Source organism: Nyctereutes procyonoides, unplaced genomic scaffold (genome assembly GCF_905146905.1).
Source record: "Nyctereutes procyonoides isolate TBG_1078 unplaced genomic scaffold, NYPRO_anot_genome, whole genome shotgun sequence".
In the NCBI taxonomy this organism is placed as follows: Eukaryota; Metazoa; Chordata; class Mammalia; order Carnivora; family Canidae; genus Nyctereutes; species Nyctereutes procyonoides.
This window is the reverse complement of record NW_026575146.1, coordinates 66128332-66188635: the sequence shown is the minus strand read 5'-3', so window position 1 is coordinate 66188635 and position 60304 is coordinate 66128332. Positions and strand designations below refer to the sequence as shown.

Here is a 60304-nt window from a genome sequence, read left to right as displayed (position 1 = left end):
GGGGAAGGAGGAAAGAATAGAATAGCCCCACCCCTCCAACAGTTTCAATCTCCAGTGTGAGAGACCTAGCCTTTGGCTGGGGAAAGAGTCCAGCTCCACCAGCTGGTGGCTACTCAGTCCAGAAAACAAAACTACAAAATGCAGCCTCTCTGAAGTGCCTCCCAGTGTGAGGACCAATTTGGTCAAGGTGGGATTGGGTATGTCTGGAGCCTCAAGGTACTTCCCCAGACCCACTGGGGACCAGGCAGAGGTGCCTGGGGAGTAGGAGGCAACTTGAAGAAAGCAAAAGGTAATCTTGAACAATGTGGACCCAAGTAGCCAATCTTTGGCCCGTATATCCCCAGGATCCAACCCAGAGGCCATCCACCTTTAGGACCCCAGCCCACTTCCCTCAGCCGTGGAAGTACAGGCCCCTGCATCAGGGCTGCCATTAGCCAAGGACACTTTTTTTTTTTTCTTAAAGATTTTATTTATTCACGATAGAGAGAGAGAGGCAGAGACACAGGCAGAGGGAGAAGCAGGACTCGATCCCTGGACCCCAGGACCTTGCCCTGGGCCAAAGGCAGGCGCTAAACCACCGAGCCACCCAGGGATCTCCCAAGGACACCTTTTAAAGATTCTATTCACATTTATTGATTCCCAGGAGGAATTAGGGACAGTCCTCCAGCACTTCCAGGGGTAGTCCAGCCTCTAGCTGCAGCATGAGGGATCATAGCCAGACCGGAGAAAGCACTTGCCAAAGATACCATCAGCGGCCTGAGTCTGCAGCTTGATCAACTTCCTAGACAAATGTGACAAAAGAGAAATAGTAGGGGAGCAAGGCATCATGTGTGTTCCTCCCTAGTGAAATCAGGGAAGACCTCACTGAGGCCCCTCAGGAAGAAAGTAGCTTGTTCAGCTGCCGGCCAAGACCCGTCCCACACCTCGGCCTCCCTCCAGATGCTCTAGCTGACCAAATCACTCTGCTTCAGGGCCTTTGCACCTGTAATTTCCCTACCTGCAATTTCCCTCATAACCCCAGCACACTAGGCACACTAACCAATGTGTTGAGAGAAAATTCAGGGTAAGGGCCCTCATGATAAAGGGTACAATCTGGGCAAAGGCCAGAGGAGGAACCCAGCTCACAAAACCAGAGGAAAAGTTTACCTGCCACCTGGAGCTCCACTGGGTCACTGAGCTCAGACACAAAGGGGATGGGCAACCATGAGCGATAGCGGCAGCTGTAGTTGCCTACGTGCTGGGGCCCCACATAGGTCAGTACAAGGTCCGCTGAGGGGTGGGTGGCCCAGACCTGGGTTGAAGGCTCCTTTTTGCCTTCCCGCAACAGCTCAAAAGTGATGTGGGGCACGACTTCCGGCACCTGGCCCTTGCAGCGCAGGATGGCATCACGGCCAGGAATCATAGCCCCACTCCACAGAGCCTGGAGCTGTGGCCTGGGAGGGGGTCCTGGGTGGAGCAGTCAGTGGTCAAGTGAGGTCCTCTCCTCAGACAGCAGCTGCCCCAGCGCCCCTCTGCCTTCCTGCCTCCCACTAAGCCCAGTCCTGCTGGCTGCTCCACCCACCAGGAAGCTACCCTGTGCACATACCTTTCCCCCTTTTCCTAGTCCTGAACAGAAGTGGCTTCTCCTATTATCCTCCCTGTCACCCTCTTCCCCAAGATCTTGCATGTTGCCTAGACCTGGGCCTGCTCTGAGACTTCCTGGGGTCCCCAGCACTTGGCACTTTGGGCCTCAGGACAGGTGTGGAAAGAAAGAAATGGCCATGGGAAATGGTGTTCCTGGCCATGGAACAGGAAATAAAACAAATGCGAGGCATCCCCTAGTAGGCTGTGGGCAGCAGCCCAAATCAGCCCAAATTACGTTTGTCTGAAAGGTCTGCTACGCGGACAGGACTGAGGCCTGGAGCACTTCCCTTGGGCACCCTCCTTTGCTCATGGCTGCTCCTACCCCGCCAGCTCACCATCAATGCGCAGTTCCAAGCTGGAGCTTGGAGCAGAGCCGGCGAAGGGTGGCGCAGTGTCCTTGTAGACACAGCTGTAGTTGGCTGAGTCTACCACCGAGACATCTCGCAGCTGGAAGCAGGCCTCTGTCCCCTCGGGGCTCAGGACATGGTGCACTCGGCGCTTTCTGGCGACCTCGCTCACCAGGGCGAAGCGCAGGCCGGCCCGGGGTGCCTGACACCGCAGCTGCACCAGCGTGCCTGGCATGGGGTGTAGAGTCTCGGGCTCCACGGAGAGCTCCGGAGCTGGGAGTGTCTCTGCAGGGAGGACTTGGACTGATCCGGGTGCCAAGGGGGAAGGCTTGGGCCTCATACCCCATTCAGCCTGGTTCCTTATGCCTGAGAGCCTATGCGGGCCCCCTCTCTCCCTCAACTTAAAACTGCATCACCCTCCAGACCTCACCAGATACCTCACACACAGTCCAATACTATTCCTTATTAGTTCGTTTGTCCATGAAAACAGATGTGGGGAAGGGATTGAGTTTGTCACCAAGCCCAGGATGTGCTCCCCTGCAGGCCTGGATCCTCTTTTGGGGTCAGGCCTTCTGATCCCCGTCCTTGGCAGGCCCTGCAGCTGCAACCTGGCTGCCTTCAACAAACAGGTCTCCAGTGCCCATCTGGACCCGGGAGATAGAGGGGACCCCCAGGCAGGTGGCATTGCCTGCACAGCCTGTGGCAGACTTGTGTGTTCATCCAATTATTCTGATTGAAGTTGGTGAGCTAATTGTCTCATTCTCAGGGAAACTGAGGCCAGGTGGATGAATTGGGAATGGGCCCCCACCAGAGCCCTCCAGTTCCGGGGGACCCCTCTCTGGATCCCTCCTCCTGTTCCCCACCCCCAGAGCAGAGCACTCTTGCCCTCCCAGCCCCATGCCCACGTTCCAGCTTGGGGCTGCCAGGCTCACCATCACTCAACAGCAGCTCGACAGGCGCACTGTCGGAAGACCAGGTTTGCTGGCCACGCAGCTGATATCGGCAGGTATAGAGACCGCCAGACCCTAAAGCCACCATGTCCAGGTGAAAGGAGATGCGGTCTGGGTTGCTGGAGCTTCTGCGTACCAGCAGCTCCTCTTCTCCCTGCCGCAGCTGGAAGTCCACGCCGCTCAGGGGCGCCACACAGACGAGAGTGGCGTCGGCACCAGGGCGCAGGAGACCTGCAGACTCTCCCTGGAAATTCAGCTTGGGTGGCAACGGTGCCGCTGCAAGGCAGGGAGGGTCAGTAGAGCTAGAGTCCTGGAAACCCCTGCTGTGGGACTGTTCCTGAGAAAGCTATAGTCAGCCAAGCTCCCAGACCTCTGCCCTCCCTGCAATAGCCCCCTGCAGTAGCCCCAGGAACACCCTTCTTTGTGGCCCATCCCCAACACCCCACCCCCACCCCACTTCGCAGGGCCACAGTGTCCATGTTTAGGTCAGGTGTGATCCATCCAACTGTGTGACCACTGTTTCCCCAACCCAGTTCTGGGCAAGGTTATTCAGGGTTGAGGGTGAAGGTAAACATAGCTCTGACTTCCAGGAGCCTCCTATCCCAGGAATCAGGTCCACACACTCACCCAGTTCCTCGACTGTCACGGTAGCACTGGGCTCAGAGGGTGCACCTGCTGCGTGGGTCCGGTAGCTGCAGCTATAATTGCCAGGCCGATGAACTGGGAAGGTGGCCTCCATGTCTTCAGGGGCCTCAGCCACCTCCAAAAACTGATCATTGCCTTCCTGCCTCAGCAGGTAGGTCACACCACGAAACGCCCCATGGCACAGCAGTTTCGTCTTCAGACCCGGTGTGATCCAGGACACGGGCTCAGTTGAAAGCAAAGGTGGGGGTAGGGACTCTGCGTGTGGAGCAGGGTTGATGGGTGGTTCTAAATGACTTGACAACATGCGAGCCCAAACAGACCAGGACCTCCACACTCATGAGGGGCACCTGGGTGGCTCAGTTGGCTGAGTTTCCGACTCTTGATTTCCACTCAGGTCATGATCTGAGGGGGTGGGGGGGCTCCATGCTCAGTGGGGAGTCTGCTTAACGATTTTCTCTCTCCCTCTGCCCCTCCCCCCATGCACAATTTTCTCTGTCTGTCTGTCTCTCTCTCAAATAAATCTTGAGAGAAAGAAAAAAGAAAATATCAAGGAGCCAGGGAGTTGGAAGACATTGATGGAGGAAAGGGAGGCAAGGACAAGAGACAGGCGAAAAGCAGATATGGTAAGGGAAGTGTGCTGGGCTTTTTCCCAAGTACTTTCTGTAGATTCAGTAATTTATTCCTCACAGCCTTCTGGGATCAGTGCACACATCATCCTCATCTTACAGATGAGGAAATGGAATCAGAGATGTAAGATGACCTGCCAAAGGCCACCTAGCTGCTCAGGAATCCCCACCCACCCACTGCCACCCCCATGCCAGAAAAGTAGGACCAGGAGAGTAAGGAATGGAGGGAGGAAGTGAGGAAGTGAGCAGCCCTCTCCCTACTGTCTTGTGGCCCCACTAAAGCCTCTGCTTACCTGCTCCAGTCACCTCCAGGAGGTTGCTTAACTGAGTCCATCCGCTGTTCAAGCCAGAACGGCAGCGGTAGAGGCCCCGGGTGTCACTCGTCACTGCTCCTAGCGGGAACCGGTGCTCCATGGCCGGTAAATCAAGGTGTACAAGTTCCTGGGTTACTCCATCCTTGAACAGCTCAAAATCCGGAGTCCCCAGGCGGGCCTGACATGTCAGTGTCAAGTTGGCCCAGGGCTCCAGCAGCGATTCGGCCTCTGCCCACAAATTCGGCCGGGTCTCAAATACTGCATGGCAGGTGGAGGTCAGTGCTGGGTCCCAGGACAGAGGCTCACCTCTGCAGGTGCCCACCATCCCCCAAACCTGATCCGGACTTACCTGTGGCTGCCTTGTTCGCTGGGCACAGCAAGAAACCTGCGGGGACCCCACCTGTGAGACCCCCATTCCTATCCCTCCTCTTTCCTCCCTCCCCTTTCCTCCCGCCCCAAGGGACCTTGGACCTTGGCAACCTCACCCCAGAGCACCAGGAAGGCCCCAAGCGTGGACATGATGGCCAGTCTCCCTCCAGCCGGTGAGTGTCTGTGGTGATAAAGCCCAAGCAAGGGTGGCAAAGGGGCAGCAAGGGGCATTGACCTCTTCCCTATTGTTTGTCCTTCCCAGGAGGCAGGGGTAGGGGGGTGTTCCTGCAGGGGACAAAGGGCAAAATTCCAAGGCCTTGGAACCTCATCAATAACTATAATCAATAATTATGTATAATTAATAAACAGTAATAAATAATGATTATTTTAAAATAATATAATTAAAAAATAAAAAATAATTAAGTTGCAAACTAACAATATCAACAAATGAAATGACTTAAAATATGAGAAATACAATTTAAAAATAAAAATTAAATTAAAACAAAACAAATAGGGATCTCTGGGTGGCGCAGCGCTTTGGCGCCTGACTTTGGCTCAGGGTGCGATCCTGGAGACCAGGGATCGAATCCCACGTCGGGCTCCCGGTGCATGGAGCCTGCTTCTCCCTCTGCCTCTCTCTCTCTCTCTCTCTGTGACTATCATAAATAAATAAATTAAAAAAAAAATAAAAATAAAACAAAACAAATAATATAAGAAATACTAATTGATAAAGGAAATTTCATTTTTAAAAAATTTTTTATTGGAGTTCAATTTGCCAACATATAGCATAACACCCAGTGCTCATCCCACCAAGTGTCCCCCTCATTGCCCATCACCCAGTCACCCCAACCCCCCCCCCCCGCCTACTTCCTCTTCCACTACCCCTTGTTCATTTAAAGGAAATTTTTAATTTTTAATGTTTGTGGGGCCTGCTCCAGGGCTCCCAGGAAGCTGTATTTCAAACTTTATCAAGATCAAAATGACTCCGCAAAACCTCAAAGCATGGGCTCTATGTCTGCCCTGAGCACACATTGTGTATCTGCTTCGTTAAAACAAACAAGGGCAGCCCGGATGGCCCAGCGGTTTGGCGCTGCCTTCCCTTCCGTCCTGGGGTGTGATCCTGAGGACCCGACTGAGTCCCGCTCCCTGCATGGAGCCTGCTTCTCCCTCTGCCTGTCTCTCTGCCTCTCTCTGTCTGTCATGAATAAATAAATTTTAAAAATCTTTAAAAAACAAACAAACAAAAAGAGCATTTCAAACATAAAGATGAGAAAAATTTTAAAAACAACCTGGGCCTCATAAGATTAAAGTCATACAGACTTGCAGATACTAAAAACAGAAGATAAAGTCTGTAACTTTCTGAAATGTCCATCATGATGATTTGTAATTCTTTTTTTTTTAAGATTTTATTTATTTACTCATGAGAGACACACAGAAAGAGGCAGAGACATAAGCAGGCTCCATGCAGGGTGCCCAATATGGGACTCGATCCCAGGAGTCCAGGATCATGACTTGAGCTGAAGGCAGATGCTTAACTGACTGAGCCACCCAGCTGCCCATGTTAACTCTTTATGTAAAAAAATATATATATCCTTCCATCAAATGTTTCTTCCCTAGAGCACTCTCTTCTTTGTGCAGACTGTATCCTGGGCACCTGTCCTAACTTGGGCTCGAATAAAACTCTTTTCCTTTCTCTTTAAAAAATTTTAAAGTGTTTGTTCATTTTACATCAATATTTCTTGGCATAGTCAACAGGATATCAGAGCAACTTGCCTGAGAACATCTGGGGATTATCTGGAACTCAGTGCTTGGTACCAGCTTGGGCCCTCTGTACCCCTCTGGCTCCTCAGCACCTCATGGGTGGATGTATCTGGTGAGATCTCCTGATACCTGGACCTCTTCAACTTGAGTTGGCAGTCCTGACTTTTATTTGAACTGTTAAAGGTTACCAGTGATGCCTTCTAGGGGGGTTGATGGGTTAGTTGATTTAATTTGGCATTATACTAATTGATGTTATTAATATATAAAGCTTGAGTAAATTTTCTGGCTAGAAATATGAATAGCTCAGCTCAAAGAGAAGGGACACCTGCTCCTTTGAGTTAAATGGTACTTTCAGGTGAATGAAGGCCTAGCAGAAGTGTCCGAGGATATTCCTCAGATGTGTAGTAGTCCCATAGGAATTTCCCATCTCATAAGGTAATTAGTGATTGGCTCATCCAGGAATACACACATAAGGATGGATTTTGCAATGCTCTGAGCCCACTCACTGGTCCTAGACCTCACAAGGGTAAAATTATCTGGGGTAAAATATCCTACATTCAGACTTTTATGTTAATCTATAATAAAGATGCCTTATAGGAAGGGACCTGATTGATGGTCTGAAGAGGTAAAGATGAACAAAAATTTAAGACACCTAACCCTCTTCCCAATAGTCAGAATAATGAGGAAAAGGAAGAAGAAAATAGGCAGACACTAGAAATCCTAAATACAGTCCCCCCACCCCCTGTAAGCACAAGCACCAGAACCCAAGCCCAACCCACTGCCTGCTCCTCTTCCAGAGGGCTAAAGAGCACCCAGAGGAAAAGATAGGAGACAGAGTTGGTTTTTTTTTTTAAGATTTTTATTTTTATTTTTTAAAGATTTTATTTATTTATTCAAGAGAGACACAGAGAGAGAGGCAGAGACAAAGGCAGAGAGAGAAGCAGGCTCCCTGAAGGGAGCCCGACGTGGGACTCGACGTGGGACTCGATCCCAGGACCCCAGGACCATGCCCTGGGCTGAAGGCAGGCACCAAACCGCTGAGCCATCCAGGGATCCCCAAGTTTTAATTTTTAGGTAATCTGTACACCCAGTGTGGGGCTTGAACTCACAACCCTGAGATCAAAAGTTGCACTCTAGGGATCCCTGGGTGGCGCAGCGGTTTGGCGCCTGCCTTTGGCCCAGGGCGCGATCCTGGAGACCCGGGATCGAATCCCACGTCGGGTTCCCGGTGCATGGAGCCTGCTTCTCCCTCTGCCTGTGTCTTTGCCTCTCTCTCTCATTCTGTGTGACTATCATAAATAAATAAAAATTAAAAAAAAAAAAAAAGTTGCACTCTACCGACTGGGCCCCAGAAGACAGGTGCCCCAGAAGACAGAGGGGGAAAAAAGGAAGGAAGGGAGGAAGGAAAAGAAAGTTTAAATCTGTCTCCAGTCTTGCCAATGGCACCCCTGATGCTTCTACCTCCACCTCCTCCTGTTCTTTTTTTTAATATATTTTTTAAATTTTTTATTTATTTATGATAGTCACACAGAGAGAGAGAGGGGCAGAGACACAGGCGGAGGGAGAAGCAGGCTCCATGCACTGGGAGCCCGAAGTGGGACTCGATCCCGAGTCTTCAGGATCTCGCCCTGGGCCAAAGGCAGGCGCTAAACCGCTGCGCCACCCAGGGATCCCCACCTCCTCCTGTTCTTGTACTCACACAGCCAACCCTTCTACCACCCTCTGTACTTCTGTACCATCAGCTCCTGCTCTTCCTCCCCTCACTATCAAGGAGCAAAAAGCACCCCAAGCTGTTGGGACATCTCCTTACGAGGTTCAAACTGGAGCACCTCCAAAATCAACATGAAGGGGCCCAGGTGATCCCCTGGATCTAAACAGCCCACTTTAGATTTCCCCACAGGAGCCCCAAGTAAAATTGTCAAATGGGGAAACAAACTGATTAACCTTTTAGTGGACACAGGTGCAAAATATTTGATATGAAAGCTAACTCAAGGTTATTGGTTTAATTAAGATAAACATGTTAGAGTTATCTGTATTAAATATAAAACTTTTATTTTACCAAGGTTTTCTAAAGGTCAAATAAGTTCATGTCATCTCTGTTGCAATCTGTAAACAAAAACTTTTTTTTCAAGATTGTATTTATTTGAGAGAAAGAGCATAGGTGAGCCAGCATGGGTGTGGGAGAGAGAGGGAGAGGGAGAAGCAGACTCCCTGCTGAGCAGGGAGCCCAATGTGGGGCTTCATTCCAGGATCCCAAGATCCTGAGATCATGACCTGAGCTGAAGGTAGACACTGAGCCACTCAGACGCCCCAACAAAAACGGTAACTTAAAATGATGGTTAATTTTGTCTGTGTTGTACAATTTTCATGGGTAATTGTTAAAAGCAAATAGGCTAAATAAATAAAGTGTTCATAGATAAACTTTTAAATACCTTCCAAAATATTTAGTAACCCAAAAATTTGAAGTTTTGCTAAGTTAAATGATAAATTGGGTTGAAGATATCATTGGATATCTAAGTCTTTTTAAAAAAAAAAAGATTTATTTATTCATGAGAGACACAGAGAGAGAGGCAGAGACATAGGCAGAGGGAGAAGCAGGCTCCCTGCAAGGAGCCCAATGGGGTACTCGATCCGGATCCCGGAATCAGGACCTGAGCCGAAGGCAGACACTCAATCACGGAGCCACCCAGGTGTCCCTGAATATCTAAGTCTTTATTGAGTAAGATAAAATCTTGAAATATTAATTACCAAACCATAAGATTTGTCTGCTTTTGTCTTGTTACAGAAAAAAACTAAAGATACTTGGGTCTGGGGATCCCTGGGTGGCGCAGTGGTTTAGTGCCTGCCTTTGGCCCAGGGTGCGATCCTGGAGACCCAGGATTGAATCCCACGTTGGGCTCCCGGTGCATGGAGCCTGCTTCTCCCTCTGCCTATGTCTCTGCCTCTCTCTCTCTCTCACTGTGTGCCTATCATAAATAAATAAAATAAAATAAAAATTAAAAAAAAAGATACTTGGGTCTGTTAATAAACGTATGTTACACTTTCTTTAAAAATCGAACCATGGGGCACCTGGGTGGCTCAATAGGTTAAGCGTCCAACTCTTTTTTTTAAGATTTTATTTTATGAATTAATAAGAGACACACATAGAGATAGAGGCAGAGACACTGGCAGAGGGAGAAGCAGGCTCCATGCAGTGAGCCGACTTGATCCCAGGACCCTGGGATCACACCCTGAGCTGAAGGCAGATGCTCAACCGCTGAGCCACCAAGGCGTCCCAGCATCTGACTCTTGATTTCCACTCACGTCGAGATCTCAGGATTGTGGGATTGAGCCCCACGTAGGGCTCCGTACTCAGTGGCAGAGTCTGCTTCTCCCTCTCCCTCCACCCCTCCCCATACTTGTACACATACTCTCTCTTAAATAAATAAATAAATAAAATATTTTTAAAAATTGAAGACGCCTGGGTGCTCAACGGTTGAGCATCTGCCTTTGGCTCAGGGCATGATCCTGGAGTGTTGGGATCAAGTCCCATATCGGGCTCCTTGCATGGAGCCTGCTTCTCCTGTCTCTGCCTCTCTCTGTGTGTCTCTCATGAATAAATAAATAAAATATTTAAAAAAAAACTTAAAAAATAAAATAAAAATTTAAAAATTTTACTATATATAATAAAACACATTTCTAAAAATTATGAAATACATTCATAAATTTGTCACTCTAAAGAATTCTGGTGTAACAGTTCACAAGTGATTCCTACTTAGTTTTCACTGGAGACTAAGTTTAATAATACTTAAAATTCTGCTAAATGTAATTAAGACTGATAGAAAATGATAAAGAGAACAACTCTATAGAAAAGTAAGGGATATATGAGACAGATATAAGGAATGAGTATACATTTTTATTGAGGGAAAAGAAAGTAATTTTGTCTTGAAATGAGACTGGCTACTTAGGGAAAATGTAGGACAAAATCTGAATGAAATAATTTTATGCATGATTAGGACTAAGACTAATACTTTTAAAAATAAGTGAGTTTTAAAAGTATACTGGGGATCCCTGGGTGGCACAGCGGTTTGGCGCCTGCCTTTGGCCCAGGGCGCGATCCTGGAGACCCAGGATCAAATCCCACGTCGGGCTCCCGGTGCATGGAGCCTGCTTCTCCCTCTGCCTGTGTCTCTGCCTCTCTCTCTCTCTCTCTCTCTCTCTCTCTGACTATCATAAATAAATAAAAATTTAAAAATAAAATAAAAGTATACTGGCATAAATTAAAATTCGGTTTTTCTCCCTGTTAAAGAGACAAGGTTTTCTTGGTTTGTTGCCGTGCCCATGAGAAGAAATTATAAACAAGGGTGTTTTCTTTTTCTTATCTGCTCAAAAAACAAGATTTCTATATTTGTTTTTATCAAGTTTTTAATTTATTTTTATTTTTTAAAGATTTTATTTATTTATTCATGAGAGACACAGAGAGAAAGGCAGGGACACAAGCAGAGAGAGAAGCAGGTTCCATGCAGGGAGCCCGATGTGGGACTCGATCCTGGAACCCCAAGATCACGCCCTGGGCCAAAGGCAGGTGCCAAACCGCTGAGCCACCCAGGGATCCCAGGTTTTTAATTTCTTTTTTTTTTTTTAAAGATTTATTTATTTATTCATGAGAGACACAGGCAAAGGGAGAAGCAGGCTACCTGCAAGGAGCCCAACGCAGGACTCGATCTGGGGCTCCAGGATCACACCCTGGGCCGAAGGCGCCACTAAACCACTGAGCCACCCAGGCTGCCTGGTTTTTAATTTCTTAAGAAAACTAAACTTCTCAATATTAAAAGAGCTAAGTTTTGCTAGCAACTGTATAACCTTCTCTTGTGGCCACCTTAGTTAAATGGTTAAATAGATAATTAAGTTTTAAATTTTGTAATGATCTGTGATGCTATATAGGATACACACACACAGACTTCCAAGAAATGTAAATCCTAAAAAAAGTCTTTTTGACCAATTAGGCTTATTTATTTGGTATGTTGAGTTACATGGAAAGCATTGTCAAACAAATAATAAATCTTCTTAGGTTCTATTATGTGGATAAATGCTAAAACCGTTCCAAAACTTATATAAAGCTCCTAAAATTTCAATATCTTCAATACCTTACCAAGTGAGTAAAGAATGTCACTTCCTGGTAGGCTTGGGGACCTCAAGATCTTTTGGGGACCTCAAAAAGAGGAATTCACCCAAATCTACAGGTATTTCAGAAAAGTCCAATGGCAGGTTATTTGACTGGGCTTCTGGCTTTAAACAGCTATTTAAGGCTCAATCAGAAATTCCATATTTTTTTTTAATTTTATTTATTTTTTTAACTTTTTTTTTTTAAGATTTATTTATTCTTGAGAGAGAGAGAGAGAGAGAGAGAGAGAGGCAGAGACACAGGCAGAGGGAGAAGCAGGCTCCATGCAGGGAGCCCGATGTGGGACTTGATCCCGGGTCACGAGGGTCATGCCCTGGGCTGAAGACAGGCGCTAAACCGCCGAGCCACCCGGGCTGCCAATCAGAAATTCCTTATAAAAAGTTCTAGCAGGGGGACTCCTGGGTGGCTCAGCGGTTGAGCTGATCCCTGAGTCCTGGGATTGAGTTCTACATCGGACTTCCTGCCTGTGTCTCTGCCTCTGTGTGTGTATCTCTCAATGTCTCTCGTGAATAAATAAATAAAATCTTAAAAAAAAAAAAAAAAGATAAAAGAAAAGTTCTAGCAGTTAAATGTCTGCCTTTTGTTCAGGTTGTAATCTCGGGGTCCTGGGATGGAGTGCTGCATCAGGCTCCCTGCTCAGTGGGGAGTCTGCTTACCCCTCTGCCCCTCCCCCCACCCCACTCTACCCCTCATTCTTGCTCTCTCTCATGCGTTCTCTCTCAAATAATAAATAAAATATTTTTAAAAGTATCAGTCCCTTTTTTTTTTTTTTTAAGATTTCATTCACTTATTCATGAGAGACAGAGAGAGAGGCAGAGACACAGGCAGAGGGAGAAACAGGCTCCATGCAGGAAGCCTGACATGGGACTGGATCCCTGGTCTCCAGGATCACGTCCGGGCTGAAGGCAGCACTAAACCACTGAGCCACCCAGGCTGCCCATAAATCTTTTTTAAAAAAATGTTTTTGCAAAACAGATTTAGAAAAATCTATATGGTCAATCACTATTCTTGCTGCACTTACATAAATTATTAGGCCAAGTTTCTTAAAATTGAACTTATTTTATAAACAAATTAGTCTTAATTTAGCTATCTCTGACAGGAAGGAGGGTGACTTTAGAGAAAAAGATTATATAACATTTTTCTAGTTGTTAAATTCTAGTTTTGTTTAATTATCTTTGAGTATTTGCTGTTTGCCTCTAAAACTGGGCTGGATATTGAATTCTGGTTTCCTCAGATATCTGATTCTGACTCCAAACCAAAGTTTCTTCTCCAAACCAATCTTCTCTCATTCACTTACCTTAAAATCATTAAGAACTAAAAACTACCTTTTTGTTTTCCTCCAGCCTTGCAAACTAAAGCTAGACAACATGAGATAAACTCAGAGAAGTTTCCACAATAGCTCATGTACAGACAATCTTTTTTTTTTTTTTTTCAATTCATGAGAGACAAGGCAGAGAGAGAAGCAGTCTCCATGCAGGGAGCCAAATATGGGAGTCAATCTGGGGACTCCAGGATCACTCCCTGGGTGGAAGGCAGATGTTTGACCACTGAGCCACCCAGGTATCCCTATGTACAGACAATCTTATGGGCAGTTGTGTTCTACAGGCCACTCAAAAGGATCACCAGAGACATTTGAACTACGAACAAGAAAAATCCATCAGATTGCTGCTGCCTGCCACCACTCCATCTGAGGTGCTTCAAACCTGACATCTAAAAATCTTCTCACTGGGGACTCACACAGTGATTGATAATCTGCTCCTACCATTAACCATTTTTCTTTTGTTTCCATACAAATGCCTTTTATTAATTACCTGATTGCTGGCTGAACAAAGCAGAGTCATATGGCTAACACTACTTGCTACACTTATATCAACTCCTCCTGGGAAATATGGATCCAAATAATAAAAATCAAACAGCAAGCCATGTGGCTACAAGAAGCCCTTGACTACCACAGCCCCCTTTCCAAAGTGGCTGGGATTGGTTTACTGGTATATTCTCTTGGATACTTACTGGTATCAGATCAATTTTAGAGGGAATAACAAAATAGGGTTTGACTATTGACACTATTACAATTTATTAGAATATACTTGAGGATAAAACTAGTGATGTCATAGTGCCAAACTATGTAAAGGAAATATCCAAGTTCTCAGATAAGGGCTATCTCTGATATCCTTCCATTAGAACAAGGGAGTTATCAGCCTGCACCATGCCAAATGCTTTCATTCTTTTTTTTTTTTAAGATTTTTATTTATTTATTCATGAGAGACACAGAGAGAGGCAGAGACATAGGCAGAGGAAGAAGCAGGCTCCATGCAGGGAGCCCAACATGGGACTCCATCCTGGGTCTCCAGGATCATGCCCTGGGCGGAAGGCGGTGCTAAACCGCTGAGCCACCCAGGCTGCCCCAAATGCTTTCATTCTAAAGTCTCTACTCCACCCTAATTCAGCATGGAGCAGTTGCAGAAGATGGACCATCTTTTCATGTTGCATAAAAGTGGAATACAGGATTGACAATTATAACAGGAAAAAACTTACATGCCTGATTCCTTGTTGCTTCTATTTCCCTTGCTGCTGTGACCCATAGGTTAAAAACTTCTGCTGAGCCCTGCTTATAGACATGTTACAACCAAGGTTTGCAAAAACTGCTCTTTATCCAAAACCTACCTTGGCTGAGGAGATAAAAGTAGCTAGAACCGTCATCATCCTGAATCATCAAGATTGAGGAATAATAATAATTCAGGGGAGAACTGGGACTGTGCCCCTTAAGGCTAATGAGACTGAAGCTAGCAGAAAGTTTAAAACTTGTTTTTCAGAGAACTGTTTCCTGGAATCAACTATTGTGTCTTTTCAGATCCCACTGACAAATCCACTAGCTATCTCTGTAGAAGCCTGGACTCAAGGTCAAATGACTGTTCCCAGTGCACAAACAAACAAGGCCCTGCATTCTTTACTGGAGACAAAAAGCCTACAACCTCATTCAGGTTATACCAGCTCTTAGAGCATACCTATTACCTACTTCTCTTTCTCCTAAGATAACCCCCTGACATCAGGGATTGAATTTTGCCTTGTTCTGATATTAAGTCTCCACCTCAAAGTAAACATAAGAATATATTGTTTTTGCACAAGATTCACAACAGCCATGTAACTTTATTATTATTATTATTATTTTTAAAGATTTTATTTATTTATCCATAGACACAGAGAGAGAGGCAGAGACACAGGCAGAGGGAGAAGCAGGCTCCACGCATGGAGCCCGATGTGGGACTCGATCCCAGGTCTCCAGGATCACAGCCCGGGCTGCAGGTGGCACCAAACCGCAGCGCCACCGGGGCTGCCCTGTTATTATTATAGAATGCATTTTGGCTCATTCATCCAGTGTTCTCTGACCCCCATAACCCTGCTTTGTCCAGTGGACCACAGAGTGTTTGGGGATTAGCCTCAACTCAGTCATTCTCAATCCCTGAAAGATCTGGATATTTCCATTCTCCCTCCCCACCTCCATTCCCTGTGGAAATGGCAGCAGGCCCTCTGAGGAATATCTACTGTCTATTCTTGTGGCAGGTCTGGTCCTTTCTTAAGAGGGACTAATCTCCCTTCAATCCAGGGACATTACATCTGGCAACAACCTAGGTCTGGAAACTCAGTGATAACTGTGAGTCTTTACTGTGACATCTCAGAGTCAGGCTTCTGAACACCAGATCGAGAGTATTTCCTGTCACATTGGTCAAATGACCTTTTAGCATGTTGCCCACCTGAGGTAGTTTCCTTGCAAGAAGGTCTTCATTCTCTCCAACTACCCCTTATTGCTCCCTAGACCTCCAATTCCAGTGGACATGCTCTAAGTGGACAAGTGTAGAATCTGATGCTTCTATACTCTAAAAGAATTGCAAGGCTTTACTCATGTGTTGGCATAGACCTGGAAAATAAACATGGGAACAGCATCTAAGACTATCTGACCAAGGAGGATGAGATACAACAACACTGGGCTGGGTCAAATTTACTTTTATGGGCCAATTTACAAAGACTGGATTTAAGATGTTAGATTGAGTAGCTTGAGGGAGATTTTGTTTGGTAGACCTGGCTCACAGTGGCCTAAATTGGATGAGGTTGAATTGGACTTCCCTGGTATAACATGCAAGAAGGAATCTGAAGGCTTAGGAATGTGGAAGTATTTATCATGTGCAATCTGGTACATGCATGTACACACTCATCCCCTACACACAAACTCAGTAAAGAGGAGGACACCCTTTTTAAAAAGACATTGAGAAATAGGTTAGTTACGAGGGTATCTGCATCCCTGAAAAGTAGCAGTGCCCTCTAGGCCAGTGTGGGAGATGCTGCCATCAGGCCTGATTTCAATGGAGATTAAAAAAACAAAACAAAACAAAACAAAACAAAAAACAGAGCTCCAATGGCAGAGACTACCAGTTAGCCACTGTTGGCAGCAGCAATGAGGCAGTAATTAGGATGTTGTAGCCCTCAGAGGGGCTGCTTCTGTGGGAAGAGGTTTAGGATGACTTCAGGGGCTCAGAGAGTCTCACCTTAACAGGTATTGTTCTTGCAAGTGCTTCTTCTCTACCAATAGGCAAGGACCACCACAAGCACCTCATTTTCACGGGGCAGGGACAATAGCACACTTTCATGGCTTGCCTCAGGACTGTCAACCCAACTTTCTTTTTCTTGATCGAGATCCTGATGATCCTGACTTCCCACAAAACATCACACCCATGCATTATTGCTACTATATGAATGACAATAGCTGACTGGACCTAATGAGCATGAAGTAGCAGGTCCATTAGATCATTAAGTGGGATGGGACACCTGGGTGCTCAACGGTTGAGCGTCTGCCTTTGGCTCAGGGCTTGATCCCAAAGTTCCAGGATCAAGTCCCACATTGGGCTTCCTACATGAAGCCTGCTACTCCCTCTGCCTATGTCTCTGCCTCTCTTTCTGTATGTCTCTCAAACATATAAATAGATAAAACCTTAAAAAAAAAAAGACCATTAAGTCAGTTAAATGCACACCAGGGACTCACCTCCTCTGTCAAGTGCCTAGGGATCTGGAACATGTTAAGACAGGCCCTTCTAAGAACAAAATCCATTGTTGCAACATGTACTGTTACCACTAAAAAAGAGGAATAATGGAGGCCTCTGAACCTCAGACATGACACAAATACCTCAATGTGCTGCTCCAGTCTGTTTACATCTGCAGTTTTTTTTTTAAGATTTTATTCATTTATTCATGAGAGAAACAGAGAAGCAGAGACATAGGCAGAGGGAGAAGCAGACTCCATGCAAGGAGCCTGACATGGGACTTCATCGCGGGACTCCAGGATCACGCCCTGGGCCAAAGGCAGGTGCCAAACCACTGAGCACCCAGGGATCCCCCTACACCTGCAGTTTTGTGTGGGGCCCATGCTGCAAGTCCTGAATACAAAGCAGGCTGCTCTGGTATTTAGCCCCTATTACCAGAAGATCCAATGGTGCTCCTGGATAGTTTCAATGTGTCATGCAAATAAAGATGCTATGTTGAGCCTTTGGCAAGCCCAAACAGAATTCATTGCTGCTTTCAAAGCAGTCTCTCCTGTACACCCTCAAAGTTCCAGCAATAGCTATGGTACAGCCTTCTCAGAGGCCGAAACCCCTCCCTGCAGCCCCTTGTAAGTTCACCCCTTCTCTTTTGCATCCCCAGACCTAGAGGTAGTAGCTGTTCTACGGTTATGCATCTCTGGGTTTTCAGTATCTCCTTGCATCCTTTTAGCCTTACAAAGCTAAATAATCAATTCCCTCAAAATCCCTAGGGAGATTGCTTATCTGCCTGCCCCCTACCTGAGACAGCCCGCTTCTGGCCCACATCCCACCCACCATGTGAGCCGCCAGATGCTTCTCTCCACCCAGTTGCAGTGAGATACTAGTAGGCAGATCTGAGCTCTCTATGTTGACCTCTTCTCCCCTCCCCTGGGGCCAGCCTCCCAACTCAGCAGTCAGGGTGCCAGTGGAGGAGTCCCTGCAAAGCACTGGATGTATGGTACAGTCATGCTCGGTAACGCTTATAATCAGAATTTACTACTCTGGCACACAGCCACAGAGGGTTCTCACCAGCTGGGAATCCTTGGGCTAATTGAGTCCTTCTGGGGCTCCACTCTGGAGACAAGATGAGAAGGAACTTTCCAAACTAGAAAGGTTTCACAAGTCAGGGCTGCTTCTCTCACATGCTTATTCTGGAGGCTGCTGATCCCAGACCCAGGAGCAGGAGGAAGCACAGCACATCCAGTGGCAGCCAAGGGCAGAAAGATGCTCCCTAAAAAGGTGGTGGAGGTGAGAAGACTGACAAACACACAGATTCCAGGGGAGACCTCAGAGCACACAGTGGCGCAGAGCGAGGCAATTCTGGAATGGGAAGCAAGAATGGATGGTGGTGGCCAGGCCAGAGAAGTGGCCTTGTGCACAGTGGACATGCTGGGGGCAGTCCCCCAGCACATTCCGGAGAGGAGACACAGACGCACCACTGTCCAGAGAGGATCTAGTGGAGGTGCTAGACAGAGCTGGTGCTCACCCCTCAGCGAGCACAGCGCAGAGGAATTAGGCCAGGGCTAGGGGAGCGGATGCATAGAAAGTTGCCCAGGACCAGGGAAGGGGCTTCTGAACTGTAGCGCTGCTGAAAAGAACAGGCCTCACCAGAAGAGGTACAAGCACCAGGTGTGGGAGCTGGGGTCAGGGGCGGGGTAGGCGTGGCTGGAATAGGAAACTCCCCCCGGCGTTTGGTGGATAGTCTGCCCGCCCACCCCCGCGCTCTGTGGATGGTCCGCTCCGACCCCTCCCACCCCAACCATTTTCCCAGGGAGTCCCGAAACTGCTCTGGCCCAGCATCCTGCACCTTCCAGGCCTGCTCCTCCTCTAATGTCCCTTCTTGGAGGCTGCCCCGTTGGCTGCCGTGTGTTCTCAGCCCCCCACCGTCCTGCCGCTCACCCGGCTGGCCTTCCCTCGCTCTGAAGCCATCCACAATCCCCTCCGTGGTGCCAGGAAATGGGTCCGAAACCTGCTCTCTCGCTGAAGGCAGGACTTGGGGACTGTGACAACTCCAGATGTGTGAGTGTGATGCTGGGTCCGTAACAAGCCACAGATGCTTCAAGCTGCTTAGGTTTATCTTTTTTAATGGACTCCTGGCTACAGCTGTGGAGAGAACAGGAGGGAGAGGAGGATGGTGGGACCACCCCTACTCTTCTCTTTGCCCTGCGCCTCCAGCTGCTCACCAGGGTCCCCTAGCAAGGCCTCTGACCTTCTGGCCCTTGTGGGTTTTTTTTTGTTGTTGTTGTTTAAAATTATTTATTCATGAGAGACACACACATACAGAGGCAGAGACATAGAGGGAGAAGCAGGCTCCCCGCAGGAGCCCAACGTGGGACTGGATTCTGAATTCTGGGATCACAACCCGAGCAGAAGGCAGCCGCCCAACCACTGAGCCACCCAGCCATCCCTGGCCCTTGGCTTAAAACAAAAAAATCCTGTGCAACCTCCGATCCAGCTGAGGTGGAAGGGATGCAGGGCAGCGCATTCATCCAGCCCTCTTTCTTGGGGAGCCAACTGGGCTCTGGATCTCAGTCTCACAGGCTTCTGAGACCAGACCACCACGTCTGGGGTGCCTGGGTGGCCCAGTAGGTTAAGTCTCTCCCTTTGGCTCCGGTCATGATCTCCGGGTCTTGGGATGGAGCTCCACTGCTGCCTCCCTGCTTAGCAGGCAGTCTGCTTCTCTCTCTCTCCTTCTGCCCCTCCACCCGTTCATGCTCTGTCTGTCTCTCTCTAATAAATAAATAAAATCTAAAAAGATGAAGAAGAAGAAGAAGAAGAAGAAGAAGAAGAAGAAGAAGAAGAAGAAGAAGAAGAAGAAGAAAAAGAAGAAGAAGGAGGAGGAGGAGAAAAAGAGGAGAAGAAGGAGGAGGAGGAGGAGGAAATAAGACCACCATGGCTGTGGCAACCTCCATCCTCTGCACCAACCCCCAGCACCAAAATTCACCACTTTTACCCCGTAAACCACTTGAGGTCACACGTCTGCAGTCAGGCCTTAGGGGTCACCAGTGAGACCCTCATCGTTCTAGGGACTGTTGTAACTGCTTGATCCCCTGCCACAGCACTCCAGCACCTAGCGGTTTTACACAGTGCTTCTCATCTTGATCCACCACTGGCCAGGTCCTGTGCCGTGCCACCAAGGTGGCTCAGCCCCCCAATCTCCCAGGGCGTCCCAGAGTTAAGGTGCGGCACGATCTGCGAGCTGATTCTGGTGCTCGTTGAGGTTGGAGCGATGGCTGAAGGGCTTGCTGCACACCAGGCACACATAGGAACCCTTGCCCGTGTGCGTGCACCGGTGGCTCAAGAGCTCAGAGTTGCCCACAAAAGCTTTGCCGCAGTCGGTGCAGACAAACGGCTTCTCCCCAGAGTGCACACCCTGGGGCCGGTGCAGCTCAGAGCTGCCGCAGAAGGCCTTGCTGCAGTCTGGGCAGGCGTAGGGCTGCTCGCCGGTGTGCGTGCACCAGTGGTGAGCCAGGCTCGAGCTGCCCACGATGAAGGGCCTCTTGCTGGTATGTGCGCTGGTACTGCAGAAGCTGCGAGCTCTCATGGAAGCTCTTGCCACCCTCAGTGGAGGCGAAGGGCCTCTAGCCACCGTGTATGTGCCCGTGCCACTGCAGGCCCGCCGAGGGCAGGAAGGCTTTGCCATGTTCGGGGCATGCATGCAGCCGTGTGCCTGCATGGATCTTAAGGTGCTCCGCCAGGTTAGAGCTCTGGCTGAAGGCCTTGCCGCAGTCAGGGCAGGTGTGGGGCTGCACCCCGGGTGTACACGGGTGCTCCAGGAAGTTGGAGTTCCAGTTGAAGGCTTTGCTGCATTCTGGACACTTGCAGCGCTTCTCACCCATTTGCCAATGCTGCACCAGTATTGTGGTGCAGACCTTGCCGCACTCACTGCACCAGCAGGCTGGCTCTCTGGGGAGCGGTAAGGAGCTTAGCACCTCCGGGTCTTCTCAGATGCTTCTGGGCCCAGCTCAGTCTCTTCCATAGTCTGTAGGCTCTAGCTCCCCTCTGGGGGCTTCCAGGTCCTCTGCCTCCCTCAGGCCCTCTGTGGGGTCTTTCCAGGCTTCCAGTCTCCAGATGCAGCCTGTAGTGTCAGTCTTCAGCACAATCCAGGGAACATAGCCTTTCCCTGGAGCCACCTGCAGGGCCCACTGTCTGGGGACTCGACCTTGCCTTTGTCATCTGAAACAAGAGAGAGAGAAAGCAAACCCTGAGAGCTCAAAGAACTCTGGGAAATGGAGCAGAGGGGACCTGTGGGTCTCATGAATGATGTGATTGTGACAGATCTAGAGCAGGGGTAAAGCTTGGAGCTGGCTGTATCTGGGCATGGCCATCACCCCCACCTTTCCTGAGCTGGTGCCCCGGCCCTTCTTCAGCCTGGAACACGGAAACAGGGCAGGTTGGCCTGCAGACTCTCCAACTTTCCCCATAGAGACTGCCTCCAAGGCCAACTCTGAGTCAAACCCCAGCCCTGCTGCATGTGGGCAACTGAGACTATGATGGGAGTATTATGGGAACCAGTTTGCTTGCCTGGATGGTCACTTCCCACACATCCACACACTGACTGGGCAGCAGGGTGCTGGGATGTATGGGTGTGGGTGCCAAGATTGTGGAAATATTCAAAAGCCACCTGCCTCAGCCACTAGCCTCCATAGGGCCTTGGTCTCCAACTCTGCACAAGGGAGCTCCAGGACCTGGCTCTCATCCCCTTGCTCCACCTTGGGGGTCACAACGCAACAGAGAAGTGAGGACACCTGTTTGTGAGATGAAAATGGACCTGGCCACTTGTAAAAACACTAGAAATGAGGAGCGTCTGGGTGGCTCTGTCAGTGAAGTGTCTGACTCTTAATATTGGCTCAGTCATGATCAGAGTCATGAGATTAAGCCCTGACTCAGGCTCCGTGCTCAGCATGGGGTCTGCTTGAGATTCTCTGTCTCCCTCTGCCACTCCCCATGCTCACAGGCATTCTCTCTTGATCAAAAAATAAAATCTTAAAACAAGAAAAGAAAAAAGAAACATTAGAAATGAACTACTTCCACTCCAGGGAAGGAGGAATCCCAGTGGCTGCCAGGCAGTGTCAGGCCACATCAGGCCTCTGCCTCAGTCCAACCAGGCTGTCCAGCTGCCTAAACCAAGAAAGGGGGGTGCTGGTGCAGCCAGATCCCTGGGGGAGAGAGGCTGAGGGCAGGGGGGGCAGGGAGGCAGGGGGACTGTATTGGCCCTGAGGCCACACCTGCATCTTCAGCAGTGTCTCCACAGCAAGCAAAGCCCATCCGCAGCTCCCCTGATCACCTTGCTGTCCTCTGTGGAGCCTGTAGCCAGCTGGTGCTCTCATGCTGCATACATGAATTGTCAAAGATCTCAGGGCCTCCAATCCACCCGCTCCAGAGTGAGGCAAACCCCAGGGGCACCCATCATTCAGGCCACCAGCAGGGTGGCCCTGGATCAGCTGCCAGGACAAGGTAGGAGCAAGTGCATGGATAGGTGCTGCACCTGGAACTAGGCCGTGGGGAACCTGGTGCTCCTCTCCCTCTATCCTGGGGACCAGCACCTCTTGGGGACTGGGGGCTGGGACCAAGGGACAGGGATGCAGGCAGGACAGGCTGATGCTGACAGATCCAGAGAAAATAAGGGGCATGCAGCAGCACATCCATCCTTCTTGGTGACCCCCACCTCCCCACATTCTGAGGACAGTGCTGAGAACAAACATCTCAAGTGTGAACCTGAGGGCATCTGTCTAATTCTGGGGTCTGGGCCAAGACCAAGTTCCCACCACCCTTCTCCCACAGCACTTCCGTGCCACCAGTTCCAGCTGGGAACTGTAAGCCAGGTTCAGGAGGAAGCCGACGCAGCCCAACCCAGCCAGCCCTCACCTGGAGTTCTAGCCTGGCCAGCTACTGCTGCAGCCTCTCAACCAGAGCAGCAGCCTCCTCCAGGCTGCATGGCTACTGCCTCCAAACACAGGCCTGGATCTCAGGTGGCAGAAACTGCTCCCAGAAACTGCTCCAGTATGAGGGGCTCAGCCTCTGCTCCTTGGAGCATGCCTCTGGCTGCAGCCATTGACAGCACGGCTCTTGGAGCTGGGCCAGAGCCTCATAGGGCCTCTCTTCCTCCTTGTAGCAGAACTCCCAGCAGCACTGGCCAGGGGTCTCAGAGGTGGGCTCACCCACCATTAGGGCTGGTGTGCTCTGAAGGACCCCAGGGCACAGAGCTGGCAGCCATCATACCCCTTCCCAGGCAGGACAGCCACATGTTCCAGGGCACTTCCTCTGGACCTAGAGACACAAAGGTGAGCCTCTGAGCACAGCCAGGCCATGAAGGCCCCTCCTGAGAACTCTGAGAATAAATGGGATCTGCAGGTCTGGGTGCTTGCGTCTATTAGTGAATCAGGAAGTAAGTGTCCCCACCTGTGTGTCCATGTGTTTAAGAGATATACAGAGGGGCCCAGTATGTGGTCTTCTGTACCATCTCCTCCTCTCTCCCTACTTTTCTCAGGGGCCTCTGCCCTGGCTTCTTCAACTACTTGGCTCCATTCATCCCCCACAGAGAATGCCAAAGTCTGCAAACTGGATAGCCAGATTTGGCCAGCACACAGATCTTGCTTGACTGACCCTTTCCAACATGCTTTTTAAAAATTTTAAATGAATTACCAATGTTAAAAAGTAATCAGATGTTGGTAGGAATGTAAAATGATGTGGCCTATGTGGAAAACACTCTGGTGGTTCCTTAAATGGCTAAACACAGAGTTACCATGGGATGCAGCAATTCTACTCTTAGGTATCTACCCAAAAGAAATGAAAACATGTCCAGGCAGCTTTTTTGCACACAAATGAAAACAAAGAACTATATGACCTACCTTAAGGTATCCTTTTTTAAAAATTTTTTAAAATTTTTATTTATTTATGATAGTCACAGAGAGAGAAAGAGAGAGAGGCAGAGACATAGGCAGAGGGAGAAGCAGGCTCCATGCACCGGGAGCCCAACGTGGGATTCGATCCCGGGTCTCCAGGATCGCGCCCTGGGCCAAAGGCAGGCGCTAAACCGCTGCGCCACCCAGGGATCCCCCTTAAGGTATCCTTTTGCCATTTTTCCCCTCCTTAATCTTGTGTGTATTTTCAAATTAAAAAAAAAATTGATCGGGGGACACCTGGTGGCTCAGCGGTTGGGTCTGCCTTGGTCTCAGGGCATGATTCCGGGGTACCAGGATTGAGTCCCACATAGGGCTTCCTGTATGGAGCCTGCTTCTCTTCTGCTTGTGTCTCTGCCTCTCTCTCTGTCTCTCATGAATAAATTGATAAAATCTTAAAAAAAAAATAGAGATCTGTTGCAGTGCTGGGGATGAGGGAACTCTTGCTAAGGGGAATTTGAGCTTTCTCCCATTTCTTTTTCTCTCTTCCTCTTTCTTTCTCCTGGTCAAGATTATAAATATGCCAAGAAGTTGAGAAGGACACACACACACACACACACACACACACACACACACACAAAAGTATCCATGTAAAAGTTTGCATATGTCATAGCATATATATATATGTATAATAATACAATTACTATAATAGCCGAAAAGTGTTAATAGGCCAATGTCCATCAACTGATGAATAAACAAAATGTGGTGGATACTTATAATCAAATACTATTCTCCATAAAAAGGAATGAAACACAGATACATCCTATATGATACAAAAACCTTGAAAACATCATGATAAATGAAAGAAGACACAAAAGACTTTACATTCTATGATTTTATTTATCTGAAATGTCCAGGATAGGCAAATCTGTAAGAAACAGAAAGTAGATTACTGCCTGCCAGGAGCTGGGGAGGAAGAAATGGGAGTTTGATAAATGGATATGGAGTTTCTTTCAGGGTGATGAAAATGTCCTGGAATTAGATTGTAGAGATGGTTGCACAAAAATGTAAATATATACCAACAATACAACTGTACATATTAGAAAGGTTAATTAAAAAGTCATCAACCAATTCCAAAGGTTACTTATCATATGATTACATGTATATAACATTTTTTAAATGAAAAAGTTGTAGAAATAGAAAACAGAAAACCAAGGGTTAAGGGGAGGGGTGAAAGGGCAACAGGAGGAATCACAGGTGGTGGAAATATTCAGTATCTTGACTCCCATTTGAATAGCTTGGTTATCATACTTAGTTCTGCAAAATACTACCACTGGACAAAACTGGGTAAAGGGTACACAGGATCTATTTGTATTATTTCTTTCAGATATGAATTTATAGTTATCTCAAAAAAATTTTTTTTAAGCCATTAGGATTCAATGAAAATCCTTGTTTGTTTCTTGAAGGACCAGAGGACCTGGCTTCAGAAGTCCTATGTTTCTGAGGATGGAGCCTGACTGGGATATCCCTCCAGCTAAGACCTATGTCCAGCCCTCTGTCCTGACCAGCCCTCTGTCCCCTCTAATTGAGTCTCCCTGCCGGGAAGTCTGCCCATCTTGGGATGGTATCCAAATCCCCGAAGGTCCTTCCAGATTGCCTTCACTGAACCAGCCTCCCCACTGTCCTCACACTCACCTTGTGTACCCCTTTTCTGCCTGAAAGCCTTGTCCACCACCTTTTCCCCAAAAATGCATACTCACCATGGTCTGTGGCCACCTCCCCAGTCAGTCCCCATCTCCCACACCAACAATTGGCGCTCATCCCATGGATCACAAGTGACTGTTTGTGTCTCCCCCCAGCCCCCCAGGCCTGGGCTCTCACCTATTGGGGGCTGGATGAAAAAGTACACGGTGAAAGGAAGGAACACTGCGCAGGAAATGCCCAACGTGGGGGGTTTGGTCTCAGGAAGCGTTGGGCTTGGAGCACACCAGGAGGCCACTGAGAGTGGAGGCTGGATGCTCCTGCGGATAAGGCACGTGCAGAGGCCCAGAAGCAGCGCGGGGAGGAGGTCTGAGTCTATGAATGAATGCGTGGAAGAAGGAATGATGGCGCAAGGCCTAGGGAACTAAGGGCGAGACTGGAGAGCAGGAGGAATTAATGAATGAGTGAATAGATGGACAAACGAATCGAGTTGGATGACCCGGCAGCTTAGTGCAACAGAGGAACCAGAAAGCAAGGGGACGAGTAAACACGTGAATGAATGAAAGAGCAGGGGGAAGGGATGCTACGGAAGTAAAAGAGGACGCCCACGGAAGAGCGAGAGGCGAAGAACGGCCTCTAGGGGTGACAGCGCTTCTGCCCCGACCCTAGGCGGCAGAGCCACTTCCGGGGCCCTTTGGGCGGTGCGAAGGCCTCACTCTCGGTGGTCCCAGAGCGCGCCCGCCCTGGTCTGCGCGGCCCGGCAGGGGGAGCCGCGGGTGCGGGTCCGAACCCTGCCGGACCGCGGCCGCTCGCCTCACGCACTGTCCTTGGCCTGCCCCGGCATCCACGTGGCGCGGCCCAGCTAGGACGGCGCCCTGGTCAGCACCCGGGCTCAGGCCGCGGGGTACCGGGCGGGGTGGGGGTGAACGCAGAGCGCCCACCGAGGCGCCCAGGCGGTACTTCCCACTGCGCCTGCGCAGCTGCGGAGTTCGTCCCCAGTCACCAGCCCACGTCCTTCTGTTTCTATGGGGACCGGCCAGCTGCAACCGTTGCCGTGGATAAGCACCGCCCTTTCCGTTAGCCCCTCCCTGGCCTCATTTACACTCCCTGAGGGACACACACACCTCTACGCTAAAGTCGCCAGGATCTCAGACACGGGAAGCAAATCTGGAGAAAGAACTGTTCTGCAGCCAGAGGGTTGCACATTCTTCACCTCTGTCTATTCTCTGGCCATCAAGTCCTCTTTACAACCCCATGGACCTTGTCCAGCAGGGGCCTGGCGGGGAGGGGTGCGCATCTCATCTACCTAGGCACTGGCCCCGCGGCCCTTCCCTGGGGAACAGCACGTCCACGCTGGAATCACTCTTTGCTATATAAAAGTTTCTCAGTTGCCTCCACTCTCAATCCAGGTGGTTTGGACAAGTGTGAATGCATGACTCGGGCACACAGCATTCCATGCCCCTTGGCCCTCATGATTGACTCAGGATGAATATAGGAGCAACTTTCTATGGATATCACTGGAGCGAGAAGTTCTTTCTGAACTACTAGGGCTTCTAGTTTCTATGGAACTTGAAACCGTGAATAGCTGTCAGCTGGTAAGTGTCTGACTCTTCATTTCAGCTCAGGTCATGATCTCAGCATTAGGGAATCAAGCCCCGTGCTGGACTCTTTGCTCAGCAGGGAGTTGGTCTGTGTTTCTTGCCCTCCCTCTGCTCCTCCCTCCTATGCTTGCTTTCTCTCTCTCTAAAATAAATAAACCTTAAAAAAAAATGTATCCTTTAATAGCAGGTAATCATACATGCAGTAACAAAGAATCTCAGGAACACAATACAGATGTCTTTTTTCAATCACATGACTCCATGTAACTGCAGGAAACCTGAGAAATATGTTTGTGGGTGCAGGAAAAGGGGATTACAGGGCATTTTAGTCCATCTCTGCCATAGGACCCATAATATCCCCTATATATTGAGTTCATATTGGCAGCACTCAAGAGTCCAATATAGTCCATTGTACTTGCATTGAATGTCCCCAGGGCCTCCTCATACCCCTTACACACTCAAGAGTTTTCCCCAGCATGAAGTCCCTGGTTTTGACTGGGCTTATAGGCTCCTATACTCCTAGCCTTTCAAGTAGCCATTCAACTCCTTGCCCATATAGACTTTCTGGTGCATGACAAAGTTGAACCACCACCAAAGCTTTTCCACATGCTTCTTAGATAGTGTGAGGATCCCTCTTGGTATTCACACCCTTGTTGGTGTAGTTTTCTCCTACATTGAATCAGTAATGGTCTGTGTCACCAATAGAATATGGCATAAGTGAGTGTGTGACTTGGACTCTTTAATCGCTTCGGGGGGGGGGATTCAATTACCATGTCATGAGAACACTCAAGAAATTCTATGGAGAGACCCTTTAGACAGAAGCCACTTGACAACTATATGAATAAGCCATCTTGTCAGTGGACCCTCCAACCCCAGTCACACTTCAGATGACTTCAGCCTTGTGAGATCCTGTTATGTGACTCATTCTGGCCAATGTGTGGTGAGAGGAAGTAGCTTGCAGCTCTGTTGGGCTGTGCATTCACTTGAGAGGTGTGAGACCCTCAGAAGTCCCTTCCTATATTTCATATTAGTGGCCAGCCATGTTGAAGATGGTGGCTGTTCTGTAGTCAGAGCCCCTGACGAGTGAATAGGAATGAAATGAGCAGCACCCTTGCCAACCCGTGACATACAGTTTGAACAGGGTTAGTGTTTGCAGTCAATAAGGCAGTAAGCTTGTTACTGCAGTGGAACTGAGCCCACCTGGTCACATTCTCAGGTTTTCTCCAGGAAGAATTCTCTTGTGTTGAGTTTTGATGGAATGTTTTATTACACTTATCACTTGGGTTTCTCTTTGGGTTGAATGTTTTTAGGTCTATCAAGGCGTGCTGATGGTTGGAGGTCATCCATGGCATATTGACCAGTGGTAGAATTTATCTCCTTCAACAATCCCCTTACATCTACCAAGGATTGATTTATCAATAATAGAATTTCTCTCCAGAATGAATGTTCTGGTTGTGTGTAAAAGATTGAGCTGCCCTTGGGGATACCATTTTAGTTGGGTTTCCCTCCAGAGTAAATTCTGTGTGGACAGTAAAAAATAATTAATTAAAAATCCATTTTTGCCTGAGGTCCCCATATTGGCCACGTGAGAGGAAGGAGACTCTCAACGTCTACTGAACAGCTTCTCATACTTGCCACATGGAACTGCTGTCTTTCTGGTATGAGCTCTCCAATGGTTGGGTGGCAGCTGCAGTCTTCCTTGTGCTACCCAGGGTATCTGTCCAGCATGACTCTGCGATGTTTACTAGTATAAAAGAAGTTAAAATGGACCTTCAAAATACTGAGAATAGAACCATAGGGGTATGCGTTCTCATTTTTGCAGGACTTGCAAAGAGATTAGTGAATATCAACTTTGCAACTTTTAGCTCCTCTCCCAGGGTGGAATATGAAGCAGCCAGGAGAGCTGTGATTCTGAGGATTTCTGTGGAAAGAGTACTGAGTGACTGGGTCTTACCCTGTGGGGGCAGGGCAGGGACTCTTCTCCCTCACCTAAGACTGGGGAGGGCTTCAAGGAGACCACCTGGCTGGAGGACAGGCTGGGCGTCCCTCAAGAAGGATAGATATTCCAGAGCAGGATTTAAGCCCTCAGTGGGTGAATCCTGGATTAACCAGGACCTGGGTCTTTGTGGGGGCCATTGAGGGTGAAGGATACTATATGGTAAGTCTCTTTCAGGGTGGACTCCCTTGGGGCCGCTGAGGCTGGTTTTCTAGGCTGCCCCCTTTCTCTGTGGCTGCTTGAGTTGAGAACTTTGAGCACTTTCCATACCTGGAACATTTTGGAAGTATACTGTGCCCAGGCCCTTAAGGATTCAAAGATAAGCCAGCTCTGCCCTCCCTCCCGGAACTCTGGCTGGGCCACGTGGCCTCTCTGGGGCTCTTTGATACAGGCAAAGAACTGCCCCTCCTCTCCCAGTTAGGGCAAGGATCAAAGGGGGTGATTAAAGGTAGAGTGCCCAGCACAGTGCCTGGCATATAGTAAGCTCACCTAAAGTGCAGAGCTGTGGGAGTATCATTTTGGAACTAGTGTGGAGGATGGAGTGGGGAGGAAACTGGAATCACATTGTACACAACTATATATACTGCTCTGAAAGAACATGTTGCTTGTTCTAAGCCTCTGGTGGACTCCCTCTTATGTGGTGGCCATGGGGAATTGTGGCCACACATCTGGGTCCCCTCCTTGATTCTTCCAGGTAGCAGGAGATGGCATCCAGCTTGGAGTCCTCTGACAGATGAGGAGCACTGACTGGACCACCTTGCCTTGACATAGCACAATGAAGTCCCCACCTGCAATCACAAACAAGGCCAAGGCTGCCAGGGAATCCCTCCTCCTTCCAACAGGAGCCTTCTCCAGTGACTAGAAGCAACCCAGGGGCAGGGCAGAGGCCCTACCCACAAAGCCCATGGCCATTGGCCCCAGGAGGGTCATGAAGTATGCAGAGTCCCTCTCCAGAGGCCCAGGGAGGCCAGACGAGAGACAGGGCCAAGTTACACTAAAAGGTGTGCAAACGCCCAGAGGCTACCAAGGGTTAATGAAGCCCCCTAGGAAGGTGCAATGGGAGGCCCTGGGTTCAGATGTTACCTCTACCATTTTCTGACTGTGGCCCCGGGGAGTCACTCCCCACATCTCTGCTTCCCCACTTCCCAGCCCACTGCGGGAGGCAGAGCAGGACTCCTGATAGCCCACGAAGCATCTGGGTCACATCAGTGCTCCATCCCTGTGTTTATTAGCGCTTCACCAAAACCCATTATTATGCACCCACTTGAAAGGGTCACATAAAACTTTGAGTCGGGGAAACCTGCAGATGCAGGGAGTACCAAGTGAGATTTAAGAAAGACTACAACCGGGATCCCTGGGTGGCGCAGTGGTTTGGCGCCTGACTTTGACCCAGGGCGCGATCCTGGAGACCCGGGATCGAATCCCATGTCAGGCTCCCGGTGCATGGAACCTGCTTCTCCCTCTGCCTATGTCTCTACCTCTCTCTCTCTCTCTCTCTCTCTCTCTCTGTGACTATCATAAATAAATAAAAAATTTTGAAAAAAAAAAAAAAAAAAGAAAGACTACAACCGTGGCTCAGGTGTCTGGGAGAACAGCCCCCGCAGCCCAGAGCCATGCGAGGTCAGGAGGCCGCGTGCCGCTTCTGATGCTCCTTGAGGTTGGAGCGCTGGCTGAAGGCTCGGCCGCACTCACCGCAGGTGTAGGGCCGCTCGCCTGTGTGTGTGCGCTTATGGCGGACCAGACTGCAATTGCGCACGAAGGCCTTCCCGCAGTCTCGGCAGATGAAGGGCTTCTCGCCCGAATGCAGGCGCTCGTGCTGGCGCAGCTCGGAGCAGCCCCGGAAGGTCTTGCCGCACTCGGAGCAGCCATATGGCCGCTCGCCGGTGTGCACGCGCTGGTGCTGCACCAGGCCCGAGCGGCCCTTGAAGGCTTTCTCGCACAGCGGGCAGGCGTAGGGCTTGGCGCTGCTGTGCGTTCGCTGGTGCCGGCTCAGGTTTGAGCGCTGGTTGAAGGCCTTGCCACACTCTGGGCACGCATAAGGTTTCTCACCCGTGTGCACGCGCTGGTGCTCTACGAGGTGCGAGAACAGGCCAAAGGCCTTGGCACACTCAGTGCACTCGTATGGCTTCTCCCCCGCCACCGACACCTTTGAAGGGCCCTGAGTCCCCTTGCTGCAGTCCCCAAAGGGCGGGCACCCAAAGAGGAAGGACCTCTGTGCCAGGGGCAGGCTGTGGCGGTGGCGCTTGGCCGGGTGTGTCTTCTGGTGGCGGTAGAGACCCGAGCAGCGCACAAAGGCCTTGCCACACTCAGCACACTCATAGGGTCGCTCACCCGTGTGGATGCGCTCATGCTGCAGCAGGCTTGAGGTGCGCGTGAAGGCCTTACCACACTGGTCACAGACGTAGAGCCGCTGGGCCGGGGGGTCCCGGGCACTGCCACCAGGACCCGAAGCCTGGCCACAATGAGGACACATTAAGGGGCCTTCGGCTACCTGCTGCTGCTTGTTGTAGCCAAAGCGCTTTCCACACTGGCCACACAGGTGGGGCTCCTCTGCCATCTGCATCATTTCCTGCCGGGCCAGCAAGGCCCTCCAGGGAAAGTCTTCCTCACTGCAACTGCAGGCCTGGGGCAGCTCCTCCAAGGGGTTCTGCTGAAGGAGGGTCATGTGCAGGCTCTTTGGGAAGGTCTGGGTGCCTGTGTGCCATCCACATGACCCATCCTTTGTGTGGCTCTCCCACAGCTGGGTCCTGGGGCAGCACCAGAGCAACACCTGGCCTTCACAGTGATCACACACCAGGGACTTCTCCTCAGGAGATGTTCTGTGATGCTGCACCAGGCAGCAGTTATGGCTGGAGGCTTTGGCACCAACAGGGCACCAACAGGGGTCCTCCCCAGCATGTGGCCCCTGGGGAGTGACTAGGTAAGTGTCCTGACAGGAGGCCGGGCCATATGGCTCTTGTACCAGGGGTCCTGCTCCTGCACTCTGGAGGATCCCTGAACTGGGGCTCACACCAAGGCCCCAGCTCCAGGACCGCCTGTCTTGGGGAGCTGTCTTGCCGCCTGCTGTCCTTTCATGTAGGTCTCCCTCCTGAGAGTGGTATCTCTTGGCTGGGTCCTCTGCCAGGGGCCTTAGTTCCATCTTGGGCCTCTCCTCCTGGCCCCTCTTGGCTCCCTGGAGATCTGCCTTGGGAATGCCTCCCTGCCTGGAGTTCTGGGCCCAAGGCTCCATTCCTGGGGCCAGCCCCCAACACAGTGTCCTGGCTGTAGGATCTGGAAGAGCAGAGGAGAAATGGAGGTTGGCAGTTCTCAGGAGGGGAGTGGGGAGAACTGCCAAAGAATGATGACCCCAGGACTGATGGAGTTGCCCCAGCTTTCCATAGCCCAGGAAAGAAGAGAAGGAATGACATCAGGCAGTGAGAACCTGGGAGCTTCCTGCCCTGACTCCTGACCTCTGCCAGAGTCTAGGATGTCACTGAGGCCCCAGAGAGCATCACCCCTCCTCTTTTACCAGTTGTTGGAGCACCATCATCCCTGGTTTGGGACCTCAGCAGCCCTTCCCTTGAGCAAGACATACACTAACTGCTCAGCTGCCCACTCCCCAGAATCCCTTCTCCACTCCCAAGCACCAGCTTCCTGGCAGCATGCCCTTCTGACTCCCTGCCTTGATCTGGCCCAGCCTCATTGCCTGCCATCAGCCAGGTCTTCTAGGAGTTGTGAGATGGGGCTCATCTGGCAGAACTGAACACCAGGTCTGCCCCTCCTCACTTCTACCAAGTAACCTTGGTTCTCTATGATCTGGCAGCCTCATCTACAAAATGGGTATGATAGATGTAAACAGCTGACCTTGGGGGCCCTGATCATTCCAGCAACAATCAACACCAAGAGGGCCTGTTGCCTACTATTACTATTCCCAAATTCCACTGTGGCTGTTAGTTTTCTATTGCTGGTGTAACAAATTACCACAAATTTAGTGGCTTAAGGCAATGGAAATTTATTATCTCACAGGTCTGGACAGAAGTCCTAAGGCAAGGTTTCAGCAGTGTTGCTTCCTTCTGGAGGCTCAAAGGCAGGGTGCCTGCCTGCCTTTTCCAGCTTCTAGATGCCACCTATTTTCCTTGTCTCATGGCCCTGTCTTCCATCTTCAGTGCCAGCATTGAAACATCAGACTCTGCCTCTCCTGCCTCTTCTTTTTTTTTTTTTTAATATATTTTATTTATTTATTTATGAGAGACAGAGGGGCAGAGACACAGGCAGAGGGAGAAGCAGGCTCCACGCAGGGAATCTGACGTGGGACTTGATCCCGGGTCTCCAAGATCATGGAAAAGGCAGGCACTAAACCACTGAGCCACCCTGGCTGCCCTCTCCTGCCTCTTCTTTTTATTTTATTTATTTTTTATTTTTTAAATTTTTATCCATTTATGATAGTCACAGAGAGAGAGAGAGAGAGAGAGAGAGAGAGAGAGAGAGAGGCAGAGACACAGGCAGAGGGAGAAGCAGGCTCCATGCACCGGGAGCCCGACGTGGGACTCGATCCCGGGTCTCCAGGATCGCACCCTGGGCCAAAGGCAGGTGCCAAACCGCTGCACCACCCAGGGATCCCTCCTGCCTCTTCTTATACAAAGACACTGTGATTACATTTGGCCAACCATAAATAATCCAGTATAATCTTCCATATCAAGATCCACTATCCTACCTCATAGTCCCTTCTGCTGTGTGAAGTAACATATTCACAGGTTCTAGGGACTAGGACATGCACATCTTTTATTATTATTCCGCCTATCACAGTGGCTTTTTCTGAGTTCTTCGTATGGTTTACTGGGAAAACACAGTATGAATCAAGATGCCATTGAGGTGAAACAAAACTGAATGTTTAGCCTGCAGGGCGCCTGGGTGGCTCAGTGGTTGAGTGTCTGCCTTCGACTTGGGTCATGGTCCCAGGGTTGTGGGATCGAGTCCTGCACTGGACTCCCTGGGGGGAGCCTACCTCTCCCTCTGCCTGTGTCTCTGCCTCTCTCTGTGTGTCTCTCATGAATAAATAAAAAACATATTTAAAAAAAAAAAGAATCTTTAGCCTACAATCTTGAAGGACACACAAGCAGCTCAGGACAGTCCCGTCTGGATGGAGGCTTACTTGGCAGGGCATAGCTAAAACCTGTAGAGCGGGCAGGGTGACTGATGTGCAGCAAACATACATGGAGGGGTCAGGCAGAGAAGGCCCACCTCATGGGTACAAATACAGAAAGGACTTGCATGCTATTAAGTTACTGATCAATGACAGTCACTAATAGATGACTGACCTATTAAAGAGCCCATGGTAAGAATGAGAATCCTTCCTATGTTCTTGTTCCTTCCAGAACAAATATGGACCTGCCCAGCACAGCCTTTGAGGTATAAATATGTGACCACAGTAAGTCAACACTTTGCTGAGCACGAGGGCTCAGATCCTTGTCCTTTTGCTCTGTTTTTTCTATGGAAGGCAGATATTCCTTCACCAAATGTTCCAGAAATTTTGGGCACCTGGGTAGCTCAGTCAGTTAAGCATCTGATCCTTGATTTCAGCTCAGGTGATGATCTCAGGGTTTTGAGACTGAGTCCTGTGTGGGGCTCTGCACTGGGTGTGAAGCCTGCTTAGGATTCTTTCTCCTCCATGTGCCTCCCTGCCTTTCTCCCTCTTAAAAAAAAAAAAAAAATGTTCCAGATATTTGAGTCTATTTAGCGAAACAGTTTTCACCCATTCTTGCTTGACCCATTGCCACTTTTCTGCCATTTTTGCAAGTTTCTAACAAGTAGGTGCCCAGGGGCACCGGTGGCTTGAAATAACATGACTAGGAATTAAAAAGAATCAGGAAGCATTTAATCAAGTCTCTCTACAAGTTTTCAGCCAAAGACACATCAGAGCAACTGGGTGTGGTTCTTTTCAGGATGCTGATTATTTGGCCCTCAGACAGGACAACCACAACGGCAGAAATTGGTTGCTGGTTAGTGCTTTGGAGGAAAATGTTTGGGGAGTGAAAATTAGACATACTGAATTGGTTAAAGGTGAAATTGCAGAGTTGAACACGTTTCACAGATCCTGAGGGGTCACAAAAGCAGCTTGGCCACTAGTGCTCCGCTCTTCAGGAGCCTGCTTGTTGGAACGTGGAAAGCTGAAGGGCCCACATTAAGGGTGGTTTGTCTGGTCACATATTGAGTAAAGAATCTGGGGCATTCTCTAAAGAAACAAAGGTGGCAATAAGGACAGAACCACACTGTGACCTGAAGTTTCTCAAACAGTCCTCACTCCAGTCACGTGTGATAACTGCCAACCCTCCTGTAACTTCCAGGCCTTCAACCCAGGGCAGATGAGGCCACCTTTCTCCATTTGCACCTTAAAGCCACTTAGCATCTGGGTTGATTGAGATTCCATGAGGCCACATTCAGGTCCATAAGGGTACTGATCCTTGCTGGCTCTCTCTCCCATATGTGGCACTGAGGGGGGCTAATACTTTGGAAATCCAACACCTTCCTCACTTTGTGCCTTTGTTTCTCCATCTGACAGTTTAGCTATGTAGAGCTCAAGACTCAGAGGTTCTCAGAGCCCCTAGAGTGAGGGACTTCAAGCAAGCACGAGGACATCTGGGTGACAATAAACAATGGCATGTTGTACCCTAGTGCCAGACTATCCATGGGGCCCTCTAGAGTGATGCATCACTATGTAAGCCAGCAGGAGGATATGAGGGACACATCTCTTTCCCAAACACCTGTGGATTTGAGTCATCCAAGGATATTCTTTCCAGATGGGAAGTGTCCATAACTGTACACTGTTATTGTGTTTCTGCCTTGAGATACTAACTGCAGCTCTCCAAAAACAGGGGTAGGGAATGACACAGGCTAACCAGGGAGCAAACAGCTGTGGGCTCCACCCTAACAGTAGATGGATATGAATCTAATCTGCAATGAACACCATGCCCAGGGTTGATGGACCCGGGCTCAGTTGCCATGACTCTTGCAGAGTCCTAACGGGCCCCACCTAGGAAAGGCCAAGGGATGCACTTTTTCTAGAATGTGAAGCTTGCTGTGCAAATAAAATAGACAAGCTGGACAACCAAGTTTCAAAAAGTGTCTCTTGTACACTGGGACTGGCAAAGCTGTTGTATTGCACAGACCCACTGCAGGTGGACTGATTAGCTTCTTCCACCTAACTCTCAACAATCAGACTTTGTCCTAATGAGGACAGACAGGCTAGAAGACCTGGCAGGAAAAAGGCAATTGCACAATGCACTCCCACACAGCTAGTGGGGATAGAAAATGATGCAACCAACTTCTGTGGAAAGGAGCCTGGCAGTACCCCCAAAAGGTTACACATGGCATTACCATATGAAAGCAATTCCACTCTTAGGTATCTATCCAAGAGAAATGAAAACAGTCAAGCAAAAACTTGCACACAGATGTTCATTATGGCCTTTTCCATAACAGCCAAAAGGTAGGAAAAAACCCTCATTCATCCATCAACTGATGAATGGATAAACAAAATTTAGTCTATCCATACAAGGGAATATTACTCAGCAATAAAATGGAATGAAATAGTGATACATTGATGGACCTCAGAAAACATTATGCTCAGTGAAAGAAGTCAGACACAAAAAGATGTTGCAGAATTCCATTTATGTGAAAAATCTAGAATAGGCAAATCCATTGAGACGAAGGATAGATTAGTGATTGCCAGGGGCTGAAGGATGGAAGAATGGAGAGTAACTGCTTAATGAATATGCAATTTCACGTTGGGGCGCTGAAAATGTTTTGGAATTAGACAATGGTTGCAAAACATAGTAAATATATTAAAGTCTAAAAATCATAATAAGAAGGAACCTGAACTATACACTTCTAAATGGCTCATTTTTTAAATATGAACTATATCTCAAAAAAAAAAAAAAAAGAATGCACCCATGGCACAGTATTCCTGCTTTTGGTGTGCCCAGGTGTCTGCTGTAGAAGAGCCTGGGACAGTCTGCCCTGAAGCATCCAGGATGTCATCTGAGCCCCAGTCACAGGGATAGTAATGCATGGGAGGTGTGTGTGTGTGTGTGTGTGTGTGTGTAACAACACTTTTGTAATGAGAAAATCAAGGTTTCCAAAATTTCTAGGTAAAAATAAAATATTAACTTTTACCACATGCTCAAGCTGACTGTACACCAAGCAGAGTTTTCACATCAGAGGCTTAACCTCTATGTTAACAGCATTCTCCCCCAGACCCAGACTTCTCTTCAACCAAGTGTCTATTAATCCACTCATCTCAAAAAGAAAACTCTTGGTAGGAAGCTGGACACACATCTGGCATGATACCAGGCTGCTATGCTCCAGGTGTGAGGAACAATGGGGCCTGGGTGTCTGCCATGGCTTTGCCCCATGGTTTCCAGTAAATGCTGCCCCTGTAGGGTCATGGTTGCTGGCCTCATACCCTGGCTTGCACAACAGCTGGTGGCCAGAGCAAGGCCGCAGGCCAGCACCCAGCATAACCGCCTGGAACCGCAGGGATCGAGGTCAACGACCCACTAAAATGGGGATGGAAAATCCATCTGGGGCACCCTGGTCAACCCAGAACAATCATTGTGTAACAAATGGCCAAACCAGAGGATGGGTGGCCTGGAATGTGACGTCACCTAGGACTGGGCAGGTTCCACTGAAGGAAGCTATAGTGGATTGAATGGTGCCCACATTCCCAAAAGATACATCTATATCCTAACCCCCAGAATCTGTGATGGTGACCTTGATTGGGAAAGGATATTTGCAGGTGTAGTTAACGATCTTGAGATGGGATCATCTTGAATTCCCTGCGTGGGCCCTAAATCCAGTAACAAGAATCCTTCTGAAAGAAAGAGAGACGAGGTGGAGGCCAAGATTGGAGTGATGCAGCCACAATCCAGAGTTACATTTGAAACCACCAGAAGCTCGAACAGTTGCATGGGATGCTTTCTGCCTCAGGGCGTTCAGAGACTGGAGCCCTGCTGATGTCTTATTTCAAACTTCTGGCCTCTAGAACTGAGAATACATTTCTGTTTTAAACTACCTGGTTGGTAGCAATTTGTTCCAACAGCCACAGAAAATTAGTACAGAAACTGGTCCAGCACCCTTCATAGGATGAATGGATTTATGTGTGGTGGCTCTCCTGATCCCCTGTGATGCGACCAGATGACTGCTCAGTGCAGAGGATCAGGTAAGACAGGGTGGTCCCAAGACAAAGCAGCAACTCCCACCTAGCAGGAAGAAACCCTGATCTCACAGGATGTGGGGATCAAGGGTCACCCATTACTCATGTGTACAGGGCATCTCCAGACTGTCCCCAGACACCCTGCTCCCACAGGTGGCTTCCTCTGCCGATCTAAAACGTGACAAAAACGTGCCTCCCTGCATCAGACACAGCAGGTGGAAGCTGCAGACCACGGCGGAGTCTCCTTGCCTCTCTTGTCCTGCTCCAAGCTTGCTCCTGAAAACTACTCCACCTGTATCTAGATGACCTTCCAGTCATGGACGTGAGACTCGAGGCTGAGCTCGGCCAAGGGTTCCTGGGAGCCTGTCTCCAACCCCACCTTGCATCTGCCCCAGTGTTCTTGGCAGTGACCTCCCATCTGCCCTGGGTGTTCCCCCAGCTTTTCTTTTCTTTTTTTTTTTTAAGATTTTATTTATTCATTAATGACAGACACAGAGAGAGATCGAGAGCGCGGCAGACACAGGCAGAGGGAGAAGCAGGCTCCATGCAGGGAGCCCGATGTGGAACTTGATCCCGGGTCCCTAAGATCATGCCCTGGGCTGAAGGCAGCGCTAAACCCTGAGCCACCGGAGCTGCACCCTACCCCTCCCCGGCTTTTCTAATGCTCAGCAGGGCTGGTGGATGGGAACAGGACACAGAGCAGCCACCTTCGGGCAAGTGGAGGGCTGAGAAGTTAACACGTCCCAGGCTGAGCCTTGCAGAACCAAGTGATCACAGCACATGGGAGAAAGGTTTGCGAGGCTGATAACCATCTGCCCTACTCTGCACTGCACAGAAGGGTGAGCAGTGCACCAGCAGGAGCACCGCTCTGTGCCTGATCCCCCACGATTGCGGTTAGCGGTTAGCGAGTGAGGAACTAACGCCAGGCAGCAGGGGGCGTGGCAAAGAGCGGCTTCTGTGTCCTCTTTGGGAAAAGGAATGGCAATTGCAGCCATCTACACCCCAGCGTCCAACTCAGAAATAATCTGTCATTCCCACCTCTATAGGGAGGAAGAGTGGGGCTGATGCCGGGAGCAGCAGCAGAAAAGCACCTCACTACACTCACTGGTCACATACAGGGGGCTTCAGGAGTTGAGATCCCGGGTCATGGTCACTGGAGAGGAAGTGGGACTCCAACGAGGGGAATCCAACTGACTCCAATGTCAGGTTGCTGGACCAGGGCTCATTAAGACTAGAAAAGTTGTACCCTTTCACACAAGTCTCTCTCCTGAGGGGAATATCCCAGCATTGTCCTCCACCAGGGGCCTAGGTTCCACGTCAGGTCTCTCCTGAAGGCCCAAGGCAATTCATTGGGAACCAGCCTCAGGGACTCTTCCCTGCTCTGCACCTGGACTGGAGCCTCCATCCAGGGGTTGGCCTTCGTTTCAGAATCCTAACAGCAAAATTTGGAAGAGCCCATGAGCACTGGGTGTTCTGCTCTGTTGGCAAATTGAATTTAAATAAAACATAAAAGGGGCACCTGGGTGGCTTAGTGGTTGAGGGTCTGCCTTCCGCTCAGGTCGTGATCCAGGGGTCCTGGGATCAAGTCCCACTCTGGGCTCCCAGTAGGGAGCCTGCTTCTCCCTCTGCCTATGTCTCTGCCTCTCTCTGTGTGTCTCTCATGAATAAATAAATAAAATCTTTAAAATAAGTAAATAATATTATCTTTCCTTTAAAAATTTTTAAAATAAAAATACAAAAAGAAAAAAGAAAACAGATCTAGAAGAGCTGAAGAGACATGGAGAGACTGGCAGTTCCCAGGTGAAAAGGGTGCCAGAAATCATGAAAGCAAACCCCAGCAGCCAAGGAATCTTGGAGATTTCCTAGTCTTGAAGGCTGTTAAAAGTGACAGACATAGGGATCCCTGGGTGGCGCAGCGGTTTAGCGCCTGCCTTTGGCCCAGGGCGCGATCCTGGAGACCCGGAATCGAATCCCACGTCGGGCTCCCGGTGCTTGGAGCCTGCTTCTCCCTCTGCCTATGTCTCTGCCTCTCTCTCTCTCTCTCTGTGTGTGTGTGACTATCAAAAATAAATTAAAAAAAAAAAAGTGACAGACATAAAGGAATTTCAGCAGGAAGTGAAGACAGCCAGCTCAGTGGTTGAGGTGATCAGGGATGGGTCCCCTCTTTGTATCTCTAGGATTGGTTCCTCCTCTCCCCTCTGCTCTCACCTGTCTGACCACTGGCTCCCTGCTGATTTCTGCCTCTCTCTGACCCTCCTCATCATCAACTGCCCTGTACAACTTCCAGAACATCCATCCAAGCCCCACCCAACACTAGCTGTTTAGTGGCTGTGCCAGTCTCTGATGGGAACTGCTGCAGACCTAGGTTTGGAGTCCAATGTACGTGTGTGGTAGACAGAATAATGGACCCCAAAGATGTCCACATTTTAATGCCCACTACCTGTGACTATATTACTTCATATGGCAAAAGGGATGTTGCAGATGTGATTAAAAATCATGATAAGGGGGATCCCTGGGTGGCGCGGTGGTTTGGCGCCTGCCTTTGGCCCAGGGCGTGATCCTGGAGACCCGGGATCGAATCCCACGTCAGGCTTCCGGTGCATGGAGCCTGCTTCTCCCTCTGCCTGTGTCTCTGACTCTCTCTCTCTCTCTGTGTGTGTGACTATCATAAATAAATAAAAATAAAAAAAAATTAAAAAAAAAAATCATGATAAGGAGATTATCCTAGCTTATTCAGGTGGGTCAATATAATCACAGTAGTTTTGTGGGTTTTTTTTAAGATTTTATTTATTTATTCATGAAAGACACACAGAGAGAGGCAGAGACACAGGCAGAGGGAGAAGCAGGCTCCATGCAGGGAGCCTGATGCGGGGTCTCCATGCCGGGTGTCTCCAGGATCAGGCCCTAGGCTGAAGGCGGCGCTAAACTGCTGAGCCATCCAGGCTGCCCAATCACAGTATAAGAGGGATGCTGAGAGAGTCAGAGAAGGAGATGTGAAGATAAAAGCAGAGGTCAGAGTAGTGTGGTCACAAGACAAGGAATGTGAGCAACCTCTAGAACCTGGAAAATGGAGAACCTAGATTCTCCCCTGGAGTCTCCAGAAAAAAAAATGCATCCCTGGCCATACCTTGATTTTAGCTCCTAAGTCTCATTGGAGTTCTGACCTTCAGAGCTGTAAGATAATAAATATGTATTGTTTTAAACCACTAAGTTGGGACACCTGGGTGGCTCAGTGGTTGAGCCTCTGCCTTTGGCTCAGGGCGTGATCCCGGGGTATAGGATCAAGTCCCGCATCAGGCTCCCTATGGAGAGCCTGCTTCTCCCTCTGCCTGTGTCTCTGCCTCTCTGTGTCTCTAATGAATAAATAAACAAACAAACCACTCAGTTTGTATAATTTGTTATAGCAGCTAGCAGAAAAGGGAAAAGTTTCCATAAGGCATTGGGAGATCTTTGACAATTTCTAAGCCATCTCCTTTTTGTCAGAGTGAGGGCAAGCCCAGAGCTTCTGTCTTCAGCATCAAGGACATCACAGTAGGCTGTCCAGGTATTTACATGTGGAGTTCCCCCTTTTTTTTTTTTTAAAGATTTTATTTATTTATTCGTAGAGACACAGAGAGAGAATGAGAGGCAGAGACACAGGCAGAGGGAGAAGCAGGCTCCATGCAGCAAGCCCGACGCGGGACTTGATCCAGGGTGTCCAGGATCACGCCCCAGGCCGCAGGCAGCACTAAACCGCTGCGCCACTGGGGCTGCCCTGGAGTTCTCTTCTTTTGGTTGGTTTTACATTTTTGGTTGATGCTGTCAAGTTTCCCTATCAATAAATGGATCTAAGCAAAAGCAAGTGAGTTGATATAAATCATGGTTCTCAACAGAGTTTTGCCCCCTGGGGAATACTTGGCAATGTCTGGCTGGAGACACTTTCAGTTGTCACAACTGGGGTTGGGGGTGCTACTAGTGCACAGTGGTTAGAAACCAAGGATGCTGCTAAACATCCTAAAATGCACAAGACAGCCCCACCTCCACCTCTTGACAATGTCAATAGTGTTGAGGTAACAAAACCCTAGTGTAAAGAAAACCATGAAGTACACATGGCACATACAAGAGGTAAGGTTGTTTTGGGAAAGTGGGACTAGGCATGGGGAGCTAAGTGAAAAAAGCTAAACATAAAAGACCACATATTCTATTACTCCATTTATATAAAATGACTAGCTAGACCCACACAGAAAGCAAACTTCACACTATACTGTGCATCACAGTTTTGTCAGTACAACATATCAACGATCTCCTTGTTCGAACACCTGGGCTGCATTATCCATTGCTGAGTAACAAAATACCCCAAAGCCATTTTATGCTGTGTGTGGAGACCAGGATTTGGCAATGCTCTACATGAACTAGAACCTTAAGTGGGGTAACCAAAGCTCGAGAGGACTGAGGCAGCATATGGAGCCGGCATGAAACAATTCCACAGATGTCCGCTGAATGGGAACAACTCGCTTTATAAATTACTTAAAAAAAGCATCCACAGTTTTCTGAGTGCCTGTTAGGCACCAGCTAGCACTGTGTTGACGGCGTTACATGGATTGACTCATTTAGACCTCATGCACGTCTAGAAAGGCGGTGGCATCCCATCCGTTTTACAGGAGAAATGGGGGCTCAGAAAGAGGAAGCCAGGGACGCCTGGGTGGCTCAGCGGTTGAGTGACTGCCTTTGGCTCAGGGGGTGATCCCAGATGCCCAGGTTTGAGTCCCATGTCCAGCTCCTTGCATAGGGCCTGCTTCTCCTCCCTCTGCCTGTGTCTGTCTCTCTTTCTGTGTCTCTCATGAATAAATAAATTAAAAAAAAAAAAAAGAGGAAGCCAGGTGTGGGTCAAATTCTCAGTCTTCGGAGCTTCAGGAATCTGCAGATTTGTCCAGAGTGACTGCAGGGCCTGAAATGCTGATCCCGAGCCACAGAGAGACTGGAGCTCACAAACTCCCTGTGAGGTGTCAGTCACAACTTCACAGATGTGGAAACTGAGGCACAAGCAGGAAAGCCACGCATTCTGGGCTGAACCAAGGCAGCCGGTCTTGGGACCCCGGTCCACGACTCAGTCAAGGCTGGACTTAACCCCTCACCCGCCCTGCCTGCTGCGGAAGCAAAGGGACACCCGTCCACCCTGCTTCCATCACCATCACACACAGGCCGAACGGGAGGCCTTCAGGAAGTAAGCAGCTCCCCCGGCGCCCTCACCCACCCTCTGAACACACCAGAGGCTCCGATGCAACACGCGACCCATGCCACTCATCCTCCGAAGGCCAAGGGCCACTCCCGCAACCAGGAAACACGGAGAGGCCGACACAGAGCCGACACCCCCCCCCCCCCCGCGACCCCACCTGGACCTGAAGTGCATGGAGCCCAGCCGCGCATCCCACAGTTGCACCGAGTGGGCAGCTCTGGGTGCCTGGACGACTACCATCTCGGTGGTTCTCCAAGCTGGTGGGGGTCAGCACCCATTTCCCCTCTGAGCGACCTGCCGGGGCACAATGTCAGCTTCCCTCCCTGGTTCGGGCCTGAAAGAACCGATTGGAAAGGCCTGTAGGAGCCAGCGCAGAGGCCAGTGAGAAATGTGGTTATGCCCGCGGTCCGAGCCGGACTCTCACGAGTCCCTCTTCGGTGAAGAACCGGACTGGGGAGGAATAAATCATCTCTGAAAACTAGGACTGAGCATCATGGTTACCACGCCGAGACCTACTGGCTTTCACGTCCAGGCGAGGACTGAGGACTGCAGTTTCCCGGTAAAGCTGGAGCCTTCCAGAGGCTCACTGTTGCCTTGGAGATGCCTTACGTCATTGCACCATCCACTGGCTGTTGGTGAGTGGTTCTTCCCAGTAGGCTCCGGCCCAGTTCCGGTTCCGGCATGCAGAATGCCAGCTCATCCCCCAAAACCCCCAAAGCCCGAGGGTCGGATGCTCTCTGCCCCATTGTCTTGTGACTTCCTCAGTTCTCATCTCTAGTTCGCCATACCCTGATGTCTGCTTCTTCTCTAATGTTTGCGTCTCAATTTACCCATATTTGTGTCCAGTTGTTCAGTATTTCCCGCCTCTGGGTCCCTTTCCCCACCCCACCCCCATACAGGTGCCTGTTTCTCTTCCACTTAAAGCCTCAAATTCCCCCTCCTCAAGTCCAGGTCTCGATTTCTACCCCCAATTTGTGCCTTGCACCCTCAAATTGCTGCCACCACAATCCCTGTGTTGAAACTGTTGTGAATTCATACATCTGGTCTCCAAAATTTGAGATCCTGCAACTGATAATAGAAATTTTCAACCTTGGGATCCCTGGGTGGCGCAGCGGTTTGGCGCCTGCCTTTGGCCCAGGGCGTGATCCTGGAGACCCGGGATCAAATCCCACATCGGGCTCCCGGTGCATGGAGCCTGCTTCTCCCTCTGCCTGTGTCTCTGCCTCTCTCTCTGTGACTATCATAAAAAAAATAAAAATAAAAAATAAAAAAAATTTTTTTCAACCTTTACAGGGCTCCCAGGGCAGCTATACTTTAACATTTACCAAGATCAAAATGACTCCACAAAACCTCAAAACCTGGGGTCTATTTCTGTTCTTTTTTTCTTAGATTTTTTTTTTTAATTTTTATTTATTTATGATAGTCACACAGTGAGAGAGAGAGAGGCAGAGACACAGGCAGAGGAAGAAGCAGGCTCTATGCACCAGGAGCCTGACGTGGGACTCGATCCCGGGTCTCCAGGATCGTGCCCTGGGCCAAAGGCAGGCGCCAAACCGCTGCGCCACCCAGGGATCCCTTTTTCTTAGATTTTATTTATTCATGAGAGACACAGACAGAGAGGCAGAGACATAGGCAGAGGGAGAGCAGGCTCCCTGCGAGGAGCCCAGTGCAGGGCTGGATCCCAGGACCCTGGGATCACACCCTGAGCCAAAGGCAGATGCTCAACCACTGAGCCACCTAGGTGCCCCTATTTCTGTTCTTTTTTTTTTATGATAGTCACACACAGAGAGAGAGAGAGAGAGGCAGAGACATAGGCAGAGGGAGAAGCAGGCTCCATGCACCGGGAGCCCGACGTGGGATTCTATCCCGGGTCTCCAGGATCGCGCCCTGGGCCAAAGGCAGGCGCTAAACCGCTGTGCCACCCAGGGATCCCCCTATTTCTGTTCTTGAGCACACATTGTATGTCTGCTTCATTAAAAGAAAAAAAGAAAAAAAAAGGAGAGCATTCCAAACATAAAGATAAAAACAAAAAAATCTCTGTAGTTCCCATAAGATTAAAGCCATACAGACTTGCACATACTGGAAGCCGAAAATAAAGTCTGTAACTTTCTGGAATGTCCTTCACAGTGATGTTATTTTATTTTTTAAAGATTTTAATTACTCATGAGACACGGGGAAAGACAGAGACAGAAGAAGAGAGAGAAGAAGGCTCCATGCAGGGAGCCCAATGTGGGACTTGATCCCAGGACTCCAGGATCACGCCCTGGTCATGAAGGCAGGTGCTCAACCCCTGAGCCACCCAAGCATCCCTGATGATTTGTAACTATGTATAAAAATATATAACTCTAAAAAAAAAAAAAATATATATATATATATATATATATATATATATATATATATATATATATATATATAACTCTACACAGTGTTCCTTCCCTGGACCACTCTCCTTTGTGAAGATTGTGTATCCCGGGCACCTGTCCTAACTTGGGCTCAAATAAAACTCTTCTCTCTTTAAAATTTTTCAAGAGTTTTGTTCATTTGTGTTGATATACCCCCTAATTCTGGAAATTTGGATCTCCAAACAATAAGGTTTAACCTTCTTCAAAGTCCCTGAGACCTCTATTAAGACTGTTCCAGGATGCCTGGGTGGCTCAGCCGTTTGGTGCCCGCCTCTGGGCGTGATCCTTGGGACCTGTGGGGCTCCCTGCATGGAGCCTCCCTCTGTCTCTGCCTGTGTCTATACCTCTCTCTGGGTCTCTCATGAATAAATAAATAAAATATTAAAAAATAAGACTCTGTTCCAAGGTTCTCAAATCCAACCCAGTACCTCATCTCCTCTATTCTTTACTCCTAAGTGCCCCAAGTGAGGGGACAGGTCAGGATCTGATCCAGTATTTCTATCCCAGCCCTATACATTCTGCCCTGTTGCCTCATCCCCACCTACAATTCCACAGAGCCACCCTGAATATGTGGTTCTAATTTACAGCTGAGCAAACTGAAACTAGGCAAAGAGCTTGGGCTAGCCCACCCAACAGGTGGACTGGCTCAGGCACCTGTCCCTGCCTTAAAGTCTAGAATTCCCACTCTTGTAACAAGTTCCCCAGCCAAGCCACCCACCCTTGTAAGCCCAGCTTTACAGATGCTGGTCGGTGGCCAGGACAGTGGTAGGCCCTAGCCAGTGGGAAAAATCAACTTCCTGTCTGCCAAGGAGCCATGGGAGAAGGGAACAGATGGACAGCACTGTAGGAATTGGAGAAGCAATTAAGATGTCTGTTGTTCCTCTCTGGGCCTCCATGACTATCTATAAAATGGGGGCATCCATCTCATATAGTTGCTTTCAAGAGTAAGATTGGATTCCTAGACTCCTAATGCCCCCCTGGGAGCCTGGAGTCAGGGAGGGGCTTCCCCAGGCTGACCTCAACTAGGAGGTAGCCAGAAAAGGGGCAGACCAAGGTAAGGAGGTCTTCTGAATAGGACTAAAATTCGTGGGTCTGGAATTGGGTGTGGAGGGAGTGGAGGGAGGCCCAGCCACTCTGTCTGCCTGAAGCCCAGAGTGAGAGCAGTGAGTGTATGAGGGACTAGGGTCAACTGGCCTATCCATCCATCATTTATTCAAGTTACTCATGGGCACATACTGTGTGCCAGACTGTGCTTGCAGCTGGGGATACAGCAGGGAATAAGCCAGTTTACCTTCATAGAGCAGTGTGACACAGAGGGCAGAAGAGATGGTCAGGGCTTGTCAGCTCAGAGGAGAAATGATGCACCAGGAAGTGACGGTGGCCTCTGCAGAGACTTTCCACCCTTCAGGCTGAAGAACACAGCGCCAACATCCATAGACCTCTGGGTTCAGGATTCAGATATCCTCCACTGTGTCCTGGAGATGGGGACCGTAGACCACCCCATGCCTGGCAAGAGGTATGTGAATCTTAGCTATGCAAAGTGATCTCCTCCATCTCACACTATGGGATTTTACTCCTGCTATCCAGTGCACAGCAGATCACTTTACCAAGATCTATAAAGAGGTCTATTATCTGGGGCTCCTGGGCAGCTCAGTCAGGTAGTGGCAGACTCTTGATTTTGGCTCAGGTCATGATCTCACAGTCCTGAGAGCAAGCCCTACATCTGGCTCCCCACTCAGCAGGGGGTCTGCTTGAGTCTCTCTCTCTCTCTCCCTCTGCCCCTCCCCTCACTTGCTCATACTCTCTAATAAACCAAAAAAAAAAAAAAAAAAAAAGTCTATTACCAAGTGACAGGAGCCCAGTAGTCTCTTAAGTAGCCCAGGGCACAGGATCCAAATTGGCCCTGAGTCGTTTTTTACCTTTTTTTTTTTTTTTAAGTAGGCAACATGCCCAACATGGGGCTCAAACTCAAGACCCTAAGATCTAGAGTTACATGTTCTACCAACTGAGCCAGCTAGGCACCCCTGATTGTGTTGTCATTTCTATGCTGAAGGGGGAAACTGAGGTTCGGGGGTGGGGGGTGGGGTGGGATGCTCTCAGCTTTTGAAGAGAAAGAGGCAGGGTTAGGAGCCTGCCTTTGGATCCTGCTGAGTGTGAGGGTAACTAGTGCCTTTGCCCCGCTCAGCTTCTCTGCTTTCCTCCAGCAAGCACCTTTCCAGAGACCTCCTGCAGGACCAGGGAGGAGCCCACTTGTCCCCTCCCTATCCTCCCACAAACCCCAATGGGAGGTCCAAGGCTGCCCTGTCGTTTTCACATACCAAGGCAGAGTGCAGGGATAAAGGCCACAAGTTGCAGGGGCTGGGGCCTCCCTACCGAGATGCAGTTCCTGTGCCCCCATGGCAACCTAGGTTCTAATTCTCTGCTCAAGCCAGCTTCAGGCTGTGTCCTGAACAGTGGCATGAACTACGACTATCAGTCCAAGGGGACCCAGAGTCTCTGGTCTGAAACACTCCTGAAATTGGGGTAGGGTCAGGGGCTAGCCTTTAATATCAGTCAATTAGTAAACAAACAATGCAGCTGCTGAGCACCTACTATGAGCGTCTTCAGAGAGTGGCAAGGGGGGGTGGTCACTGGGGATGTAGAGGGCGGCTTAAGTCAACTGGCTGGGCCCCCCTGGGATCTGGGAGCAACCCCTTGGAGGCATAGGTAGGTATCAGAAGGTGAGGATCCCTATGCAGCCCTGGAAAAAAAACCCACCAGATGCCGGCGCATTACCCTCCTGCCAGCCCGCATGGCTGAGCAGCCACAGGGTCGCTGCCTCTGGAAAGCCCACCAGGGCGTAGTCCACTGCCCAGCTAGACTCCAGGGTCTAGGTTTAGGAGGCGACAAACAGGGTGAGTGAAGCTTCAGGCACAAGCTAGCCACCAGGTCAATGGGTGGAGCTACTACGTGGCCGCAGCACCCGCCACCAATGTCGACCCCCTGCACTCACCCAGTGACCTCAGCATCAACAAGAGGACCCAGATGCATCAAATAGAGTGGAGGCCGTCCCCCTAATCCGCCTGTGTGCACAGCCCTGGCCCCACGTCCAGAGCTCCTTCCCAACCTCCGACCGCACGCGAGGAGAGGCGGCAGGAGCTGTAGGGGTCGTAGAGAGATGATGGGAATAACCTGGCATGTGATGAAGGGAAGTCAAGCCGGAATGGGCTCCCTCTATGGGAGGCTCAGGCCCGCAAAACCCCAAGCGAGCGAGTGTGGGAGAGGCCGACCCGAGCATGCACGTGGGGCCAGGACCAGCGGAGGGCAGTTCCTGACCACCAGGCCCACTCCTCACCCCCGAGCCTGCAGCGCGCGCATGCCTACGAAGCGGCGGTGACCTGGACGAGGAATGAGAGGGTGCCGAACTGGCTACCTTACTGGAAATCCGCGGCCGGTGGGGCGGCCGGACGGGATGCACTGCACGAGCCTGACTTCTGCCCTCATTAGACATGGAGGCCTTGGCTTCAGGGAGATCTCTGCGCCTGTGCACGGCCCCCCCAAGACGGGCACAAGGCCTGAAATCAGAACGTCCGCCAGGCACGCTTGTGGGCACACTTCTGCAAGTACGCGTGCGCAGGGGATTTACGTCTTCCGTTTGGTCCAAAGGGCGCCTTTACATTCTTGTTCCGGATTGGTCCTTGAGTATATCATGTCTTTTTGCACACGGGTCGTCCCCACTGACCCGGAAGTTTTCACCTTAGTTAAAAGCTTCGGCCCGCGATTCGCGGTCTCTTCCTGTCTGTGCCACGGCGGCGCGTGGTGCACGCGGTTTGATTGTGACGGCCCGGCTGCGCTTTCAGGTGAGGCCGTCGCTGGGTCGGGATCCGAGGAGTGATTCCGGGTCTTCTGGGGAGCCATGAGGGACCCCCGAGGCCCGGGGCTTCCCTTCGGGGGCTTCCTCTTTCTCCGGAAAATGCGCTGAGGGACGCGAAGGCGCCGGAAAGTTAGGCTTTCCTTGGTGCCTCGCCACCCCTGTAGCTTTGCCCCACAGCGGGGCTCGGGAATACCGGTTTGGTTCCTGCAGTCGTGCATCGATATAGGAAGTTTCCGTTATTCCTAGATAGTTGATGCACTCTGGCCTGTACGCGCTTTTCTCTTGAGTAGTGTCTCCTAGTAGTCCCTAGTATCTCCTTGGAGTCGGACACGCACCGTAGCCTTTGCCTTGATTCGCGTAGTGGTCCTTGATGGCAGGTTAGCGTTTCCATTTCATTCAAGAGGAAGCAGAGTCTAAAGCCCGGCTCTTCGTTAATGTCATGGCTGGGATTTGATCTCAGGCGGATGCAGTGTCGGGGTATTTGGCATCTCCTTTCGAGATCTGGTCCCTGCCGCAGCAGTTGACCCGGGCCTGCCAGACGTTGGTCCTCAGGGTCCTTGCTGAAAAAGACGTGCTTCTTGCTTACATTAAGTGGTTTTTCTAGGACTAAGATAGATGGACCCAGATGTTTACAGCCTTTCTTGGGTCCACATAATTTCCTAGTTTACAGCGCGTGGGCCAGCCTCACAGTTTGGGTTTATCTGGGCTCTGACAATTTGTGTTCCTAGGATGACTGAGTGGGAGACAGCTGCACCAGCAGTGGCGGAGACCCCTGACATCAAGCTCTTTGGGAAATGGAGCACTGATGATGTTCAGATCAATGACATTTCTTTGCAGGTGAGGGGGGGGGGTGTGGTGGTTGTGCTCCCCAGTTAGGGGTTTTGGGACACACATGAAATCTTTCAGGGGAGGTCACTTGGAACTTGTAGCACCCACCAGTCCATTTCTTCCTTGTGATTTGCTCATCAGTTGCTACACAAGGTGGTTCCTTTCTCAGTGGTAACATCACATCCCACGGGTTTTTGGGTGCATGTTCTGTTTCTTCTCTGTTGTTGTTTGTTTTTAAGATTTATTTAGTTGAGAGAGAATGGGGGTGGGGTGGGCAGAAGGAGAGAGTTTCCAAGCAGACTTCCCTGTGGGAGAGAAGCCCTACTTGGGGCTTGGTCCCACAACCTACGAGATCTTGATTTGATCTGAACCCAAGAGTTGCACGCTTAACCAATTGAGCCTCCCAGGTGCCCCGATTTTGTTTTTTGTTGCTGCTGTTTTGTTTTGGATCATTCTTTTGCATGTGGAGATCCAGTTGCCCCAGCCCTATCTGGTTTTTGTTTTTGGAGTTTTGTGCATTTTAGTTAGCAAATGTAGGCTATAAGCTATCTAACTTAAATCTTTTATACATTGTATAAATGTATCTCAACACCACTATTTGTTGAAATTAATATTTCCCCTATTGAATATCTTGGGATCCTTGTTGAAAATAAGTTGAGCATAGATATGTGGATTTAAATCAGGAATCTGTGGGTCCTCCCAGTTTATCATAATCCCTAGTTAAGTGTTTTACACTGGGCCTCATTAGGACTTTTATGGGCCCTTCATTAAAAAGAAATAAATAGGGGCAGCCCCAGTGGCCCAGTGGTTTAGCACTGCCTTCGGCCTGGGGTGTGATCCTGGAGACCCGGGATTCCCACGTCAGGCTCCCTGCCTGGAGCCTGCTTCTCCCACTGCCTGTGTCTCTGCCTCTCTCTCTGTCATGAATAAATAAATAAAAATCTTAAAAAAAAAAATTACATTTGTGGTTGCATTGGTATAAAGACAAAGTTTGGATTGGATAGAGGTCCCCCCCCCCTTTTTTTTAAGATTTTGTTTATTTATTCATGAGAGAGAAACATAGGCAGAGGGAAGTCTGATGCGGGACTCGATCCTAGGACCCCAGGATCACGACCTGAGCTAAAGGCAGACACTCAAACACTGAGTGCCTGTCTTTTTGTCTTTTTTTTTTTGGTTGTTGTTTTTTATTTTTTTTTTTCATTTTAAAAGAAATTAGGACATTTTTTGTTATCTCTAAACACACCGTGGGGGATCCCTGGATGGCTCAGCCGTTTAGCACCTGCCTTTGGCCCAGGGCGTGATCCTGGAGTCCCAGGATCGATTCCCGCATTAGGGTCCCTGCCTTGAGCCTGCTTCTCCTCCCTCTGCCTGTGCCTCTGCCTCTCTCTATCTCTCATGAATAAATAAATACAATCTTTTTTTTTTTTTTTTTTTTTTTTTTTTATGATAGAGAGAGAGAGAGAGGCAGAGACACAGGCAGAGGGAGAAGCAGGCTCCATGCACCGGGAGCCTGATGTGGGACTCTATCCCGGGTCTCCAGGATCGCGCCCTGGGCCAAAGGCAGGCGCCAAACCGCTGCGCCACACAGGAATCCCTACAATCTTTTAAAAAAAAAAAAAACAAAACCTGTATTTCTAAAAAATAAAAATAAACATGCCGTGGGGTCAAGGCACTATGCCTAGTGGAAGATTCAGTCTTGCTTTTTAGACTTTGTAAATCACGTATAGTCTCTCTCACATATGTGTTTGTGTCCTTAGTTTTTTTGTGTGCAACCTTTTAAAAGTGTAAAAAAATTTTTTTTCATTTTTCCCTAGTGCTCTCTTAGGGTCTGGGGAAGCAGAAGTCAACATTGTGCCAGAATTCTCTTATCTTGGAAGATGTGCAAGGCTCTACCGCAGAGCTGGACAGTTTAGTTTAACCAAACCCTGCCAAGACATTTGGTGTTTGTGGTTTTTCCTGCCCGGTGTAAAGCCCTGCATGGAGACTTATCTACTTGCCTATTTGTGCAGGTGGTTCTCTCCAGGGTAGACCCCGGGCCGTCATTCTAATATCAGAATTGTGTTCTTTTTCTGTTGTTCCTTGTGTTTTAGAAATATGTTGTGTGGGGCCTCTTATGTGTTAAGTGATAGAATGATGTCTGGGTGTATTTCACAGTGGAACAGTTGACAGTAGTCCTCTTCACATACATGTAGTTTCTCTGATTCCAACACCCGCATAACATTTTGGTATTTTCTAGGGAAATAATATATATATATATATAGGAAGGGTTACTGGATAATTCTTCTAGAACAGTGGTTCTCTGGAGTGATTTCCCTCACCCCTCTTAGGTGACACTTGACTATGTCTGGATACAGTTTTGGGGCGCTAAAACTGAGGGCTGGGATGCCTGGGTGGCTCAGCGGTTAAAGCATCTGCCTTTGGCTCAGGTCATGATCCTGGAGACCCGGGATTGAGTCCCACATCAGGCTCCCTGCATGGAGCCTGCTTCTCCCTCTGCCTCCCATCTCTGCCTCTCTCTCTGTGTCTCTCATGAATAAATAAATAAAAATTAAAAATAAAATAAAACTGAGGGCTGCTACTAGCATAATGGATGCTGCTAAACATTCTCCAGTGTACAGGACAGCAAGTTACCTGATTGATTGATTGATTTTTTTTTTTTTAAGATTTTATTTATCCATGAGAGACACAGAGAGCGAGAGAGGCAGAGGCACAGGCAGAAGGAGAAGCAGGCTCCATGCAGGGAGCCCGACATGAGACTGGATCCTGGGACTCCAGGATCACGCCCTGGGCCAAAGGCACTAAACCCGCTGAGCCACTCCGGGATCCCGAGTTACCTGATTTAAAATGTCCATAGTGTAGAGTTTGAGGAACACTTAAAGCTGAGATTCTGAGCTATGATTGTGGTTTTCCATGGCCCTCTGTCCCATTATAAAGGAAATGCTCTTTTTACTGACTTGATACTCACTTGTTAGGATATTACTTTTTTGTGGCAGGCAGGGCCCTCACAGTCAGGCGACCACAGGTGGATGGGACTATCCAGAGTGGGTGCTCATTCCTTCTGGTTTCTGGCCATCCTGCTCCTGATCATGGTCCTCCATCCCCTCTCCCTGCTGCCCCAGGACTACATTGCAGTGAAGGAGAAGTATGCCAAGTACCTGCCCCACAGTGCAGGCCGCTATGCAGCCAAGCGCTTCCGTAAGGCACAGTGCCCCATTGTGGAGCGCCTGACCAACTCAATGATGATGCATGGCCGTAACAATGGCAAGAAGCTCATGACTGTGCGCATTGTCAAGCATGCCTTCGAGATCATCCATCTGCTCACTGGTGAGGTAGGGCTCTGAGACCTAATGAGGCACAGAATGCCTTTAGTATACCCTAAAGCCAGTAGCTGCCCTGTGCTGTGCATGCCAGGGTCCACTGGGTTTTAGGTATAAGGAGATGGGGAGGGATGTGAACTGGATGTTAGGTTCATGGCTGCCTTCTCCTAGAACCCCCTGCAGGTCCTGGTGAATGCCATTATTAACAGTGGTCCCCGGGAGGACTCAACCCGCATTGGGCGAGCTGGAACAGTGAGGCGTCAGGCTGTCGATGTGTCCCCCCTGCGCCGTGTGAATCAGGTAGGCCTGAGGCTCTTTAGCACACACATGAATGGGCAGGAATAGCCACTGGGCCCTGGTGTGGGTCTGCTTGCAGCAGAAACTCGAACAAGGGACAGTTTATCCTGCCTGTTGTATTTTACCTGGAGTGTCCTTTCCTCCAGGAAGCCTTCCTGCATTTCCATCATGTTCAGGAGAGATTCTGGTTCTGCCCCCTCTCCTGAGCAACATTTGCCTGAGGCACAGTTTCATTTGATTGTATATTTTTACATACAGTGTATGGGTATGTATTTTTTTTATGCAGACCTTTTGAAGATTAGTTGTAGGCATTCTAACCATTTTCCCCTTAAGACTTCATTGGATATCTCCTAAGAACAAGGATATTCTGTCCCCGTCCATCACTCAAGGTATTTAACAGTGATAAAATTCTATCATGTTCTGTCACTGAAGCTGTCCCCAGTATACCCTTTATAGTTGTCCATTTTCAATCAAGGGTCCAGGTCAAGAGCACACACTGCATTGGATTTCCCTACAGTGGCAGGTCTTAAATCTGTAATCAGGGACCCAGCTTCAGCTTCTGTGTCTACCCTCGGTTTTGTGGCCCTTATTCTGATCCCAAATCTGGCAGCATTTCACCTGGGGAACCTGTGGGCTCCTCCTATGTTGTCCTGTGTCATTGGGCCAGTGGATGATAATATGATATCCAGTCTTTGTTAGGGGCACAGGGTACTGGAGGACACCGGCCCTATCTAGTTTGGGGGCATCCCCTGTCCCCAGGCTTAGCTGACCTGTGTTCCCTAGGCCATTTGGCTGCTGTGCACAGGTGCCCGTGAGGCTGCCTTCCGGAACATCAAGACTATTGCTGAGTGCCTAGCAGATGAGCTCATCAATGCAGCCAAGGTGAGTAAAGACACTGGGGTGGCAGCCATTTCAAGGGGAGGCTTCTCCAACATTCAGAATTAACCATCTGTCTCCTTGCAGGGCTCTTCTAATTCCTATGCTATCAAGAAGAAGGATGAGCTGGAACGTGTGGCCAAGTCTAACCGTTGATCACCTGGCTGTGGCTTCAATAAACCTGTCTGCCCTTGGGGCAGCCTCACCCACTTGTGCCAGTGTCTGTCCTTGTGGGGCTCTGGGAGCTAGAGTGGGGATGGCCCCAGTGTCCTGAGGATCTGCCTACATTTCTGGCATGTCTTTTGGTCTGGGAACCCGGGTTCACTAGGGAAATACTCTGCTCAGAAAGCACCACTGACTCAGAACCATGGCAGCCTGGGATGCAGGCCTGGTCACCTGTAGTGTTCCAGCGGGTGTTGGAAATGAGAGGGGTGGGGTTGTCCTGTGTATATGTCACTCTAGTCTATGGAAGGACTTGATGTTCATCCAGGAGATCTGGGTGGCAACCCACCATTCTGAGTGGCATGTATCAGCCCCAGGAAGAGGCACCTAAGGCTGCTGGTCTGACAGGGGCCAGCTCTGTCCAGTCCACTGTGGGGTCTGCCCACCTTCCACCCCAGAACTCCAGTGATTGCTCTGGCTAGGTTCCCCCAGGGGATCCAGGCTGCCTCCACATCTTGTGTAATCATGACTGCAGCCTGACCCTCGGTATCCCACAGACCCACTGCCACACCAGATTCATCTGATTCCACCAGTGGCTTAGAAGTGGATTCATGACATGTTGGAAGACTGGGGGGTGGGGGAGAGTGTTACTGCCCACCCATGGGGCCAGACTCCCTGGCTTGTCAACCTATGCCATCCATCACCATTCTGCTGCCCCCGACATCCGGCCAAGGTCAGGCTTAGTGTTCATCCTGGAGGGACCTGTCTTAGGGGTGGGCCCAGGCAGTCAGACAAGTCTGACAGGTACCTTGGGAACCTGGGATCTGGAGGGAGTGGTACCAAGGCAGCACCCTCTTGCAGGGAGGGGCACCTAGAATGTAGCTGCTCATAGGCAGAGGACTGGGGTCAGAACTGGCAGAGACGTGCCAGCCAGAGGGAGAAGCACCAACAGGTAGGAAGGGCCCAAAAGCCAACTGGGGTCTGTCATTGTCTAGTGGGGGACCTCTGGCTTCCATCATTTCTCTGTGCTGTTGGGCTCCAATCCTGAGGCTTGGATGTCCTGTCCATCTGCTCCTCCTGGAATCTTGTATATATACACCCCCAGAGTCTAACTACTTCTCTTGGAGGTTCCTATCTTTGCTCTTTGTTCTCTCCATGTTGGATCCTCCACATTGTTTCTCTGGGGCCCTTCCTGGTAACAGGTACTCCATTTTCCTCCCTACCCCTTCTCCCTCACCCCAAGTCTGTAGCTTAGGACCTACCATGCCCCCTGGGTCCTTGCCCCCAGTCCTCTGTCCTCCCATCTCTTCCATCACCACCCACCCCCACTCCACCCCCTCCGTCCTGATGCTTCCTTGACTTCTACATGGACACACTGCTTCTCTCTGTGCTAGTCGCTTACTGTTCCCATCCTCTTTGTTCCTGGGTAATACAACCCCTTCTCTGGAGGCGGCCGCTCTGAGTTGGGCCATCCCCTCCAGAGTCCAGCCACCGACCCTCCACAGATCTCCCTTCTTCCTCCGCCTCCTTCCCTGGCTGACGGCCTGTCCTCTCAGGTTCCGTCCAGATGCCCTGCCCACGGCCGCCGTGGCTCCGCCGCCCCCAGACCCCTCAGGGCTCAAGCCCCAGCTCCCCGAGCTCACTCTCCGCAACCCGCTCCCCCAGCAGGGAGGGGGGCGAAGACGACGACGGCGAGGAGGAAGAAGGGGACAGCAGCCCAGGCTTGGGCCCCATCCTGCCCTCCGCGTCCCCAGTGGAGTGTCTCATTTGCGTGTCTCCCTTCGACGGGGTATTCAAGTTGCCTAAGCGCCTGGATTGTGGCCACGTCTTCTGCCTCGAGTGCCTGGCTCGCCTGTCCCTGGCCACGGCGGGGGGCGGCGACGCGGTGGCCTGTCCGGTGTGCCGCGCGCCCACGCGCCTGGCTCCGCGTCGAGGGCTGCCCGCGCTGCCCACGCAGCCAGGCCTGCTGCCCCGCAATGCGCACGTGCCGCCGCCGCGCCAGGGCTCCGTGCGCTTTGACCGCCGCCGCGGCCTGCTCTACCTGCGGCCGCCGCCGCCCCCGCCTGGGCCGCGCAAGTTCCGCGCAGCGCGCCCGCCGCCGCCCCCGCCGCCGCTGCGCCTCGGCCGCCCACTGTCTCGCCGCCTCTCCTGGACCAGCCCGGCCTGGGCCTTTAATGCGGCCGTGGCGCTGGCGGTGCTGGTGGCGGCGGGCCTCGTCGTCTCTGGCGTCTACATCTTCTTCCTCATCCCGCACGCCACCTCCTCTGGTCCCGCACGGCCCCAGCTCGTGGCGCTCGCCCCTGCGTCCGGGTTCTCCTGGTTCCCGCCACAGCCCGCATCGGGGACACCCTGGACCCCTGCCTGGACATCGCGCCCTGTGGGCCCCAACCAGGACACTGCCCTGCCCGGGGCTGCGGAAGACGTGCTGGAGCCTGAGGGGGTCTCCGAGGACACAGCCGAGGTCGAAGGAACTCTGGACAGGCCCCCGGATGGCCTGTGGGGGGCAGAGGGTGAACCCGGCAGGGCCCCGCGGGGCTGGAGCAGGAGGGTGTGGGGGCCACAGTAAATGCATCTGTGCTGCAGGTCCTGTCTCCAGGCCTGGGGACCTCCCTGTCGTCCTGGTGGGGCCCTGCCAGGATCACTTGCCATGATCCTAGAGGAGGACTCAGCAGGGTGCATTGAAAGCGCTCACTTCTATGAGGGAGGCCTAGAGGGAACATTCCAGGCATCATCACCACAGAGCAGGGACCCTCCCAAGGAGCACCCCTGCCTTCATTCCCACAAGGGCCCTCTGGGAGCACCCATGACCCCAATCAATATGGGCATCCAGCTGAGGCAACCCTGACCCCCATCTTTGAAAAGGTCCTGCTGGGAGGGACTCCTAAACCAGGTCTCCACCAGGGTCCAGTTGGGAGTACCCTTGATACTCATCTCGGACTCCAGCTGGGGTGCCCCTCTGACCAACGTCCAACATCCTGCAGGTACCCTGCTAGAGGCACCATCAGGCCTACAGAGTCCTACTGAGTGCACCCCCAGTCATCATCAGGCCCATAGGGGAGCATCCTCAGCTAGCAACTAGGGCTGAAGGCTCTGATTTACTCATCCTTTGAGCTCACCACAGGTCCTGTCTTTGGTGGCAAAGCCGCTACTGCTGCTGGTCTCTAGTGATATCTCACTGCCTGGCCTACTGCAGTTCCCACCCCTGCCAAGGCTGTGGAGTTCTTTTCCACTCTGCTGCATGCAGATTGGGTCTGGGTGGGATCCAGCTGTTTCCATGCTGGTCCTGGGTTGTCTCTCTGCACTCGTGGCTGGGGCTTGGGCTTGGAGGGACAGGGGTGGCCTGGCCAGGGCTGAGGAGGGACACATAGGGTCTAAGCCTCAAAGTAGCCTCTACTACTGCCTTGGCCCACAGCTTCTGGGATCCTCCCAGATATGCTGTGGGGCAGTTGTGGTCACCAAGGCTCAAAGACGCCAAGATTGCCCTCTGGGTCAGTGCCACATGATTTGGGGAGTGGGTGCTCCTGGGCTGCTAGGAGACATTCTGGCCTCTCTTCCTAGATGCTGGAACCCGCGTCACTCCCATTTCCACTCATTAATTTCTTAGGGTCAGTTATTGCACCTCCTCTTTCCATCAACCTTTTTGGCACCCCTATTGTTCCTCTAGGTGAAGCCTCAGCCCTGGGCAGCAGCCTACAGGGAGGGCGGTTCTTGGGCTCCTATCCTCCTCTCAGAAGCCTTCCTGGGTTAGTCATTACAGGGTAGATAGCTGTCATCCTCAACACAAACTGAACAGTTCTGTTTCCCCCCAGGCTCTGGAGCCCACATCCTGTCTCACTTCACCCAAAATCAGGGTTCTGTGCATAGTGGGTAGGAATCCAGCATTTTCCAGAGATAAAGTTTACTTCCATGGGCTGGAGTCTCTTGTTTGATTTGTTTACATGTGTGTCCTCAGTGCCTGGCATACAGGGGGTGCCAAATAGTTTTCTCAGGAGTGACAGCATTGCAGGTGACCAAGAGACACCCTGGGAATGCCTGTGGGCACTCAGCTTAGCTAGCTTGTAGACACCCTGATCTAAGCATGCCAGTGGAGCTCCTTTTGATGGGAGCTGCTGCTTTCAGGTAGGAAGCCAGAGGGGGGACATCAGGACATCCAAGGAAGTGTCTTCCCAGACCAGTTCTTGTCCCACACCTAGGTGCCAATGTCATCCACAGGGGCTGAGACCAGTGTGCTGGGTCACTGGGCAGCCATAGCCCAGCTCACACAGTGAGGGGACTTGGTCAGGCAGGAGCAGGGTTGGTGGTCTGTATTAGTTTTCTCTGACTGCCTTAACAAATTACCACCAAGTTCTTTGGAACAACACACATTAATTATCTTATAGTTCTGCAGGTCAAGAGTCGAAATCATTTTTACCTGGCTAAAGTCAAGTGTCATCTGGGCTAGTTCCTCTGGAGGCTCCAGGAGAGAATTTCTTTTCATCTTCTAGAGGTGCATTCCTTGGCTTCTTCCTCTATCTTCATTTTTTTTAAGATTTTATTTATTTATCCATGAGAGGCAGAGAGAGAGAGGCAGAGGGAGAAGCAGGCTCCATGCAAGGAGCCCGATGCAGTACTCGATCCCGGGACTCCAGGATCAGGCCCTGGGCCGAAGGCGGGCACCAAACCACTGAGCTACTCAGGGACCCCTGTCTATCTTCATATTTTATTTTTATTTTTAAAAGTAATCTCTAGGGATCCCTGGGTGGGGCAGCGGTTTGGTGCCTGCCTTTGGCTCAGGGCGCGATCCTGGAGACCCGGGATTGAATCCCATATCGGGTTCCCAGTGCATGGAGCCTGCTTCTCCCTCTGCCTATGTCTCTGCCTCTCTCTCTCTCTCTCTCTCTCTCTCTCTCTCTCTCTCTCTTTGTGACTATCATAAATAAATAAATTTAAAAAAAATAAAAAATAAAAGTAATCTCTACACCCTGTGGGGCTTAGACGCACAATCCCAAGATCAGGAGTCAGCCAGACATCCTGTCTTCCACTATATTCAAAGGCAGCAGCACATCTTCAAAGCTCTGACTGTCCTGCTTCTCTCATTCACTTATAAGGACACTGTGATTACATTGAGTCCACCTCAATGATCCAGGATAATTTCCCCAGAGCAACATCTTAATTTAATCACA

General features: G+C 50.1%; 4 protein-coding genes across 8 annotated transcripts; 2 read left to right on the top strand and 2 right to left on the bottom strand.

The window, feature by feature from the left end:
• Window positions 1–454: 454 nt before the first annotated feature.
• Window positions 455–14514, bottom strand: A1BG (alpha-1-B glycoprotein). Its single transcript, XM_055309687.1, has 9 exons — window positions 14464–14514; window positions 4991–5159; window positions 4855–4890; window positions 4485–4763; window positions 3548–3820; window positions 2903–3196; window positions 1959–2255; window positions 1147–1446; window positions 455–781 (listed from the first exon to the last, which is right to left on the bottom strand). The coding sequence occupies exons 1-9, from the start codon at window positions 14500–14502 to the stop codon at window positions 774–776; spliced, it is 1695 nt and encodes a 564-aa protein (XP_055165662.1). The 5' UTR covers window positions 14503–14514; the 3' UTR covers window positions 455–773.
• A 16051-nt stretch (window positions 14515–30565) lies between these two features.
• LOC129499807 (zinc finger protein 837-like) lies at window positions 30566–49361 on the bottom strand. Of its 5 annotated transcripts, none has more exons than XM_055309693.1 (3): window positions 49227–49361; window positions 47101–47315; window positions 30566–32275 (listed from the first exon to the last, which is right to left on the bottom strand). In XM_055309693.1, the coding sequence occupies exon 3, from the start codon at window positions 32232–32234 to the stop codon at window positions 30627–30629; it is 1608 nt and encodes a 535-aa protein (XP_055165668.1). In that variant the 5' UTR covers window positions 32235–32275; window positions 47101–47315; window positions 49227–49361; the 3' UTR covers window positions 30566–30626. The 5 variants fall into 5 exon arrangements, with proteins under 5 accessions (XP_055165668.1, XP_055165664.1, XP_055165665.1 ...); XM_055309689.1 differs by having other exon boundaries at window positions 49144–49330; XM_055309690.1 differs by having other exon boundaries at window positions 49222–49328.
• A 157-nt stretch (window positions 49362–49518) lies between these two features.
• Window positions 49519–55185, top strand: RPS5 (ribosomal protein S5). The gene is made up of 6 exons (XM_055309705.1): window positions 49519–49648; window positions 50391–50499; window positions 53610–53819; window positions 53979–54107; window positions 54888–54986; window positions 55068–55185. The coding sequence occupies exons 2-6, from the start codon at window positions 50392–50394 to the stop codon at window positions 55134–55136; spliced, it is 615 nt and encodes a 204-aa protein (XP_055165680.1). The 5' UTR covers window positions 49519–49648; window position 50391; the 3' UTR covers window positions 55137–55185.
• Window positions 55186–56053: 868 nt separating this feature from the next.
• Window positions 56054–59988, top strand: RNF225 (ring finger protein 225). Its single transcript, XM_055309704.1, has 2 exons — window positions 56054–56094; window positions 56699–59988. Exon 2 carries the CDS (start codon window positions 56710–56712, stop codon window positions 57706–57708), a length of 999 nt encoding a protein of 332 aa, XP_055165679.1. The 5' UTR covers window positions 56054–56094; window positions 56699–56709; the 3' UTR covers window positions 57709–59988.
• Window positions 59989–60304: the final 316 nt, after the last annotated feature.

Bases quoted from the DNA above. Each gene is read 5' to 3' on its own strand.
- RPS5 (XM_055309705.1), top strand. From the start codon at position 50,392: ATGACTGAGTGGGAGACAGCTGCACCAGCAGTGGCGGAGACCCCTGAC. The intron at 50,500-53,609 runs GTGAGGGGGGGG...CTGCTGCCCCAG, and splicing joins TCAATGACATTTCTTTGCAG to GACTACATTGCAGTGAAGGA. The intron at 54,987-55,067 runs GTGAGTAAAGAC...GTCTCCTTGCAG, and splicing joins AGCTCATCAATGCAGCCAAG to GGCTCTTCTAATTCCTATGC.
- A1BG (XM_055309687.1), bottom strand. From the start codon at position 14,502: ATGATGACGGTTCTAGCTACTTTTATCTCCTCAGCCAAG. The intron at 5,160-14,463 runs GTAGGTTTTGGA...TGTCCCCTGCAG, and splicing joins CTTTTATCTCCTCAGCCAAG to GAACACCCCCCTACCCCTGC. The intron at 3,197-3,547 runs GTGAGTGTGTGG...CCTGCCTTGCAG, and splicing joins CGTGACAGTCGAGGAACTGG to CGGCACCGTTGCCACCCAAG.
- RNF225 (XM_055309704.1), top strand. From the start codon at position 56,710: ATGCCCTGCCCACGGCCGCCGTGGCTCCGCCGCCCCCAGACCCCTCAG.
- LOC129499807 (XM_055309693.1), bottom strand. From the start codon at position 32,234: ATGGAGCCTTGGGCCCAGAACTCCAGGCAGGGAGGCATTCCCAAGGCA.